Genomic DNA, 72089 nt, shown 5'->3' with positions numbered 1-72089 from the left:
ACAAGCACGACATAACCCCCAGCAAATTGCTAATCGAGATTTGCTCTACAAGCGTTTGAGAAATTGATTTAATTGAATTTTAATTATTTTTTTTCAAATCGAAATTTTGGGGAAACCTAGAATTTGGTTTTTTTCTAAAATTTTGGACAACAACAGAAAATTTTGAGAACACAGCATTATCAATGTCGTTGATGATAAAGATTGTGAATAAATGATTTGAATGGGAAGAAGGGAAGTAAATTAAAGAGGAGGTGGAGGTAGGTTTTAGTAATTTGGTTGAAAAACGGTTATGGGTTTAAATTATAGAAGAAGAAGAGGGTATTTTGGGCACTATATATGACACGTTTATATTTCTGCTACGTGTACATTCATGCTGACTCAGCTAACGGAACAATAAACGGAATCTCTAACGATAGAAGGAAACACTAATTTTAATCTATTTGGGAAGGAAACGCTAATTAGCGATCTTTAAAGGAAAGGAAACGAAAATTGCTCTTCTTACATTCTCTCTAAATCAGCTGGAAGCATATAGAACATCGAGATGTAGGCTGCCATAATTTTGGCATCACTAGCAAGTCACGTATTAGAGGAATAATGAAACAATTTGACATCAGACGAGTTCTAACATGATGGCGAAAACAATGTCAAACAAGGTGACATAAAGTTACATGTGCTGATTGTAAAGTTCTTTGATATTGAGTTGATTTTATAGATATTGCTTAATTTTTTATTTTTTTTTGAAACATGAAATTTATTAAACTACTAAGAAACTATCACAAAAGGATATATAATACTCCAAAGTTCATTAATTATAATAAGATTGGTAAGCATTGAATATCTAGTAACATGATGTTGGAGCAGATAGATTGGTAAGGTTAATTATCTATAATTATATGTATGCAAATAGATTTTTTTTTTTTGCATCCAAAATGGTTAAGTTTTATTAAAAAGAAAAAAAGTATCAACTTGGCCCAGAATGCCAAGCCCAATAACAAAATTAGTTACAACGCAATACTTCTGCCTCCCAATTCAGAACAAAATTTCCGAATGTTTACTTCTACAATCACTTTTTTATTTTTTTCCTTGGGCGTTTCTTTGCCATATTCAACTATTTCTCTCATTCCATATTACCCATAGTAATGCAAAAGGAAAAATATTACAGATTCTCTTTGCAATTCTCACCCCTTAGTGCTGAGGCCATTGCATTGGTTGCTCTTTTAGTGAGCTTTTGCGAGTCCAAGAGCTGTCAAGTTTTGACACAAAGTAGTTCCATATCTCCTGTGTAAAGGAGCAGTGAATCTGCAGATGAATAAACTCAGCATTGAGTTTTTATTATAGTATTGCATCCCCTCTTAAGAAAATTTTCAATGGTGGGGATTGCATTCTGGACAGTTAACCATGCCAAAAATCGGGCTTATTTTGGAACTTTCTTCCTCCAGACGTACTTGTAATCATCAGCATTGGATTTCATCGACCATTCACACCCATCTTTTATAGTGTACTTTGTGTTGGTTGAGCAGACTAACATATCTACTTTGTATTGGAATGCAAGTAGTTGCTTACCATGAAAACAAGTGTCAAAATTCAACAAGTATTGATTTTGCGGTTCAGATACAAATAATGCGTTGGGTATAGGCGCGGACAAGTTTTCCTTTTGGCATAAGCCGCACAACTATGTAGAGTTCCAGTAAATGTATCAAAAAAGAAAAGAAGAAATGTATAGTAATTTATTGGTGGCTGGGGAGATGATTTATTGCGAACCTTAGTAAGTGCACGTAGAGGACAAAAACGCGCCTAATTTGTTGTTGTTGCTGCTTCCCCTGCTGAAGCTGTCGCCTCCTCTCCTGGTGGTGGAGGTGGTGTTTTTCTAACTAAATTTTGAATCGTGTCAATAGCATAGAGAAAGACTCCTAACCATACTCCAATGGCAATATAATTAATATCTCTTTCTATACCTTTAAAGACCTTTGGAATTGAATATTGTTTGATAATATCACCACATGCAACTCGAATTTCTTTATCTTCAAGAATCTCTCTAACCCATATGATCCCTTGCTTTCTAATATCTTTATCTTCAACAATTTCTTTGAAGCAAATAACCCCTTGACGTCTTAGCGGTCTCATTACCTCTTCATCTGTCACGGCATCTTTTAGCGATGATTTTAGCGAATTCGAAATCGCACTACCCATTTCAAGTCTGTAACCTAAAAAAATTGTGTGCGAGGAGACGTCAAAAAAAAGAAAAAAGAGAGAAAGAAACGGAGAGCGCAGGATTTGTTCTTTCTTAAGATCTTTTGAGCCGGAACTGTTTTAAGACCGGTCCGATTCAAGTATTTGAGGCGGAACTGACTTTACCCCGTCGGGCCCGTCCTATTTCGACATGGGTCAGAACTGTTCTGATCCAATTTAACTAAGATTCTGGTTTGGTTCTAAATTTCAGTTTGGTTCAAAACTATCGTTGCCGAGAAAGCAATCAAATGTAGGTCTGACACTTCTGTCTGCAGCCATTACAGCCTGTCGTAAATTCGGTGTACCATTCCATCGCCCGCTGGAACTCGCATTTTCTCCGGATTTTATCAGTACGTCAGCACCAACACTGCGTCACTGCCTTCCTTGTAAAAATAATGAAATTCAAGTGCAAATAGTGATCAATAACACTATTTACCAACTAATAAAGCACCATTAAAAGGGTGGAAAGAACAGTCATACAGGGAGAAAAAGAGAACCGGACTTAAAATATCATATTTCCAGCCTCTAATTTGTACCATGTGGGTTCCTTGACAATCTCTACAAGGGGGCCACAACCCTCGTTTTCTTTGTGTTGCTCAGCATATCGTGGGTGCGGATCCCCTGTCCCCCTTATGCCAACACGTGTCATTATTTACTTCCCTTACTATTTACGGTCAGAGGATTTAGTTATTTTGAGAAATATTAGGTGAAATCGTGAAAGATAATAACTTTCCTTCGTCCAATTCCGAACATATATCTTCGTCGTCTTTTTTCTCTTCTTCTTAAGCTTACTGGCTTTGAGTTGGAGAAGTTCAAAACATAAACAAAAACAAGCTTGAAATGATCACTTGCTTAGTGGCTTACTGGGCTTCCGCAAAGGCATTTAAAAACCATAACCCCCTTATTATCTGGAGCACTTTCTCATTCCCAAGAAGCTAATGTAGACTGAATTAACAGAAAAGCAAGTGATCGTCTGAAGCCCAGGGATAGCAAGTGCACACCTTTGTTATTAGCTAGATTCACCACTGGCAATCACTACTCGGTTCTCTTTAGTAATAATACGCTGCACCATCTCAGGAATGCAAGGAACATGCCAAAAACTATCTTCTTCTTTTTTTTTATGGAAAAAGTTATATATTGAAACTAGCAAATGTAGTACAAGAGATTTACAAGATCATTGCTATCAAAAGTATTAGGATCAATGCTAAATTTTTGAACTCTTTGAAATAGATTTTCCGACATGTGTTGTAGTCTTTTAATGAACGTGCGATTGGGGGATATGGAAACTAATTGGGGGATATGAATTACTTCCCCCAACCAAAGGTGTCTGCTAAGGGGTATTTTTTGGGTCGAAAATACTAAAACACCCTTAAATTAATTAAAAAACATTATGAAAAGACTGTTATACCCTTTCTACTAAAACTTAAAATCTAAAAACCAAATCAAATATCCCCCATTTGTACACCATGAGTTCCGGCATACTCGTAGGCTAAGGTTTTCGGAAAAAAAAAATTCTTCATCTCCTTCATCGTTCTTCATCGACGATTAATCGTTCAATCAAAAATTTCTTCGTCGATTAAAACCAACCCATAAGAAAGCCTCCACGAAAGAAATCAGATGCCCAATCGAAATCAAAATCGATTGCTCAACAAAAACAAGAAAAGATGATTGCTTTGATTGCTCAAGAGCAAGAACACGAAGAACAAGATTTATCGGACGATCAACTACTCAGGAATATGGCTTCTGTGAGAAGGTAAGTCATTTAAAACCGTTTAATTAGTGTTTCAATCGATTTATAGCTATGGGTTTAGGTCAAAATCGCGAAACCCTAACTGGAAGTGTTGAGTTTCAGAGGTTCCGGCATTCAATTTAGTATGAATGCCACACCGGAACTATGTAACGGCCTTCAATTTAGGATGAAGACCACACCGGAACTATATAACGGCATTCGATTTAGGATGAAGACCACACCGGTACTGTGTCCCGACATTGGATGTAGGATGAAGACCACACCGGAACCCTGTCACGACGTTAAAATTAGGTTGAATACCATGTCGTTATTGAGCTTCTAATAAACAGAGAACCCTAGGATTTTCTTATCAGTACCGGCCTAGAATTTATGTTAGATTCCATGTCAGTATCCAGTTACGGCATTGTTTCAATTTTCCGTTTGTGCCGGCAAAGGTGTTTTTGTATCCAGAAACTTCCTAAAGAGTACCGGCATTCTCGTTAATAATTTATCAATGCCGGTACCAGGTCACGGCATGTGATGGTTTGAAATTACTATGCCGGGTTTTGGTCACGGCGTGGTCGAGACTTTGTTTTTGTATGCCGGTATTGATGATTCTATGCCGTTATGTAATGTATTTATGCCGGTATTAGGAATGAAAGTTAGTTTTCTTATATTTATTTCGTGATTGTTTTTGAGTAGGGCTAAAGCAAAGGAAGCTACCAAACGAAAAACTAAAGATGATGGCATTAAGAAAAGAAGGAAGGACGGTCTTGGTACTCCTCAATCTCTTCCTCCTAGAGGGAAAGAACAAGGCCGCAACAAGCGTTTGGGGGCTGATACAAGAGGTGAAGTTTGGGAGAGTGGCCGTGACCGTAGTAAACTCGCAATCCGTGAACCTACCGGAGCAGTTGAGGAGGAAGAGGATCAAGATGAGCAAGATGAAGAGGAAACTGAGGAGGAAGATAATGAGATTGATCCAAGTCAAGTAGTAGTGGAACAAGTTGAGTCAAGTGAACAACCGACACAAGGCAAGGTCACAGGCAGAGTAAAAGTTAAAGGTTCACACCTTCCTCATCTTGATGACATGATACCTAACCTTGATCGTGGTAAAATTTGGGGTGCAGCTTCTTATGATCCAGGGAATCTATTTGGCTACAAGGACTCTTCAGATCGTACTATCTATCAAACCTATGTAAGAATTTCTATCTCATGCATATGTATTGTTTTGTATTTATATAAAACCTCTTAATCGTATTATCTCTTAATTGTAGGATCATAAGAAGGCTGTGCGTTGTTGCCGAAACCAAGCCGCGTCTCATTGGGATTTGTCTAAGGAATGTGCAGAGGTCCAAACATTAGTAAAGGATTCTGGTCTATATCCTTTGGTTGAAAATTATGTGAAGCTAGATATTGTAACAGTCAATTGCTTCGTCGAAAGGTATCATGGTGAAACAGATACCATGCAGTTCCCGTTTGGCGAGATCACCTTGATCCCTGATGATGCTCAGAACATTCTAGGCTTGAGTGTTACCGGCAAATCAATTGCAGAAGGAGATCATTGTCCGGAGCTAGAATGGTCGAAGTTGCACTCTCTTACTAACAAGTTGTTAGGTTGGGACTACAAAACTTTTGTGGAAAGCTTCTATGTATCTAAGACTAGTAGGACAAAAACCATCAAGCTGACGCTTCTTAAGAAGACCTTTGAAGGCACGGCGCAGAGAAAAGACAAGGATGGATGGTACCCCGCACAGATTCTTTTTACAGCCGCTGCGTACCTGTTATTCATCTTGGGAACTAGGGTGTTCCCTGACACTAGTGGCAACAGGGTTAGTGCAAACTACCTTCAATACTTGGATCCGTTGGAAGAGGTTTTTAGCTATTCTTGGGGCACCGTGGTAATGGCACATTTGATGACGGAGATGAGAATGGCCTCTAAGGCGGTTACAAACCAATTTGTCGGGAATTTCACTCTACTCCAGGTAATTTCGTTTTTAAACTTATGTTCTTATTTATATTGTTCACATGTATCCTTATGATGAACTTAGAAACAAAATTTACTGATTTTTAAATTTATCATTTCACATTTGTATAGGTGTGGGCTTATGAACATTTCCCAACATTGTTCAACGGCAACTCTTTCTTGAAGATTATACCCATCGATGACCACGAAGAGCCTAGAGCCAAGAGATACCAGTTCAACAACCATCCGAAGACCGGTAACAATCGTCGACTGATAGCTATGAGATTGGCTCTGGACGCGATGACTACCAAAGATGTTGTGTTCGACCCTTACAGGGAGGCTAGATAAAACCACCAATATTTGAGTTCCTATAACGTCACATACAATGGGCCTTCTTTTCCACCCAAAGGGATACGTTATGGCTGACCCTCGATGTATGATGCGGCAACTTGGATATAAGCAATTACCCCGCTTCATGACAGCCTCTCATGAAAGGTATCTGCTTGACCTTACTGTGTCTATGTCAAGTTCCACAAGGTTGAGGGTAGAGTATGATCCAATTCCAGAACCAACACATTGGAGGGATAGGGAACCACGTCGTTTGGTAGATGCTACTAATTGGGAGCTTGTGAACAACGGTGATGAAGTATATCCCGCCTACATTGATAATTACTTGGAATGTTCACATCCTTTTGTCGTGCGCCCGGACGATGCCGAAGTTCCACCCCAGGAAAACCCTCCCGTTCCAACTCCTACAAAGGCACCACCTACGATGGCCCAACTTCATAAAACCGTTAGATTGATAGTAAGTATTGTTAGTTGCTTAGTCGTTTAATTTACACATAATTTTATATCAGCAAATATATACTAATTATGTGTTGTATGTATGAAACTAGCGGCGTCGGCTTCGCAAGTTGAGGAAGCAGTTAGTTTGCAAGTACAATGAAGAAGAGGCGCTATCCATTGAAGAAGTGAAGGAAGTCGTGGAGAAGCTTGATAAAATTGAAGACCCAAGTGCAAGAGCTTTGTTTGGGAAAACGAGGAAGTCTCACGTTGCCAAGAAGCAAAAGACCAAGTGATGAACTCTATAGTTGTGTTTCATTATTTGGATGGTGGTTGTTATGTTTTGAACAATTTCTAACTTGTTTTCGGTTGAACTCTTTAGTTGTTTGGTTTACTTTTGGTTTATGAACCGTGATGAAGAACATTTAAGCACGATTCAGTTGTTTGGTTTATGTTGAACATGTTTAGATTTCTAGTGAAACGTTTTCTTTGCAAGTTTTCTTTACACCAGAGTTTCCGGCATAAAAACATCTAGGTTATACAGTGACGGGACAACTTCTGGCGTGTAAAAGTTATTACAATTCTATGCCGCCTCTCATACCGGCATTGAAATATTTTCCTAAACCTATACCGGAACAAGGAGAGGAAAGGGTTCAAGTTCCTGTATAGAATTTGGACAGTACCGGCATGGATGTAATTATGCATCTACACCAAAATTCTGTGTTTTTCTAACACCTTGCTAGTTTTTCCATAAAACCGGCATTGAAGTATTTATTGAATCTATGCCGGTATTGATTATAAATCCGTTCTGAATGCTATTTTATTTCATTTCTAAGTAATCTATTACATTGGATTTGAAATTTTAAATTAAAACATACTAAAAAACATGGAATGGAGCAACTTTGGTTAAAGATGATCTCATAATCTATTTCCATCCCTTTTCAACAATTTTGGATCCTTTGAGCCTTTCGCAAATATCTTCGAAGACATCATATGGAATGGGGTGTCAAGGACAATCTTCATTGGTTCATCTTCTCTTTCAACATATTCTTTTCCCTTCATATAACACCCATCACACCCATCAATAGGCTTGCATTTTCCCTTGTGGTTTTCTCTTGATTGTGCTAGTGCAACAGCTTTGTCAAACCATTGAAACTCATCGCACTTTGGGTAATTCAAACACCTTAGAAACATTCTTCCATTTTCAGCATCATCAGTTTTTGCAATCAAAAACCGGCGTGTCCCATCACAGCTTCTACACTTTGAATAAATAAAAGGACAATCCATTGCTAGATGAGAAGGTAACTTGCAAATTTGACAGCTGAAATGATGACTCTGTAAGAGAAGATTATATTAGTGATACATCATAGTAGAGAAGATTTTAACTGTCCATATATAGTTAATAATGTTGAATCTACTTACTTTGCAGTTAGAGCTTGATGATGAATCTCCCATCGGTTGTGAAGCTTTAATCGTGCTAGATTGATCTAATTTTTGGTGCGTGCTTTCTTGAGAGAAGGATTTTTGTTATTTGGTGGGTGCTTTGTGTAGATTTTTCCAATGGAATAGAGGGTATTATATATAAATAAATCTCCAATGGTCTTATATTTCGAAAAACTAACCGTTTTTTTTTTTGAAATTCAGTACCACCGGCATGGTCGCAATTATATATGCAATGCGGTCTTACGTACTGGCGCTAAACCATGATGTTGAACCATTCTGATAAAGGTTGCATATTTCTCTGTGAAGAAATTCACTCGTACCGGCATAAACATCTAACGGTAAACAATACCGGGACCGAATGCCGGCGTTGTATGTCACATTTATTTCAATGCCGGGTTTTGTGTGATTTCAAAAAAACTAGTCGTTGAGGTTTTTCTCTATATAAAGAGAGCTAATACTTGCACCCAAAGGCCCAAAACTCGTGTGTTCTTATATATCTCCTTGATCCTCTTAACTTAGAACCCCTAAACCCTAGAATAATCATCTATAAATAGCTTAGTATAGTACCTAATCCCACATACAACAAATGACATCTTTCGACTCCGAGGAAGATTTAGCAATCACCCAAGCATGGTACGCCGTAACTCGTCCTTCAACTATAGATAACAGCACGCGGGATTCCATGTGGTTGAAGATTTTTAACAAGTTTATTCACGATTACGGTAACCCGAAAGGAAGAACTGCTCAACAAATCGAGCAACGACACGACATCATCATAAATGCGGTGGTTGAATATCTAAAAATGAAACACCGGATCGAGCACGCTACTAGCAATAGATTGTCCCCTCAACAACTTGTAAGTATCTTTATGATTAATTCGACACAATCCACTCTTTTTCAATTTTTAAGTAACAAACTAAGTTGATGTGTAGTTTTTGTAGCATGAAGCCGTGAAAACGCGTTAATTACAGGAAAAGGGAGAAACATTCATGTTTGATGCCAACGTGAACCATATTGCAAACAAAGTCACGGAGTACCACCAGCTGGGTGAATCAGAGACGGATTCTTCCTAAGAATATTGATAGGTTTAGCGGTATTTGGTTAGGTTTTTAGGGTATTTCTTGGTAAGGTTTTGTGGGTACATCTCTATGTAAACCCTCACGAGACTATAACTCATCCACTTGGGTCACCAAGTGGTTTAAAGGCTTGATGCACGTGCTAAGTGCATTCGTGCTTCCTGCGACAAGGATTACATTTGAAATAAATTATAGTTCCGGCTTACTTTGTTAACATAACTCAATAACGTTAGGTTTCCGGCATACCTGCTATATACTATCCTATGCCGGCATTTAGTGTCAAAATTCTGTGTGCAATAAACCATGTTCCGGCTTTAAAATCATATACATTACAGTGCCGGCAGCCGCTACCGGCATGGTCGAACATCTTCCGTACACTGCCGGAATGGAACATTCAATGCATAACGGCTATTTTTTAAACCATAAACGAGTAAAGACCATTCCCGGCGTGGGATCTAAGATACTGAAAATGCCGGTATGATAAAGTGGAAAAGAGTCGTTGTGTCCTCATCTATTTAAAGGAATGGATACACCTATTGCACTTGATGCCTCAGAAAAGAAAAAAAATAGGTGAGCTCCTACACATTTCTCTGATGTCAAATCAATCACAACTATCGATTTCAGAGAATTTTTATATGAAAAAAAATTATCGACTCCGATAGGGAATCAATCATCATCCACCACCAACTCAATTCCCATTATACTAGAAAAACTTAAAAGGAAGGAGCAAACCACCAAGTCACTTGCCGCAATGGAAGAAGAGATACTTAGAAGGAAAAGAGTAGAAGAAGAAGAAGCAATACAAGAAAAATGTCGCAAAGAAACTAAAGAGATAATTGAACGTGTAAAACAAGCGAAGATAGAAGCGGATGTTGAGGAAGAAACCGAATGGATTAAGAATTACTTCATAGTTTCGGATTTTCCGGAAGATCACCGCCCTTCAAACCTTTTTTGGGGTCTTTTTGCGGATGGTCCTTATATGTCGAGGTTATATGACGGTAAGTGCAAGAAACGCAAAATGGATTACGGGGATGAGTTTGTACTTTGTAGCGAATCGGACAATTGCCCTCATAAAATTATGTCGCAAATACAACGAGTTTCTCGCAAGATACAGAGACAATAGGTGGCAAGCTCAGGAAGCATATACCAAGTGGAGAAAAGAGCCTTTTAGGCATTTCGAAGCCGCTTTGTTTGTTGAATCTCGTTACAAGAAATAATGATAGTTGCAATTAGCTTAAGATATTTCATTTCATGTGGAATGTTGTTTATGTGTTTAATGTTTTTAAGTTTATTTCCTTAGTATTAATATGTAGAAAAGAGCCTTTTAGGCGTTTCGAAGCCGCTTTGTTTGTTGAATCTCGTTACAAGATAATGCTAGTTGCAATTAACTTAAGACCTTTCATTTTATGTGGAACGTTGTTTATGTGTTTAATTTTTTTTTTAGTTTATTTTCAAAGTGTTAATTTGGGCTAGTTTGCTTGCTTAAACCTTTTGGTGGTGCGCTAATAATGAATCAAGAAACACTACCGGCATAGATTGTTAATAACAAATCAACGCCGACACTCTAAATATAAATTCAGTTAAATTCGTCAGATTTCCAGCATAGATTTTGATAGTTCGACAACGCCGGTATTATGAAGGTTTGTTACCATTGTAACTGTCGCCCCAATTATCCTTATTCTTTTCCATTGTAACTGTCGCACCAATTATCCCCCATTGTAACCGTTACAAACTCCCTCATTCCATTTATGTGACGGTTACAAACTCCATAATTACATAAAATTGACGGTTATGGAATGAGAACGGTTCCATCTTTCTATTTCTTTCTTTTCACTTCGCAATTCCAAAAGAACTTCTAAAACCACTAAACTCCATCTTCTGTGAAAAATGGGGGTCTAACAACACCACCCAATATTTCGTTTGACAATCTGAATAGACAAACTCCAATATACTTTCAAGAGAATCAACTAGACAGTTAGACTCAATCTATAAAAATTATATCAAAGAGTTTTATATCTCTATCTCTTGATTCAATCCGCAATCATAAAATAGGGATTTGCGAGCCCAATTGAATATAAGAGGATTAACTTGAACGGTACCAAAGACCAATGTTCAAGTGTCAACCAATTCACTCAACAACCCTAAGGCCGGATACAAGAACTGATTGATCTTAACGTACAACCTATGATATTTCTATTATATAAATAAAATATAATGCGGAAAAGAAATAACACAGACACCAGAATTTTGTTAAAGAGGAAACCGCAAATGCATAAAAACCCCGGGACCTAATCCAGAATAAACACACACTGATAATAAACTGTTACACCAATTTCCTACTACCTATTCGGACTAGATGTAATACCTTCTTCAGCATTTGTATAACTCATAGCAGAATACCGATTCTCTTTAGAAATTCTTCACACAAATCTTCTAGCAGAACCCAAGGTTCTCTTTAGAAGATACACCACCACGATTGATACGATTCGTTATTTGGTTTGCACAAAACACCGGTTTGATTTCCCTTTAGATGTAAATCAAGGTTTTGGAAATCTTGTGTTTATTTTGATAAAAACAATTACTAGGTAAAAGTAATATCAAAACAAACTTGTAGATTAGGGTTTTAACTTACAATAAGTATGCGTACACACAAGGAGTCCGTGAACCTGATTTCCGTAAGTAAACTTGGGTGATTCCAAAGATCAATTTCCAAGTTAAGAAAACCCTAATAATTCTACAACAAGAACAACTAGAATAAATCTAGAGATATCTTGTTTCAAACTTCTCAAGGATTTTTACGAGATGCCTCAAAAGAAGTGTTTCTTTCTAGTCTCCGATTTCGACTAACAAGTGTTGGTATACGATCGGAAACTGAAATCTATCAAAACCTAGGGTTTATGATCAACAACTCTTGAATGGTTTTATATCAGAAGATAAAACCTTATAATAGACAAGAGGTGAAAAACCTAGATTACAAGTTGTATGATCAATCATGAAGATTAAATCCAACTTGGCTTTGTGATCCCTAATACAAAGACTTTTATCTTATTCTCGTTCACGAAGAACAGATGACATGGAAAACAACCTGCAGACCTTACGCCAATTTTCCAAAGGGATGAAAACTGTGTAAACTCACGAGCCCTTTATTTATAGTGAGAAATAGCTTGGAAGCTAAGCAAAGCTATTTTCCTTTTTCAAGACTCTACTAAATAAGGGAGTCTTTCCAAAGTTACAACTCTTGCCAAAATAATTAAATAATTAATTAATTTAGCAAATTATATTTTTGTGAATAAATCACAAATTAAATTAGGAAGGAATCACAAACAGTTTAATATGGTAATCAAAGATGTTTGGAATAATAGCTAACTTGCCTAGATAAGGAAACATCACCAACTTGACCAAAAATGCCTTTTAGTCACGTAATTGGGCCCAAGTCCGTAAACTGTTACAAACATCCCATGGATTGTTTCCTACTAACGAATTGTAACAATCATGGCAACACTTATAATTGTTACTTTAATAAATCACTTATAACTTCATCGTTATAACACGGCAAAGGTACAAGAACGGGATCATAATGAAATTTCCACAAGAGACATTTCATGACTAAAAGAAAAGACACACATCATCTTAATTTAGATGCAATCATATAGACGAAGCTATTAGCATTCATCAAGGAGTTTTAAGATATAAGATAACCCCTATAAAATTCCACATCCGCACACCCCGCAAGATATTACCATTAAGCACAAGTTCAAAAGAACTCTCCCCCATTTGAAGTCATTTCCGAAAGAACAACAAGAGCGACCTTACTCCAGAGATAAGGATTTATAAATTGGATTTTAGAAAACCCACAAGGAGATGCGAACTGAGAACCAATAATTGAAAGTCTCTCATGAGATCAAGTTACTGAACAAAAGAACTATCTAATGGTAATAATACACAATATGTAATCATGAAGATCAAATATTGTAATCAACTTTTCTAAGATACAAACTTGTATGAACAAGAATTGATATGCTTAGAAGGAAGAATAATCATTTCCATAAGGATTTACACCAAGAATGGTTATCATAAGAGTATGAAAAAGATTCTTTGACAATAAAAACCAACATCCATGGCTTTGATAATTGCTTCTAACCTGTTATATTTAAGAATTTCAATCATGAATCAAGTTAGGTAATTAAGACTCATACATGTGGTATCCAACCATATTCTTCTTCACCATAACTAGTTCAATTGACTTCAATACAAACTAGTTAGAGAGTTGTTCAATTGCTACGAGATCTTATGTAACTACACAAGACACAATTGAAACAAAGATGATTCGATTCGATGAATCGACTCATGAACTTTATAGTCGCGGTATGCATACTGCATTCCATAGTAATTTAAGTTTCATGTTCAGGGCACATCTTTAGATCATAACCCACTCAAGTTCACAAACAAGTTCGTGGACTTAAGGAAACCGGCAGAGTTTTCCAAACTCAGTAGAAAATCTCGGCAAAGAGACTTCTGTCAGTTTGCGGACTAAACACGCAAACGAGTTTCTAGAAAATCCCAGCAGAAATTTTCGGTAAGAGAACTTCCGTCAGTTCGCGGACTGGGTTCGCGTACTTGGCAAAGCCAATTCCTCCGGTTTCTCTCAATCAACAAAGTTTGAAAACTTCGGATTAAGGAATACATGGTTAATTATGTAATCTAAACTCTCATTCCAATCATTGAGACATTCTCAGAGGACGTTATATAGCCGTTATTCACAGACCGTTTCACGTCAGAGCAATTCTCAAAGTAATTGAAACTTTTCATGACTTTCGTCACTAGGTGAAGATAAACTTGATCAAAGCGAAACACTTTCCAATACATGTTTTGAGGAATATATAAGCGAGTTAAACTCAGCTCGAAACAATAAATTGTTTCACATATTCAGAAATTTCCCAACTTAATATGTGCGCCCCAATTCTTTTGCAATCCTCACCGCATTTATTAGGGCTTCTTGGCGAGGATGCACTCTCAACACAATCAGTTTGTGTTGAGGTGAGAAAAATCTTGCTCACTACAGGTATTTGAAACAAAATCATGCATGGAGTCTAAGAATTTAAAAACTTCCTTGAAACTTTCAATAAATGTTCCATACCTTTTTAAGATGTTATCCCTTGTGAAACTCTTGTCTGGGAGATCCTTCTTAATAGTACTCGTTGCTTTATTAGTCTTCTTTGGTACCCATTTCTGAGCAGCTTTTGGAGCAACGTATTTCTTTTTCACCCCAATATAATTGTGAAACTTCTTTGGGGGAATACTGAAAGAACTGATATTATGAGACTCAGTTTTTCTCCAGTTTGGAACATCAGATCTTGTCATCCTAACAGAATCATATCTGGTTTTATCTCGTTTAAGAAATATGCAATTTCTTTGCAAGTGACATGGTTTTCCACAATAAAAACAATGTTTAGTATAATGGAAAAAGTTATGTTTAGTATTACCTGAATGTGTATGTTCTTGCTTTGGAGCTTGGCAGAATTTATTCTTTCGCCATCCGTAGTTGGTAGAGATATTTTACTTTTGTCAACCGTGGAAGGTTTTGGTTGAGAAGAATATTTAGCTTTGACAAATTTTACCTCTTTGCAAAATACTAGGAGCGTCTATTCTTTCATAGCCCAATCCTCGTGTATCACGATGAATTATACATGCTCCCAATATCAAGGTTAATTTATCTGAGCTGCTATTTCTAGAAAAACTCTCTTTTAAGATCAAGTTTTCTTCTTCCAAACTTTTGATCTTCTCAAGCGCAATAACTAGATCATTCTTGGATGATTCACATTGAACTTTGAGATCTTCTCGTTCCGAATCAAATAACAAGTTCATCTCAATGTTTTCCAAGTTATCTAGCTTTGCTTGAAGAGTAATTTCCCGATCTCGACCTTCGGAAATTTCTTCTTTAAGCTTTCGTATTTCGTTGAGATAATCTCTTGCACCACTAGAATCAAGTTGGTCTTGCAAGTCTTTATTCCGACTATGAAGTCTGTCATATTTAACTTTCTCACTGAAAATGGTACTATCAGCTTCCAAAAGTTTCCGATGACATTCTTTAAGAAGATTATTAGCAACTGGATCAACATGGAACACTTCTTCGTCAGAATCAGAATCAGTATCCGAAAGAATTTTTCCAGAAGCTAATGCAACCTCACCTATGAACTCTTGAGGATTATAATATTCAGGTCCATCATCAAGAGTAGGCAAATCTGCTGCATATGCTGATTGTCTGCGGCTCCAACTAGGACATACTGAAGAAAGATGCCCAGAACCACGACAGTTATTGCATTGTACATTATCCTTAGGAGATGTTGTACTTTTAGAAAAACTCTTTTTCCTGTCTCTAAATAATTATCTAAATTATCGTGGAGTAACATCCTTAGTATCTGGCGAACCAGATTTATCCTTAGAGGATTCAGAATTGTTTGCAGCTTTAAGAGAAATCACCTATTTTCTTGCGTGTTCACTATCAAAGATCTTTAACTTTCCAACAAGAGTATTTTTGGAGAGTGTAAAAAGAACGTTTGCTTCTTCAATGGCATGTTTGTTAGACTCGTATCTTGATGGTAGAGACCTGAGAATTTTGCACACAATATCTTTCTCCGGAGTAGTTCTTCCTAACATAAATGAGGAGTTAACTATTTGAGAAAGTATTTGGTTAAACTCATAAAAGTTTTCATCATCAGACATGCGAAGGTTTTCCCAGTCAGAAGCTAGATTTTGAAGCCTTGCTTCTTTCTCTGCGGCATTCCCTTCGAATACGGTTTCTAAGATATCCCAAGCATCTTTAGACTTATTGCACGTAGTCACGTGGTACTGAAGCTCTGGGGTAATGGCATGTATGATGGCATTCAAACCGTCGGAATTTTGCTTTGCAGCAAGTATCTCGGCAGGAGTGTATTCACCAATGTTCTTGGGAACGTTTACATCTCCAACTTCCACAATAGGAGCATCATAGCCATTAAATATATACACCCATGTTTGAAAATCACGTGCTTGAAGAAAATCTAGCATAACAATTTTCCACCATAGGTAGTTTGTGTCATCAAAGGCTGGTGGTACGTTTATAGAGATAGTACCTCTGTCCATAGAATCGGATTGCTACAAACACAGACTTATGAGGTCTTAGCGTGTTTGCCTTCTCTGATACCAATTGAAAAAGCGGGGGTCTAACAACACCACCCAATATTTCGTTTGGAAATCTGAATAGACAAACTCCACTATACTTTCAAGAGAATCAACTAGACAGTTAGACTCAATCTATAAAAAGTATATCAAAGTGTTTTATATCTCTATCTCTTGATTCAATCCGCAATCATAAAATAGGGATTTGCGAGCCCAATTGAATATAAGAGGATTAACTTGAACGGTACCAAAGACCAATGTTCAAGTGTCAACCAATTCACTCAACAACCCTAAGGACGGATACAAGAACTGATTGATCTTAACGTACAACCTATGATATTTATATTATATAAATAAAATATAATGCGGAAAAGAAATAACACAGACACCAGAATTTTGTTAAAGAGGAAACCGCAAATGCATAAAAACCCTGGGACCTAATCCAGAATAAACACACACTGATAATAAACTGTTACACCAATTTCCTACTACCTATTCGGACTAGATGTAATACCTTCTTCAGCATTTGTATAACTCATAGCAGAATACCGATTCTCTTTAGAAATTCTTCACACAAATCTTCTAGCAGAACCCAAGGTTCTCTTTAGAAGATACACCACCACGATTGATACGATTCGTTATTTGGTTTGCACAAAACACCGGTTTGATTTCCCTTTAGATGTAAATCAAGGTTTTGGAAATCTTGTGTTTATTTTGATAAAAACAATTACTAGGTAAAAGTAATATCAAAACAAACTTGTAGATTAGGGTTTTAACTTACAATAAGTATGCGTACACACAAGGATTCCGTGAACCTGATTTCCGTAAGTAAACTTGGGTGATTCCAAAGATCAATTTCCAAGTTAAGAAAACCCTAATAATTCTACAACAAGAACAACTAGAATAAATCTAGAGATATCTTGTTTCAAACTTCTCAAGGATTTTTACGAGATGCCTCAAAAGAAGTTTTTCTTTCTAGTCTCTGATTTCGACTAACAAGTGTTGGTATACGATCGGAAATTGAAATCTATCAAAACCTAGGATTTATGATCAACAACTCTTGAATGGTTTTATATCAGAAGAGAAAACCTTAGAATAAACAAGAGGTGAAAAACCTAGATTAAAATTTGTATGATCAATCACGAAGATTAAATCCAACTTGGCTTTGTGATCCCTAATACAAAGACTTTTATCTCACTCTCGTTCACGAAGAACGAAAGACATGGAAAACAACCTGCAGAGCTTACGCCAATTTTCCAAAGGGATGAAAACTGTGTAAACTCACGACCCTTTATTTATAGTGAGCAATAGCTTGGAAGCTAAGCAAAGCTATTTTCCTTTTTCAAGACTCTGCTAAATAAGGGAGTCTTTCCTAAGTTACAACTCTTGCCAAAATAATTAAATAAATAATTAATTTAGCAAATTGTATTTTTGTGAATAAATCACAAATTAAATTAGGAAGGAATCACAAACAGTTTAATATGGTAATCAAAGATGTTTGGAATAATAGCTAACTTGCCTAGATAAGGAAACATCACCAACTTGACCAAAAATGCCTTTTAGTCACGTAATTGGGCCCAAGTCCATGAACTGTTACAAACATCCCATGGATTGTTTCCTACTAACGAACTGTAACAATCACAGCAACACTTATAATTGTTATTTTAATAAATCACTTATAACTTCATCGTTATAACTCGAAATTGAGTGATTCTTGGCTCGTTGGATTCATAATCTCATTCACTATAACATGAGATTCTTTAAAAGGATAAAGGTTATTATCACCAAAGTCATGAATCAAATAACCTCAAGTATATATACATAAATGTACATTTACCGTCATAGGAATTGTTCCATAGAGTGAGCATTTATCTCGATGGATTAGAAAGGTAGAATTGAACAAGAATACAAATGAAATCAATCACATACCTTTGTTGATGAAGTACTTGTTGATGTCTTTTTGTAGCCTTCAATCTTCAATCTTCATCCTTTAAGGATAGCTTCGATTCAACTTCTTAGACCTAAACTAGTCCGAAATTATCTTTAGTATGCTAAATCAAGAATGCATTTTGGCAACTAAAATTGACAACTAACTTGACATACCAACACTAGTGGGTTCAACCGAGCAATGCTCTAACACTCTGAACCAAATTTATTCAATTCTTCAAACCCAAAGAAGAATGAGTCCTCGTAAACCTCCTGAAAAACCAAAACCTATTCCTGGTGGTAAATCGAAATCAGAAGCATCTATTGAACAAGATGATGATGAGGAAATAACAGAGATGATGAGGTAAGTGATGTCTATGTTTATTGAAGCATTGATAGGGTTTATTTCATAATATACAAATTGAAACTTGCATGATTATTGTTTGTATTAGGTAAAAGGAAATTTGAAATTGAATTTAGTGAATTGAAATTCCAATTTAGTTTCGGCATACAATTAAATTACAATACAATGCCGATTTATATGTCTTGTATCCCCATTTTATTGCATGCAAGTTATTAAAGTACCGACATAGAAACCTTATTTTTGTTAAATCTCGGAAGACAATTCCCATATTAACGCCATGGAATTTTAGTTTCATATAATGTCGGTACCTTGTATCCGGCATGGAATTGCTTTAGAGTACAATACCGGTATGAATGTCGGCATTATCGATATGTTCAACGTCCATGCCGGTTTTGGTTACCTAATTTTGTTAAATCTCTGTAAAAAATTCCCACATTACCAACGTAGTATTTTATTTACGTACAACGCCGGTACCTGTGAACCGACATAGAATTTCTTTAGACCACAATGCCGGAACCGGTACCGGCAGAATATTTATTTTCATCTGGCATGTCGGGTTTGATTTCCTTATTTTGTTAAATCTCATTTTGTATGTAGGTCCTAAGCTGCAAAATTAAAGAAAGAAAAGGGAAAAGCTGTTGATGAAGGAAAACCTAAGTCTTCTCGGCCTCGACGTGGTCAAGATGATCCGGAACGTGGTAAGGTCATGATTCGGGAGATTCCCCCGGAGGGAGACATAAGCAGCGATGATGATGCTGATTGGGAAAAATTTGTACTTCCTGATCCAGCAGGTGGCTCATCCTCACATGGCTTCGGACAACCTGAAGTTGAAGCCGGTGAGAAAAAGGAAAAGGACCCACCAAAGCACCTCCCAAAACCATATGACATGATTCCAGAACGCATTGATGGCAAACACTAGGGTCAGCCGAGAGATCCGAAACTTTTATTTGACTACAAGGACTCATGGGCTCGTTGGATCTATTAAACTTATGTAAAACGTTTGCTTCTTGTTGTTATATTGTTTATATATGATCAGGTGAATTGAAGTTTGTTTGGTGTGTTTTTATAGGACCACAAGAAAGCTTTCCGTGTTTGCCTCCATCAACAAATGGATACATGGAATTTGGAAGGGGAGTGTCCAGCTGTTCAAGCGGCAGTAAGAGCATCTGGGTTGTATCCCGCGGTAGAAAACTATGTGGCCACTAATCAAGTGACGGCGAATTGCTGCTTGGAGAGGTTTTTTGCATCAACTGATGCCATACATTTTCCTTTTGGCGAGATGACCATTATCCCCGAAGATGTCCAAAGAATATTAGGTCTTGAGATCATTGGAAAAGCCGTTAAGAAAGAAGATGACGATAAGACCCTAGAATGGTCCAAGATCTATGAGCTGACTAAAAAGTTGTTTGGTTGGGACGTGGAAATGACAAAAGAAAATATGTACATGTCAAAGAAAACCATGAAAAAGACTATTAAAGTAGTCAAGCTCAGAGAGTTGTTTGGGAATACGATGGGAAAGGAATTGAATGCCGAAAAAATTCAGCAAACTGTCGCTTCTTATCTTTTGTTTCTCTTGGGCATCGCAATATTCCCTGACTCTAATGGTAACAGGATGCATATGAACACTTACAATACTTGGATCCCTTGGAGGAGGTTCATGAGTATTCATGGGGCACTGCTTTCTTGGCACATTTGTTGGCGGATATGCGTAGATCTTCTAAGGCGACTGCCTGTCAATTTAATGAGAATTTCACTGTATTACAGGTAACGTGAACTAGTTATTTTGTTTTCCAATTAGTTATTTTCTTATACATTTCATTGGCACGATCTTTCATTTGTATAGGTGTGGGCTTATGAACACTTCCCAACAGTGTTCGAGGAGTACAAATATTTGGAGTCGTCAACTCCTGGTTTGGACCCACAGGGTCCTATAGCTAAGAAATAATTTTTCGACAATAAACCGAAGCCCAATAACATAACTCGGTTATTCTCCATGAGAAAGGCTTTGGACTCTATCGCTGTCGAAGATGTTGTGTTTGAACCATATAGGAACGAAAGAGGAGTTCACTTTGCAAGACATGACAATGTAGCATTTTACAACGGACCATTGTTTCATCCAAAAGGATTTGTTATGCATAACCCTCGTCGTGTGATGCGCCAACTTGGGTACAAACAGAAAAAAGTTACGGGTAAATCTGATGCCAAATTCTCTCATGACTTTCCTCAATGCCTATCATATGAAAAACATACGCTGGTAGTTTACAAACCAACTCCTCTACTTTTACATTGGAATGAAAGGGAAGAACAACGACTAGTGCTGGATAGGGGTGGTTGGGAATTGGCGGAAAACGGTTATGAGACGGAACCAAGCTTCCTCAGAGGTCGTTCGAGGTACTCCCATCCTTGTATTGTACGCCCGGCCACCGAAACAGTGCCTCCACAAGCAGAACCTCCCTCCACAACTCCTGAAGAAGTTACTGTACCCGTACTTCAAAGGACCCTCCCTTTGTTGGTCCGTAATTCTGATTCACTTCCTATTATTTGAGTGTATATCTATAAACTTATAAAAGTTCACATACTAATGGAAAAATATGACAACAGCGTTCGAGGCTAGGAAAATTGGGAAACTGGTTTAAATGCAAGAACAAAAAAGGAGAGGTGCTGACCCCGGCAGAAATGAATACAGTCGAGGAAAAGATAGAAAAAATTGAAGATCCAAATGCAAAGGACTTGTGGAAGGAAACGAAGAAGAGGGTTCACAAGAAACCAAGGACCGAGTGATCTAAGATGTTTGTTAATGTTTCTTTTATAGTATTAGTTATGTCTTTGAACAATCTACTGTCGGCTTATGTTTGTTTGTGTGTCTTGCTAAACTTTGAACATCTTTGTTTCATTTGTTTTCGGTTTGGAACATCTTAACTTTACATATGGTTTGTTAAACAATCTAGTCTTTGCTTATGTTATTTTGTATGTCTTGCTAAACTATGAAGATGTTGATTTCATTTGTTTTTTGCTTAGAACATGTTATATTGGTTAATCTATGTCAAACATTTCCATTTTTATGTTTATTTTTTCAAAACCGGCATGGTCGAAATTGTGACAACAATGCCGGTATAGTGATTTCTTTTCCGGACCAAAGGAATTTAGAATTCCGGCATAGATTCGCTTTTCCAGACAATGCCGATACTCTTTCTTTTCCTCACACATAAGTGATCTGTGTATAATTCCGTCATTATCAGGAAGTTAATTTCGACGCCGACACTAAATTTGATATCTCTGTGTACTTATGGTGCCTTTCCGGCATTGAAGAAAATAAACTTTCTAAGCCGGGATCAGATCCCGGCATTGTAAAGTTTGAACTAAATCATGTCGGCATATCCATAGCATATGGTTTAATGATTACAATTCAAACTTCCAAAAAAAAAAAGGTTGCGTAGCAGTGATCCGCACATTTCCAAATTACTCTTCATCACTATTCTAATTTATGAATAGGAATTTCTCCCTTCTCCGGGTTAATTGATAGCTTCAACGCATCCCACAATTGGTGGTTTTCCTCATACAATTTCGTCCATTCCTCCGAGTGATTGGGGACTATATCCTTGTTTTTAGTCAACGGACAATCCGGTGGCAATGGAAAATTTTCCTTTAGCTTCAGAATAATGAAAGGATTCCCGTTCACGAACGCCAAAACAACTCTTCTCTTCTTAAGAGATCCTTCGCACTTTTGCCACTTTGGCGTATAAGTTGTTTGTTCGGTGGGGGAAAAACAATGAACAACACAGTTAAATGTATCCGCCACAAGATGCCCACAAACCGTCATTTTCATCCAATATTCATTAGGAAGGAACTTCATCTCGTGATCTTGCCCTAACACCCGACCATGCAAACTATCAAACCCTTCCTCATCATCTACCAACTGTTCATAACAACTCTTCTTTTTCATAAGTTGTTCAGCCATCCTCTTTCTAGCGTATCGGCATGGTGTTATCCCTTTACTAATCACCGTCTCAAAGATTCCTAATTGTTCGGTCACGGCATGATAGCCACAATTTCCATCTCCATCGACATCATCTGTATATACAATATACTCGTGAATAACCTCGGGAAGTTGCAGTACATAAGACTCTATTTTGGTATGGTAATGTCTATGAGTCTTACCTGTTTGGGAATCCTTAAAAATCTTCATGTTACCAACTTTTAGCTTAAGTATATCGAATCCATCCTCTGCAATCTCTACATTTCCAACGTCTTCAGTATGTGATGGGAGTCCTTACTTCCTTGGCCTACCCCTTCGCCTTTTAAAAGAGACTACATCACCATCGTGTTTTTGATGTACTTGACTTGATGTAGGTTCCTTATTCGGCCTTTCAGTTTTGATATGCAAATCCGACCCTTCAACTATGGGTGTGACTTCGGCATGCTCCCCATGTTTAATCATTGTTGGTACCTTCCTAGGCCTACCCATTTTCTTTGTAACCTCCACTGTATGCGTGGCATCGCTCCCTCGACTTGTTTTTCTTGTTCCATCGATGCGGGTACCTTCGTTGGCCTTCCCCTTTTCTTTGGAACCGACACTTCATCGCCTTGTGGTGTGGATACGGAATTCCCCGTTTGTTGTTGACTTGATGGTGGTTCCTTCCTCAGCCTACCACTTTTCCTTGGAACCGGCGCTTCCGCGAACCTTGCTTTGAAAGCTCACATCTAGTTGGGTCTCGTTTCTTACTTGACTCGTCTTCACATTCACGTTCACTCGATGCTTTCAATTCTTTCCTTTGTTTTCTCCTAATCGTTTTAGTTTGTGGTCTACCGGGCGGATCTCCCTTTCTTGGCTCTTCACTTTGTGCTATCCATGGGCGTGTAATTAGCCTTAATTGGCTCAACAATACTTGTCGGCTAGCAGAGTTGCCACGTGAGTAATCTTCATAGAATTCCTTGGCCTCCTTTGTTTCCCATGGTGATTGTCCGGGAGCTTCCGAAGGGGGAGGTTCGAAAGATAGTTGCTTCCAAAACAGATCAATAACCTCAATAGGTATAACTTGTTCATACTTCACAAGCATATGACGACACGGAAGCCCCAATGAAGACATGTCGGGACAAATACACACATCACCCGGTTTGCCGTAGTTTATCTCTTTTTCCATTTCTCTAATCATATGTTTTATTAACCAATGCGAGACGTTGAATTATATTCCTTGGAGAAAATTACCATATCGAAAATGTGATGTCATCCTTTACATTGATCTTTTCTCAAAGGCCTTCTTGATCCTATCGATATCAGCCTTAAAGTGTTGCTCCATTGCCTCGGTGACCGTAACCACGTTTCCTTGGCCGGACTGGATGAGATCTTTAAATCTCCCATGAGCGGACTCCGCTATACTAGTTGCTTCATTCATGTAGTGTCTATACCGATTTTTCCATGCACGCACAAATTTTTCCTTGAACTTATGCAACAATTTATCCCGACAATATGAGACGACACTTGGATACACTTCGTTATATTTGGCAATAAACATGTTCAATATCTTTTCATATATATCCTCGGTAAGAGACCAATAAAATTTCTCCCAATCCTTTAGAAATTCCAACCACCTTTTATGATTTTCATCGTGTTCTTTGTCCACTCGCTCTTTAATCTTTCCTCTTTCATCTTCTTCTTCTTCGGGTGATAGTTTCTTCTTGCGAACATCTTCCTCTAGTTAAGCAACCATTCTCTTCTTAATATCCGCCTTAGAGGGTTCAAACAAAGCATGACAATGTTTTATCACACTTTGACCTATATGATATGTACATAGGAAATTTTGTGCATCCCGAAATACGTCGGATATAGCATTCATTAGTGCGTCTTCTTGATCGGTTATGATGACCCTCGGAAATTGATTTTTCGGGAACAATAATTTCAATTATCGTAATGACCAATGATAATTGTGATCCCTCACGTTTTCCATTAAACACCAAGCCAATGTGAATGATACCTTGTCCGATGTTTGCCCTACGATGTTGAACAACGACATGTTGTATTTGTTTGTCTTGTAGGTGCAATCCACCATAAGAACACCACAACATGTATGATCCAATTGTGAAAGCAAAGGATGCGCAATGAATATTTGAAGGGGATTTTCGTCCGGCCCTCTTTTAATGATACGCGTGTAGTTTTGATCCCAAACTATCTTCTCAAATTCTTGCATAACGGTCCTCCCTTCCCATTCTACCCTTTTAATGGTTGCTTGTGCGCTATAAATTGTACTTAGGGAAGAAACGTTCTGATTATCCTTTTCCTTGAATCCTCTGAGAATCACTCTTAGTTTGACACATGCTTTGGTCATTATCTTTACATCCTCGAATTCATGAGGTTTTAGCTTCGCAACTAGGGAGTGACCAACAAAATCTTTCGGATCCCGGTGGTTATGACGGCCAAACCACACCGTACAATCCCATTCCTTTTCTTTGTCTCTTAGATAGAATACAAGCTTAAAGGGGTAATTATCCTTCCTCGTACGAGTCTTCTATACCCTATTAGTCTTCTTTGGATATACATAACCCTTTCTCTTATGGATATCCTTCTTCTTGTATTGCCCACTTCTCTCACAAACCATCTCAAAACGATTACCTGAACGTTGGGTATTCCTCACCAACACACACATGTTCTTAAGAGCCGTCTCTTTTTCCCAAGCAGTTGCTTCCTCTGGATATTTTATTCCCTACATAAGGACAACGATGGGAGCTTATAAGGTTAATTACAAGAAATCCCCACATAAAGTTCTAAAAACTAGGTGAAAGTATTTTTTGGTAACATACCGGAGCATTTTATAGTATTCAGACGTATCTGGACCAAGAGGTTTGGAATTTGTTGGATCAATGTATGTCACAATATAAGGAATGGATGAAAAGAAAATTGAATTAGGTCCAAATAAAATTAAATTACTATGTCGGGTACCAGTTCCGGCATGCTCGACGACAGTACCGCCAAAACAACCAAAGCCGGAAACATGTGCCTGCATTTTCGAACAATGTTCCGGCATTACGGAATTGCACTTCCTAATTTTAAACAGTACCGGCATTGTATTTTCTTGAACATTAATGTCGGGATTCTCAATTCCGGCATGCTCGATATGTAAGGTTCCAAGTCGGTACTTTGTGCCGGTTTTGTCCGTAGTTTACAAACTACGCCGGTACATGGTGCCGGCGTGCCCGATATTTTAATTACCACGCCGGTATTTAAGTTGAAAAATCTTTAACTCGTGGATGTTTTTCTTGTGGTACCGGCATAGTTAAGTTAGGAGTGGACCATGCCGGTCTGGATATTCCATGGAATATTCGGTGGTAGGTAAAAAGTTAACTGCGTGCCGGCATGGAATTATTGGGTTGAAGACCACGCCAGCGGTTGATTCAAAATGGGGGATAATTTTCTCCGGCATGAAAATAGTATGAATACCGTGCCGGTTCTGTTGGTGCCAGCGTGGTACTCATGCTACGAGTATGCCGACACCAAGCTTTTTAAGAGAAAAAATGGCGGTTTCAAAAAACAATAATCAAATTTTCGACCTCTTGGCAGCATTACCTGTGTGTTGGGGATGCTTGTATGTTGAACTTGTTTACTTTCTTGGGTTGGTTCTTCAAAAAAAACTTCATGCTCACGAAAATCATATTCCAAGGGTGTTGGTTCATCATATAAGTCCAATTGTGAGTTGTTATCATTAACCGAAGATTGAAGATATGCTTCTTGTTGTAGTTGAGCTAAAGATTCAGCAGCAACAATTCTCTCCTCACAATCATCTTCCGTTGTCACAAAAAAATTTCAACTCAAAAATATTTTTCCCTCCTTCTACTCTCACCTCACTCACACAAATTCAAATAAAAATACACACTAATTTATCCCCCAAATAATTAAGATTTTACTAATTATTATTAACCACTAAACATGATTAGTGAGGGCTAGATTAGGAATTTAAAAAATAATTACATAAGGGGTGACCCAGATTTGATATTTGGATCCATTTTTTTTCATATAGCTATATCCCCAAATTAGTTTTGATATCCCCCAATCGCGCGTTCCTTTTAATCCTTTCCTCCTTAGTGAGTCCGCTGCCTTGTTGTTATTTCTCTTTATATACATCACTTTTGCTTGAGGTAGGTCGCCCAATATTATCCTTATTTCCTGCAATGTATTTTCTGCCATCCACGATGAATCTGTCGAAACCTTGTTAAAGCTATCTGCCAGAACTTTGCAGTCAGTTACGATGAACACACTTCATAAAATATTTTCTTTTAACCATGTAACAGCCTTTAGAAAGGCCTTTGCTTCTGCGTGGAAACTGACGTTGCCCACTCTTAACCCGCAGAAATATGCATGAAAATCTCCTCATCAGCAGAGTATAGGATAAAAGCGTATCCCATCGAAGAGTCCTCTTTCTTGTAAGAAGCATCAACGAAGATTATCCAATCCGAATTTAGGTTGGACCAAAAATTGTTAATTGATGTTCTTTCTTGAGTTTGCTTTTTACTTTGAAGGGTATTGGACGGGATAGAATTTAAGAAGTTATTGATTTGTTCTATTAAGCTTACTGGGTTTGGATGGATTTTCTCAAAAACTACTGAGCATCTGTATTTCCAAATGAACCAAATTGTGGTGGATATTTTCCCCTGAAATTGGCTCAAATTATCCTCCGTAATCCACTGTTTAATCCAATCAATAACTGTGCTGTGTGGGTTTCTAGAGATTATATTTTGTAGAGATAGGCCAAACCAAACTGCTCTTGCAAACAAACACTCACAAAAGAGGTCAGCTTCCGTTTCTTGCGCTTGATTGTTACATAGTTGACAAATTTGGTCTATTTCCATATTATAAGCACCCAGTCTACCGACGTTGGAAGAACTTTTTGTGCTATTTTCCAGTAAGAAGTCTAATTCTTGGAATGGATTGAATTCTCCAGATCTTGTTCCATGGGAAATCTAGGTTATCATTGTTGTCAAGATCCTGATTAGCTAGAAAAGTGTAGATATTTTTGGCCGAGAATTTTCCCGATTGATGATGTCTCCATCTAATAATGTCTTGTTCATGATTCCTTGGATTTAACGCCTGGATTTTTTCCTTGTCTTTCGGGTAAAAGAATTGGTTTAGCTTTTCTTGATCCCATCTATTTTGGTCCGTTATTAGCTCTTCAACTCTTGTTGGTGTCTGTTCTTGGCTATTGGGGATTTTTTGGAGTATATCCGCGTTAGGGATCCATCTGTCTTCCCAGATTTTCACAGAAGCTCCATTTTTTTACTTGCCAAACAAAATTATCTTTTATTAACTCTAATCCTTTTAATATGCTGGTCCAAATCCACGACAGATTCGAAGTTCTGGATTTTTCTGTGTGTGGGGGGGGGGGGGGGGGAATATGGGAAGTATTTTGCTTTTAAGAGTCTGGCCCATAGTTGATCTTGTTTTGTTACCATCCTACTGGCAAGTTTAGTGAGAAGGGATAAGTTAAAATGATGTGTATTTTTAATTCCTAATCCTCCTTGAGATATGGGTTTGCATAAGTTTTTCCACGCCCTTATAAATCCTCCTTGTCTCTTTTGTCCGTCTTTTTTCCACCAGAAGTTTCACTGAATGCGGTCGAGCTGATCAAATGTTGCTTTTGGTCGAGCTACAAACTTGCATTTGATAAGTTGGGTAGGATTGAAGAACCGATTTTATCAAAACAGTCCTCCCTGCTTGAGATAACAATTTCGATTTCCAACCTTGTAATGTGGAGTAGTACCGTTGTACTAACGACTCAAAGTTGGATTTTCGGTTTTTGTCGAAAAGAGTGGTGTTCCCAGATATCTATCATTTTTAGTCATCAGCGGGACCTTTAAAATTTTTGCTATGATTTTTCCATGTCTTGGATGTATTTTTGGGCTGAAGTAGACACTGGATTTTTAAAGGTTAACCATTTGGCCCATGATATTCCCAAATAATTGTAATATCTCCAGAAGGCTTTTCTCTTCCCGCAGATCCGCTTTTGTAAATAAAAAGCAGTCGTCCGCAAAAAAGAGGTGGAAGATATTTAGGGCGTCTTTATTTATTTGAAACCCAAATATCTTCTTGTCTTGAATTGCTTTTTCTAGGAGTCTAGAAAGAATTTCCATGCACATTAGGAAAAGATACGGAGATAACGGGTCACCTTGTCGTAAGCCCCTGGAAGTGTTGAAAGATGGTCCCGGAGAACCATTTAGAAGAATTGAAAAGGAGGTTGTTGAGATGCATTGCATTATGAATTTTGTCCAGAGTTCCGAAAACCCAAAAGCTAAGAGGGCTTTCTCAATAGAACTCCATTCAACTCTATCAAAAGCTTTTGATAGGTCAAGCTTTAACGCCAGGAAACCCTTTTTTTTCTTGGAAGTTTTCATCGAATGTATGAGTTCATGAGCAATTATGATGTTATCCGTGATTTGTCGGCCAGGGAGAAAGGTCGATTGATTTAGGGATATCATTTTACCGAGGATGGGTTTTAGTCTATTAGCTAATATTTTTAAGATGAGTTTATAAATGGTATTACTCAGGCTAATAGGACTGAAATCCTCCAGAGTTTGGGGTGTGGAAATTTTTGGGATGAGGGTTATGAAAGAATGATTAAGGTCTTTGTCTAGGGTGGACGAACGAAAAAACTCTTGGACAATTTCGATTATATCATTTCCCAGAATGTCCCAGTTGGCTTTTAAAAAACCCGGTTAAAACCCATTCGGGCCTAGAGCTCCCTATTGATTCATATTGGAAACAGTGAGCCATATTTCTTCTTTAGTGGGAATAATTGTCAATGAGGCGTTTTCTTCGTAACTGATGTAGGGAGTTATGATGGTAGAAATGTCAAAATCAAAGCTGCTATTTTGAGATGAGCCTATTTGTTGGAAATGTTTAATCAGCAAAGAGTTGATTTGATCCCTATCTGAAGTCCAAAGCCCAGAAGGTTCTCTAAGGGAATTGATCGCAAAGATTCTTTTTCTATTTGAGGCGGAAGCATGGAAATATTCTGTGTTCTAATCATATTCTTTGAAGAATTTATCCCTAAATAGCTGATGGTAATAATAATTTTTGATTTTGTACCATTTTCCTAGCTCCGCTTGAAGACTCTTTAGATTGTCTATTTTTTCAGCGATATTCCCGGTCCTATGGATGCTGTCTATTTTATTATTAAGGGACTTAATATTTTTGTGGATGTTTCCGAAAATATTTGTGTTCCAATGGGCTAAGTCCGAGGATAATAGTTTGAGTAGCCCCGAAAAGGTATTTACTCCGAATTTGTCGGAATGCAATTTCCAAGATGCTTCCACTATCGTATTTAAAGTGGAGTGGGTTAACCAAGATCTTAGGCATCTAAATGGTTTTTGTAACCTATAATTCTCAGGGTTTAAATCCAGCAAAATCGGCGTATGATCAGAGCCTACTCTCGGGAGATGAGTTACCTTAGTGTCCGGAAATTTCTGCGACCGCATGAATGAAGTTAATGCTCTGTCTATCCATTCTCTTATATTTGCTTCTCATTTCCGGTTATTGGACCATGTGAAGGGCGATCCATCATATCCCGCATTTATAAGGCCCAAAAAATCAATGATGTGAGTATGAAAGATTTACTGCTGGAGCCTGCTTTATTCCCACCTTGTTTTTCGTCCGGATCCAAAATAACATTTAAGTCCCCTATCAGCACCCATGGTTTATTAATTTGTTGCGCCATGTCCGAGATATATGTCCATTGTTCGATTTTATCATCTTCCTCTACTGCTCCATAGACACATGTGATCATGACATTTGTATCTCCTATCTTTGAATCAAAATGACAAACATTAAACTTAGAAGATATTAGTTTCATTTCTATGTTATTATGCCAGGCTATAGCTAGTCCCTTGGCTATTCCCAGGGACGGAACAATGAACCAGTCAGAGAAACAAGAATTTTTGAAAAAGGAGTCCATGCGGGTTAATTGGGCCTTTGTCTCCGCTAAGAATACTATGTATGGCTTGTAATATTGACACATATAATTAAACTGATCCTTTGTGAGCGGAGTCCCAAAACCCTGGACATTCCAGGATAACAATTTCATTTTGAGGGATTTGAAAAAAAAAACAAACATAATCTAAGGGATTGAAAGATGAGCACTAACAGAGCAATGAGAGGAAAATTAAAATATAAAGGCTGCCAGAGAGAAAGAATCAACACAAGAAGATAGTGGCCAGAAGGGAGAATAATTAAGATTATTTGTTCAAGTTTCAGATTACTGAAGCAACAATACTCAGAGGGAACAAGGTACAAAATATGTTTGCTAAAAAGCAGATATGATAACAAGAAAAATTACATGGGGAGAAATAAAAATACTCCCAGATTACACAAATTAGCAAGAAGGAGAATAACATGATTCACAAAAATCATACTAAACAGTATAAGGGAGTTCTGAAGATTACAAATACACACTAAGAAGGATAGAGAGGAAATAAGATTTAACATGCTATACAGGAGACAGACTAAGACAGAAAGGGAATGTAAACAGATAGCTACAGAAAAGCTTCAGGATTTACAGGACATTGACTATTACACTAACAAGACACACAAAGCAGAAATCACAACAGGATAATTGCACAAAATAAAAACAGGGAACTAACACCAAAATAAAACAGATTTAAAGCTAAAAAACAGTCAAGAAAATGATCCATAGACTTTGATGTAAGTCTGCACTGTGATACTCATAGTTTTCTGCTATTCATTTGGGGTCATATAAGCATCAACCCAATTTTGCAATCCCCTTGACCTTTGCTTTAGGGTCCAAGTTGGCCTGAGATGCAGAGGTACCTTTACCCCTAAACCACTGATGTGGATGTGTATTGTTGGTACTGTTCACTTCTTGCTCTTCAACCACATGAATGTCTCTAGGAATCTCAGGTACTTGTGGTGGCTGACAGTGTAAGTCAAACTCAGTAATCTTTAATTTCTTTGAAGCTGGTAGTGGCACATCCCAATGGAAGAAGGATTACATTAATTTCCAGTTTCCGAGGTAGGATGATCCATGTTGAGTGGCTGCTGTGATGAGCTAGAATCACTCCAGTTACCAGGTCTGTCTCTTTTATTAATCACCTTCCACATGTAGGAATCTTTGTTGGCATTGTTAGCATACATAGATGGAGTAGCTTCTGCATTATGAGCACCAAGCAGAGAGAATCCAGCTTCTGCATTTAAAGCACCAACATTGGTTTGTTCCTTATTCCAACTTTGTTGCTGAGGATCCACAACACTGCCTTGACTAGCATGATCCACTTCAAACTGCTTGAGGTAGTCAGAGAAAGATATCTCAGATGCTGCTTGCTCTGCATCAGAACTGGCTAAACTATCCTCATCAAACCCTTCCATATCATATTGCATGTTCTGCTGTGCAGGTTGCTGCAAGTTCTCAAGCTCCATTTGTTGTTCATCAATATTCTGCATAGCAGCCAATACAACATCTGCTTCAGCTTGTTGATCTTCAATTTGCTGCTGATACACCACAAACTGTTGACAGTTCTTCATCTTATGTCCAATTACTTTGCAGAATCCACAGTAATTGTCTGGAAAGTGATGAAACTAGAATGATATTTCATTAGTGTACCCCATTTCGTTTTCAGCATAAACACTAAAGCTGAGTCTTTGCCTGAATCTAATGTTGGCTCTAATTGTGATAGAGTAGCTCCCATTTGCTTTTCTCACAGGATAAGAAAAGGAAAATATTTCTCCCATGCAATCCATATATCTTCTTAGGTTTCCACTATTCACCTGATCTAGAGTTAGATTGTGCACTGTGATAAAAAACTTTTCTTCAGTAGGAACCCAATCAACAAATCTCTGAGCTTTATCCCATTTTTTTGATGCAGAATAAATCACCGTAGACTATTCTGGTAGACACAGCTAATACTCTATGCATTTTTTCTTCTCTTTCAAATCTAATTAGGAACATCCAATCACTGACTGATTTAACTGAGAGGCCTCCTTGAATCTTCCACTGAAAAACAAGAGCATTTCTAATATCCCAGCTGTTTCTAGCAACTGGTTCAGCAAAGACTCCTAACAGACGGCTTGTCCACAGTTGTTCATTGTTCATGAACCTAGGTGGAATGACATCTTCTAATGCAAATTGCCTACAATTACTCAGACTCAAAGAGGCTTGTAACAGGTTTGTTAATTGAGAGACATCACCATGCCAAACATCTTGCATGGTGATACTAGGACTCAGTTGGTAAGCTACTTCAGAAGTTATGAGGAGAGAAAAATTTGGGAGAGAAAAATTTGTAGATATTTCAGAGAATAGAAAGCATAACCAGGTTTGAGAAAACATCTTTGATAAGATGATTAAATAGGGAAGATTAGGGTTTGCAGAAAGATTAAAAAATTGATCCACTTGAATTCAATTAGGTGAATTGTAAATTAAATAACACAGTAGCAGGATTAAAATCGATTGGCTGAATAGGTAGGTTGATAATTAAATTCTAACAGATGTAAAGAAGATTAAAGGGATTGCAACATTGTCCAAATTGGGAGCTAAAATTGATAAAGAGACCACCTAATCCGGCAATAGAGGGAAGATAATTGATAGAATCAGACTGAAATGGGATAATCATAATCATTACCTGACATAATAGATTGAGAATCAAATGCAACCGTGTAGATATTGAAAAGCTTCTGAAAATTTCTCGACTGCCACCACCACTACCAAGCTTCAAATAAAAAAAATAAACCTAACCCTATTTTAATATGACCCCATTAAGAAGAAACTAGAGATTTAAGTGCTTCCCTACCATCAAAGCCTATGAACAACTCATTAGCCGCTCATGGAAGAGGGGGAAACCAGAAGGAAAGGAGGAAGAAAACTCAAAATAGAACCGGTTATTCCGTGGGAAAGCGTTATCGGGTTTAAGGAATCATAACCTAATTTATATCTAGGAAGACGTGGGCTTTTAGTTACATTTATGCCCCAATACTTGCTTCCCTACCCGCCCAAAAACTATCGACTCCCCATCCTTTCTATGATTCCTCTTCTTCCCAACCTGCATATGAAAAATAGAGTAATATAATGAGGTATTTATAAATTAAAAGTAGTTGCCGTAGCAAAATTGTTGCATTGTCACTATTGAAATTTCCATTTTTTTCTTTGCTACAAATCTTCTTTGTTCATTCCCCTTCACATACTTACCATCAAAAATGGATATTTGTTTATTTATTATCATGTAGCTACTTCGAATTCTGGATTTTCATTTACTTGACTTGCCATGAAAACCTATTAAGGGGTCGCATATATTCTTGTATATGCGGCAGGTTGTATATTGTTAGGATATATATATATATATACATATTGTATGTTAGGAAAAATACATCGTCGGCTTCGTGGAATAAACTTATTACGATCACGTGGTACAATATTTGCAAAGCACAAACACCCAAATACCCGAATATTGTTATAAATTGGAGGCTTTCTATGTAATAGTTCATATAGTGTTTTCCCATTAAGTAATGGAGTAGGTGTGTGATTAATAATATAAGCATCACTCAAGATACATTCATACCAAAACCGAAGTGGTAAATTGGCTTGAAATCGCAAAGCACGCACTACATTCAATATATGACGATGTTTGCATTCAACTCGACGATTTTATTGTGGTGTATCCACACAAGAAGTTTGAAATTTTATTCCATGCTCAGCAAAAAAAGGAATCAATGGTCGAATTTCGGTACCATTATCACTGTGCACCTTCTTAACTTGCTTATCAAATTGTGTCTTAGCCGTAGCACAAAAAATCTTAAATTGTGCACCACCTCAATATGTGCCATTAAATAAATATAAACATAACGAGAATAATCATCAATAACGGTAAAAAAAATAGTGTGCACCACAAGATGATGGAGTACGATAAGGACCCCACACATCACAATGAACTAAATGGAAGAAGTCATCAGCTTTATTCTCACCAACAAGAAAAGTAGTCCGAGTTTGTTTAGCTTTAAAGAAAACATCACGCGGAAATTTCTGACAATCAACTTTATTCATACCCAGAAGTGAAAATTTTATTAAACAATTTTCTCCTTTAAGTAAATCTCCTAATCCTTATTCAAAGTTTCGAGGAGATATATGTAACAAGTGCAACCAAACTGGCCATACTTCTAGTGATTGTCGCAAGTTTCATTCTTACATTAATGAAACTCAAGAAGAAACACTAGTAGAGGATGTACTGGAAGAAGATGAACTTACTTATCTACAGGAACATGAGACTTATGATGCAGATTTTCTTGGAGTAACTCGACCAATATTAATCTTTGAACCATGTCTTACACAAAGACATAATATTTTCAAGTCTCATTGTCTCATTGAAGATAAGCCTAAACATCCATGCCATAAATAATAACCTCGTCTCGTTCCTCACCCACACCAATCACCGTCCTCGTAGGGCGGTCCTGTATCACACATAATTCATCAGTCAAAGTGACAATACATCTCAAATATTTAATCAAACATGATAAAGAAATCAAGTTGCAGTGGAGATCATAAACGAATAAAACACGGAATAATTTCATATCGTTTCCAAACACCACAGTTCCTTCACAGGGAGCATGAGGGTATGTGCTGTTGGGAAGCTTTACGGAAGAAAAACATATTTCATGAGTCTTAAAATAAAAACTCTTTATTTCCTGTCATATGTCGTGAAGCCCTTGTATCAAGTATCTATTTACCAGAAAGCTTCTCCTTCAAATCATTATTCGAAGTTTTAAGCATTTGCACAATGGTTTCCCATTGGGTATCAGTAAGAGTATTAACAAAACCTAGTCGATCTTGTGATGATTGAGATCCTCCACAAGAGATAGTGGTTGTGATCGCTACATTATCTACAATTGTCATGGTGTTAATCTAAAGCACAATTTTCTGATTAGAATTGGTAGTGACTAAATACAATCCTTATCTTAACTAAATACAACCCTAACTTTGAAAATAAATTAATGATCAACCCTAAATAACGTGAGTAATGAAAACCCACTCTCGTAGCAGTAAATAGCAAACCAGAAGACGATTTCTGGCCGACCCTAGATGCTTTTCTTCCTTTTATTTTCTTTCTTAACATTAAAAAAAATTATTAACTTAATCTTCTTTCTTGTTTAGGTTTTGTTCTAGTAAACCATCTGCGCCTCTGTTAGTTTGTATCAATTAATGTTGTTCATTGTGGAATAGATCGTGTTTTCATGATGAATTCTAACTTCTCCAAACAAATTTTAAACTTTTATAATTATGTAATTATCAAACATGATGATGAATTGATAATGCTGTTATAAGAGATAATTTATATATGTAAATATCAGATAGAAAGTCACTATTAATAGATGTGGGTATCAGATCAAAACGAAAAAAGAAAAGAAAACGAGGAGGAGGAAATAAGACGAGAAGCCTAGGGTGATGATAGAGGTGGGTATTAATTACCTATAACAAATTGGTTTACAAAACTTTGATCTTTGGAAGATGGTTGCATATAACTAAAATGTGGGTTGTATTTAGTCACTACCTAAAAATCAGACGACTACTTCAATTGGATGCCGCTATCAGTAAAAATTCAAAAAGATTCTCTACTATTTCGGTTTGGGATCTCACTTTGAGTATCAAGGAATATCTTTGAACAATTAATAAATAAGATTTCAACACATGTTCAAATTACTCATTCTGTCGACATCTTGAACTTTCCTTTTTTTGCAAACCCAATTTTTGAATCACACAAACCCTAAAGTGTACTGACTTGGAGAAATCTATTTTGCTATTGGGACCGGTTCTACCTTGACTCCTTAAACAAGTTAGGATTGGTTCTACCTTGACTCCCAATGATCAGCTTTACCTTTACATAAGTTAGGATCTGTTCTACCTTAATTCCCTATATAAGTTAGGATTGGTCCAACCTTAAGATCTTCAATAAAAACCGTACCTTTAATCCTCTTGAATTATTTCAACTACGGAACAAGTTCGTAAGTATATTTCCTTAAATACATAGTTTTCTAGGCATGAAATCAAACCTATGTTCCCTAACAATATAGTAACGAGTTACAAAAATTATGTTGATGTTGTAGTTACGAAGTTAAAAAAGATATCATAATTCAATATACCAATATAAAACACTCATCATTATGGATATATTGTTCCTTGACCCTTTGATCACAATACGATGATCAAGTCTCTTGTAATAGAGTTTCATGTATATAACTTCGCATGTTATTTTTTCAATTAGAAATAACTTGAGAGCTTACTATGTAGAAATGGAAACAAGTCAAGTCATGTATTACTAACCTCAACTGGAAGGATGATGTCATCGTTGATGTCGATACGTCTTCAGAGTAATACTTGTACGTCTCAACATTTAGAGACTTCCTAGTCTAACCTAATGAAGTTGATTCTAGTAATCTAATCAAGCGACTTATGAGTTTTGATACTACAATATGACAACCAACCTTGACATACCAACGCTTGGTGGGTTTAACTGAGCAGTGCTCTAACAAAAGGAAAGGAAAGTGTTTGTGTCGTGTAACTTCTGAAGAAAAAAATCTTATTGAGCTGTGAAAGAGAAACTTGCATGAAATTTAGATAATGTTCTCTTTTTGCATAAAGAGGAGATATCAAAAAAAGTCTACGAGGTTTATATATTAAGAATTTTCCAACTTTTTCTCAAACACGTATTTCACCCCAAATACAATGTTTGAAATAATTACACGTCAATTTCCAATGCCTAAACTATCCTAGCTATTTTGAGGCCCAAGCTTTGTTAAAATTCCGTTGTGTATGTAAATTATGGTTCGAGTCCATCGTGAATGACCCACGATTTTTCGAAGATCACTTTCTTGAATCCCAGAAGAATCCCCGACTCATATTTAAGTTCTAACCCGAAAAGTTGGATGATATTGAAAACCCTATTCTTTTTTTGGCTCGGAAGGAAGAATATCGCATTAATCACTTGTTTTATTTGGAAAAAGATCAGTTTATTAATTGCAAAAGTAAGGTTTTACCCCATATTCCGAATCTAATAACTTCGACAAAAAGTTCTCCAAGGAGATTAATTGGTTATTGCAACGGTTTAGTATGTTTTATGGTGGGTGCTCCATATAAAATAGGCGATTTGTCTCATTTTGTCTTAGAGATCTTTAACTTTAGTAATTATTTGAGGCCTATGGATTTTGATCAGACTAAGAGGTAAGGGGTGTCTAAACTAGACAAAAATACTAAGTTAGCCTTGCTATTAAAACATAATCCTAAAATATTTATCATTCTGAAATTGAAACCTATTCAAATCCATTTACCTCACAAACTAAAACCTAAGCACATATATCTACCTTTCTTTTTTTTGGGTATGGTAAGTACATCTATCGATTTTAACTACATTGATTGATTTAAAGTAAATTTCATTATCCTTTTTGGAAAAAAAAAATTCAAACGAAACATTGTCGATCACAACCTATTACTTTTAATTATACTTGTGATTGATTTATCCATTCAAAATTGAAAATTGTTGGTTATCTGTGTTTAACCAGAATCGACGTTCATGTCCATATTAACTAATTCCTATAATAACCAGTCGATCTTGATGACCATGTCGACCGATTATTCTTGATGTTCTTTGTGGTTGAAGAACATCAACCCAAAATCAATCGATATGGGCATTCATATCGGCCGATTCTAGATAAAAAAACGCTCAACTTTTCTGTAGTTTTTTTTTTGGGATCCAATCGGCCAATATGAACCTCTCTATATATACAATGATCCTAGTTTTCGGTTCAAAAATGAAGAACCTCGATTCAGAGTCAGTTGATATGAAACTCTTTATATGCCGATTCTTAGTATGATTTTCGGATTAGCGAAATCTTACTCGATCATAGAATAGTATGAATTGATACTTATTTTAATGCTACATATGATGTTTACTCCAACTGAAAGTTAAGTATGGAATTATATCATTTTTGAATCGAGTATGGCTATATAAAATGATTACGGATTTGAATACACAGATTAAAGAGTGGTTAAATTGAGAATCGTTCAATATGGACATATACAACATATTAAGCTCTAAAAAACCAAGGTAATACTATTCGGAGTACACAAACTCCACCCATATGTTGAGAGTTATAAGAATTCCATTTTCCCCAAAAGTGATACAAAAACCCCAAATCTGTTAATATGGGTGAATTACATCCATTTCATTTTCAAGAAATTATCATCCTATCCTCCCATCCATTTCTTCTTCTCCATACGAGATCTATAGTCTCTCTTCACTCACACCACCACTAAAAGAACCTCCTCCAATTCTTCCCGCACCACCATCGGAACCACAGTCTTCTCCAGATTTTCCACCAACATCGCCTCTTTTTCTACTTCCTCTCCCATCACCAACATCGACACCTCCAAATACCGAACCAACATAAATTTATACAGATCGAGAATTAGAAGTGAGGAAAAGAAAAAGGTGAAAATCGAACTAAATCTAGAGATTTGATTTATTTATTTTGTGTAAGATTGATGTGATTTTTCTTCTTAATCTATCTATTTTCAAATTGGAGGTCAAAAAAACAGGTCTCAAATGTCAATTGGGTTTTCGATTTGATGAACTAGGTCTAGGGTAACGAATAATTAGTCTCAAACGATGATTAAATCAATTTTTCCTTTGATATTCTAATTATAGGCTTAAACAGATTCATAAATTTATTTTTGAGATGAATTGGATTGATGAAATGAATTTTTGAGATGAATTTATTTCTTTGTATGGTTTTCTTATGTTTAATTATTGAGCTTTAATGAGATGAATTGATACATGTTTCAAGTATGTTGTTGTTTAAATTTAAAGCGAGCTCAAATTTAATGAAATGAAGTTATTGGTGGTTGTGGCCTGTTTTACCCCTTTTCGATTTCCAAAAGAAGAAAACTTTCAGTTCTTGAGGCTACAATTGGCTTTGTTCCTAACAAGATTCTCTTGATTGTGTAGGCACAACATGGTTGCTCAAGATTTAGTATGTGAAGATGTTTTTTCATTTTGGTTAAATCGAGATGCCAATGACGAGGATAAAGGTGATATAGTCTTTGGAGGTGTAGACCCAAAGCATTACAATTAGTGAAAAGGGATACTGGCATGTGAGTGAATGAAATCATTCTCATTTGAATAATCATAAGCTAGCTACCAATTCTTAAAACTTATTACTATGTTACTCTTGTTCGAAATCATTCAACATGTAATATTGAGTTCTTTGTTTATTCTTATTATTACGAGGCATTATTGTTGGACGAAACCATTGTTCCAAATGAATCTGATGACAGTGGCCGCACAGTTCTGGCTAGTAAATTGCTTCTCTTTTAGTACTTTTTGTTGTTACAGACATCATCAATACAAGGAAAGGCTCTCACCATGGGCACTTTTAGGTCCAAGATACCTGCCAGGGGTTGGTGTTTTTCCCCTTCGTCTCTTTGCCAATTTGTTGGTGATATAATTATAACTTTTTTGTTGAAACCAGTTTTGGTTTCATCTAATATTTGTTGTTGTTTTTTTTTTATGAACCGGCTTTTGTTTTGGTTTCATCTTTTATCAACAAAACTGATGTCATTGTGATGGTGTGTGGTAGTGGCGGCGGCGGCGATATGGGTGCTGATATTGGTGGCGGCGGTGCTGGTTAGTGGTGGTGTTGTTGGTGCTAGGTGGCGGTTGGGGATTCTATTGGTTGGTGGTGGTGCTGAATTGGCAACAAATACACCCCAACAATTTGAAGTTAATTTCTACAACAAAGAATCAAAGGACATGCACTACACAACAGATGTGAAGTCATTTCGACTACAATTCGTCGATTTTCGGCTTTAATTTTTGTTTAGAATAATATGTTTTAATCTCTTTTCATATTTACTTTGACTGTTATTTTACATTTATTCTCTTGTCTACATTTGTTTATAGTTAAACATGTTCATTTGCTACATGTGTTTCATGTTTGTTTCATTTTACATTAAGTTTCTCAGATTTGCAGGCTTTTATAATTTGCTGGAACCAAAATAGATTTCATCATTTTTCGGTGGAACCCTTTTTGGTTTCATCATTTTTTACTGTTGCTTCTTTGGTTTCATCTGCAGTATGAACCTTATATTTGTACATTACTTTCTTACATATAGTTACTGGTAGTTGTTCTTACCATCAAGATATTTCCTCTACAGATAAACTAGCACAGACTCACAATTGAAACTTCATCAAAACATGGTTCATATCTCATATATGAGTTTTAAATCTATTTTAAGTTTAACAATTGAATTAGTTCGACAAGAAAAAATGAATTCAACAATTGAAACCATTGATAAGCAATTGAAATCTTTTAGAAACTATTATAAGCATTTTGACAGGAAACATATAATACTGCAAAATCCAATTACAACTAGTTGATATTTACACTATTGTCTTTATTGATATGTTTTTGTCATCATGATTTTTGAGTGCCAGCTTTACTCTCATGTTTCACATCTTTTCTGATGTATCCTCTTCAGGAGACTTCATGTTTCCCCTCAACGAGTTCTTCATGTAATTGCATCTCCTACATTCCCTGTATATGGTTATGTAAATCTCTTTTTCCCTGTTGTGAAAGACATAAGAAATCCATAAGCATATAAAAATACTTACTGAACCAAAATTGGTTTCATCAAAGAAACCATTAACTAAATGAAAATGATGAAACCAAAATTGGTTCCATAAAAAAACAGCGCTAAATGAAAACACCAACAGAGTAGCTGGTCCCAACAATATGTGAACCAAAACAGGTTTCATCAAAGACAACACTAATTCAAAACACCAACAAGAATGATAAACAGATGAAACCACTAACTAAAAACCACTAAAACAGGTTCCAAATGTAAAACTCAATGATGAAACCAAAATATGTTTCATCAAAGACAACACTAGTTGAAAACAACAATAAGGATGAAAAACAGATGAAACCACTAACTAAAAACCACTACAACAGGTTCCAAATGTAAAAATCAATGACGAGAACAAAATAGGTTTCATCAAAGACAACACTAATTGAAAACAACAATAAGGATGAAAACAAAAATGATTTTAGTCAAACAAAAATAAACCAACACCGCCAACTGTTCTAGCGGAACCAAATTTAACAAAGTAAAAATGATGAAACAAACAATGGTTTATTCAAAAACACATGAATAAACCAACAAAATCAAATCAATTCTAATGAAACCTAATTTAACAAAGATAAACGATGAAACCAAAAATGGTTTCATCAAAAAGAGCAGATTATATTCTGTATCAGTTCCTTCATATGCAATACCAGTAGCACCAAACCATCCTTCATATGCAATACCAGTAGCACCAAACCATCAAAATGATAAAACCATATGTTGATGAAGATGATGGAAACCAAAATTGGTTTATGAAAAATCAGTGACAAAACAACAGAAACCTAATATTCATAATCGATTTTCTACAAAAATTCATATCTATGACACCAAATTAATTTCAACCAGCATATTCAAGAGTAGTCTATACATCAAACAAACACATGGTTATGGTGAAACGAAAGTAGAAAAGTGATGAAACCAAAAAGGGTTTCATCAAAAAGGCCAGATTATACCTTAGTGATAGACGCATTTATGTGTATAATATAGCTCATTTGTATATATTGTTAGTACTCGATATGATACTTATTTGGTTATTTTATGTATTTGTAGGTGTTTTTGGAAAATAATCTCTTGCGGCGAATTTGGCTAAAAATGTGGCATTTGGACCTCCGTTGATAACGTACCGGAAGCGCCTCAGAAGTGTACCGGAAGTATCCCAGAAATACCCCGGAGGAACCCCGAAAAAAGTGCGGAAAATGCCCCAGAGGACACTTTCTATACGGACCCTTGATTTTGGATAAGGGGTAACCTAATTACTAAGGGGTGACCCATTTCCAGGCAGCTGCTAAAGGGACACCAGAACTGGATAGAGGGAGATCACATTTCTTCACGTTTTCAAATTAATGTTTTGGCGGGAAACTTCATGCATGTTTACTGGCAGAGTTGGATTCGATTAATGGACGGTTTCTAAAGAGATTCAACCCCCAAAATCAGTTGGGCTGGATGTGAATGGACTAAACAGAGCTGGTACATGTGTTTTGATCGATCACATTGGGCTGGAATAGCCGGGAGAAGAAATCAGAGTCCAAATAGGACACGTATGGTTCTGTTTACGTTTCAAAGATTTTTTTTGAGGAGATTCTGGGAGAGTTTTACGCTAAAGAAAACTCTACTTGGTCTTGTTCAAGTCTTGGGAGAGTTTTGGGGCAATAGAATAGCTCATAAACGCGTACAGGGAGATCAGAGAGAGATATTCTCTCAACAGCGCAGAGAAGAAAAAGAAAAGAAAAAGTCGGATTCAGTAGAGATTTTTGGGGATTAAAAGACTATATAAGAGTTGGTTCAAGTCATAGAAGGGTTGAAAAGTTTTAGAAAAGTTTTGGAGAGATTTTAGAGGTCAGGAGAGACGAGAGAATCGAGTTACAGAGAGATTTTGTTGCTGCTGCTGCCAGCCATTGAAGACCTTCAAGAACACGAAGAACAGACTCTCAGAGTCAGTCGTTCTTTAACAGTCTTAAACAGCAGTATCCCGTGTTCTTCATTACAGCAGTACCGAAGTTCAACAGTGCAAACAGCGAACTCTCTGTGTCGTTGTTATACAGCACTTGTGTTGTATCGATTATTTTCAGCACTACCCCTTTGTAACAGTGACGCTGCAACAGTATAACAGCGTTACAAACTTCAATTATCAATTATTTTCATCAATAAAAACACTTATTTAGCCATGAATACATCTTGTGAGTGTGTTTTTGAGATGAGGAGCTAAACCCAATCCTAGGGGTGACAGAGGAAGCCATTCTCACAATAATTATGTGGTAATCTCTATTTTATTAATTTATGCAATATTTTTATATGATTAATTGCATTGATAAAAATGATTTAAATGGTTTTTATTAATCAACTGTGTTTTCCCTTGATAATGCATGCTTAGTTTTAGACTTTTGATGCATTATACTTGTGATTAACATTTGATATTTTGGAAAATCTGCTCTTGGCAATATTTAGAATCAACCCAATTATTTAAATTGCATAGTAAAAAAATATTAGATCACATAAGTATTGTTGATTGGTGGAATCTTAACCCCTATTTCTCCATAAAATTTTACTTCAGTTTGCAATTTTTCCTAAATTTTATTTAAATCTAGAAATTTTGTTACCTTCACAAGTCTGAAAAGAACCTGTTTACCACTACAACTACAAACATCATTTGAAAATACATCACTTAGCAAACATCATCAGTTATGGTGGAACCATTTTTGGTTTCATCAAAGTTGATTTTAGCAGCCAAAATTGAAAAAAAATCAAATGAAACCTAAACACGGCCAAAGAAGACACAAGAAAAATGAGACATAAACCTAATAATCAAATGAAACCTGAATACAACATTTATGAAGTACGATTTCATCAAAATGAGACCTAAACCTAAACCCAAAATTGAATTAGTTTTCAATTGAAATCAAATGAAACCTAAAAGAAAACAGAAAACCCAAAATAATCAAATGAAATCTAAACCCAATAATATTTTGATTCATATTCAATTGAAAAAAATGAAACATAAACCATTGAAGAATAAGAATTCATACGATTTATTACCTTTTGGAGGTGGTTTCGCAGTTTTCTTTAGCTTTTCATCTCTCTTTTTCTCATGTTGATTACGTTTCTTCGCCATTTTTGTTGTTTTCCACAAATTAGGTCAGAATTTGTTCTACGTAACCATTGAAGAACAGAAGAAGGTAAAATCGAGAATCAGATGATTATTTTCGCTACGAAATGAATATAGATCTGAGATTTCTGTGTTTTGAGGGAGTTAGGTTTCTGGTTTCTGAAATAGAATCAAAAATGATACCGAAGAAAATAGACGGTATAGGAAAATAGACGGAAGGGTGATATAGACAGTTTAGGAAAAATGGGATTTATGTGTTGATTTTGTTTTGATGGGTCTATTTTAGATGGACAGTGACCCCTATAGGGCTGTAACGCGCGCGTTACATATACAATGGCCGATTGTGCTTGAAGTTTTTCAACATAAACGCATAATTGGTCGATGTGGCGACACAAATTGCCATTTTTTTATGTTTATTTTTTATGCTATAACCTGTGGATATGAATATCAATATATTGTGAATATTCATATATTCAACACTAATTAGTAAAGGACAAATTAACGGGTTCACAAAAATAAGTGGATAAAAAGTTTTTGAAATTACTTCAAAATAGCCCGAATTTATCTTTGGGTAATAGGCTTTAAATAAATGGATTGCGCTCAAACTACCTATGTGATAAATGTGGTTGGATAATCACTGTACGTTAACAACTGTCACGAAACAAAAAATTACAAGTCGAAAATGGTCCCCTAACATATATTGTACCATAGTATACTATACCATGTTCAGACACCCAGGACTTTTCTTAGCGCCATTTTTTGTTCGACATCAGCCTTACATTTCAACAGGGGGAAAGTCGTTGCGATCTCACTATTGACTTTTCCCAAAGTTGTCCTTGTTCGGAATATCTAACTGGGAAAGCTAGGGAACCCCTTTAACTTTCACCAAGGAGTTAATTTCTCTACTTGCTGGTTAACTCAAACATTCCACCTTGCCTGAGCTATCATTCCATCATCATGCATAGGTACATAATCCTAATTACACCAAGAAAACAATGTAATTAGGTTTCACTCTAACAAACATAGTGTTTTTTACCACAAATACAAAGAAAAAGAAAGTAAAAAAAAACCTCGAGCTTGAGCATTAAATCATGGGCATTAGGAGCTGATACGATAATGCTACGTTGAGATGGTTTAATGAAGCCGTCGTCCACGGCCTTATCTATAAATGTAAGTAGGTAATTGTAGTAGCCATCAACGTTTAGCAATCCCACCTGCAAGTGGATATATTGAATTAGGTGTTGCGTACGTGTTGGTCCTGTAGTAGTACAAATAAAGCAAAGAGTACAGCTCTATTGCCTATTCTCTCGCCCCAATGGGTAAAATCTGTGAAGACTTCAATGTTTAAAGGTCATCCTCTTGTTTGGTTTCCGCCAACCGTCAAGGTTGACTTGAAAAAAAGAAAGGAAAAAAGAATGCACGAGTTGGAAAAATGACATCTCAATGACAGAAGTTAGATTTTTTTTTTCTTTTTAAAGATAGAATTGCTCACAGGTTTATCATGTATACCAAGTTGCGACCAGGTAATAACCTCCAGTAACTCTTCCAAGGTTCCATACCCACCTATAAGTTACAGCAATAGTAAATTAATTATGACTTCTCAATGTATATAACATTTTTTCTTTATTGAATCAATCAGATAATAAGAACCTGGTAGGGCAATGAAGCAGTCAGAGTGACGAGCCATTTCAGCTTTTCTCTGGTGCATATCTGCTACTTCTCTTACTTCTCCAACTGTTTCTCCAATTATCTGCTCATTATGGTATTTTACATGTCACTCTATGCAATTAATTCTGATCATCTGTTAAACATAACTAATTATTGCTAGTAATTAGTAAATTACGTACCTCTTTGCACATCAGAGTCTTTGGAATGATCCTGAATCAAGTATTTTGATAAGAATCAGAATTGTACAAATCAGGATGCCAAAAAAAAAAAAACTGAGGTTTTAGAATCTCTTTCATTACCCTAAGACATGTCCACCACCATGATGAACAGCTTGAGAAACCAAACCCATTAACCCATTACTTCCACCTCCATAAACAAGATCCAACTTCCTGGAAACCTTTTCCCATGCAAACAAATAACTAATGTTAATTCATCAGCACTAAAAATGGATAAATCTCTAAATGATCAACGAACAATAAGTTGCTTACCAATTCTTGTCCTAATTCAAGAGCAGAATCTTTATAACATTTCTTTTTACCAGTACTACTCCCACAAAATACACATACCCTTCTAAACCTACTCGACTTGGCTAAAACTACTACTTCCTCTTCACCCATATCTCCCTCCCTCTCTATGCTTTTTTTTTTTTTGATCGCAGTACTACAACTTGGATCGGTGAGGGTGAGAATTTATTGAGAAATGTGGATTATATCCATTCCAGAGTACATATACTACGGAGAGGGAAAGAAACTAAGAGATATAAAGAGAGTTGAAGTTGAAGAGTTGAACTGGTACGCATGACTGATCATAGTACTACGTAAGTACGTGTAAAACAAAAAGGAAAGAGGGAGGCCTTTTCTTCTTTGTTGTACGTGAATGATGAGCTGTTTATAGGTAAGTGATTAGGTTGCAATTTGACATGAAATAATTAATTCATTTTCTATTCATTCAAATTTTCTATGAGTTCGCCGTTCGTGTGGGTATGAACATGATAATCTAGTTTTTTGTGACGATGTTTGTTTTAGATTATGAAATGTCCGGTTTATTTTATAGAATGATTTATCGAAAAATAAAGATTTTTGTGAAAGTCAACAGTTGTTTTATACTCCTTCCTCCGTCTCAGGAAAACTGATATTTTCAAAAAATGATTTATCCAATACATAAACCGGACCAAAAATTAGGATTTTTGTAAAAGTTAAAATATCACTTTCCCTTGGACGGACGGGGTATCAAATATCATCCATGAGCATTGAAGCCATCCTTGAGTATGTAATGTAAATATTTTTGGCGGGACAAAGGGAGCAGCATTCATGAGCAGTATTGATGCCATCTTTGCCCTGGCAATAATTGGGCAGTACCGCAGGGTTAACCAATAAGTTAGTGGTGGTAGTATATGCCTAATATCTTAGGCATGTTGTCTGTCTCATTCCCATAATCAATCAAATCTGTTTACATTGTACGTGACTTTAGAATCTAGTGCCACTTGAACTTTGTCCATTTTGAGCACCATAATATTGCACCAAACACGTGCCACATGTACAGACGATTTACCATTCCCCCCACCCCCACCACGAGCAATGGAACTAAACCAGTAAAACTTTGGCAACTTTGATTATGTATCATAAGACTATTCAATGTTGAGAGTGACTATGTGGTCTACAAACTATACCTAGAATTAGAGCCATCTTTGGACCAACATCCCATTTACCAAGACATAAATGATGAATGGTGGTGCTCAATCGTAGGAGGGTCCCCAATAATCAGAGAGAGTAGCACTTTGAAGAATAATTTTCAAACTTGTTGATTTCTAAACTATGAATCATGTTGGTGCTTTATGGTTAGTGCTGGCTATTTTTCTCCTGTTAAGTGACTTATAATTGGTTGATTGCAAAGTTCAGAGTTCAGACATAAATGTGATTAGTCCTAATCGACCTCTTTTAGTTACTTTTTTTAGATACATCCGTCCACATTGCCTGTAAAGTTTAACACGCAACTTGGAAGACCATTGGACCAACTAAATTTCCATCACTTGTTAACTTATTGGTGGGCAAGCTAGTGGGAAGACATATCACTCTTCTTTCTCTATAGATTCTATGCTATGACATTGCACCCCGTGAATCATCCTGTGTTTGATTGGTTAAATGATAATTAAAGTCATAATGTTTGCCTAATTTAATATAAACATGTTGGTGGAGGCTAATTTTGAAACATGAGTCGCTAATCAATTTGTTAATATATTTAATCTAATTTTCACCAAAAGTAGTAACATCTCGTGGAAAGATCGAGCAGGTACATTATTGTTAATTAAGGTGTCTAACAAAGATTGAACACCGTAAAGTAGGTTTCATTGATGCTTTTTGTCATGCTAATGTTTTCATCTTTGTTGCCAGAATACTCGGTAAACTTTGTAGTTTGTCCTGAGGAAATTTAGTCAATGTATAATAATATGGATATGGATGAAGTTCTGGATTTGAAATGGGAAAAGACAAAAGATATCATTTATTTTGGCATGCCGCAGAATGTTGTTGCAAGTGTGAGGTAATATGAACTTGTTGCGCCGCAACATTAATGTTTCAGCCAATGGCAAGCCACAAAAAACCATAACTGGTGCAGCGAACAACCAGACCAATCATATCCGAAATATCATTATTGTTTTATCACCAAGTATAAACATATACAGATGTACAAAATCCCTTTATCAGTTCATTCTAAGACAAAAGCAAAATTGGCTATAATTCACGTTTTGATCAGTTAAAACCAAAACCAAATAATAAACCTAATTAACGAGTTCCGCAAACTCTAGTGGGAATTGCTTTAGGCACCCTCATCCATCATGGACACTGACATCGTTGGGTCCTCCAACAGTTTGTCTATGATTCTTTTGAGCGCAGCTGAACTGGCACCGCATTGCTGATCAGCGAAGCATGACCGTCCTTCTTCAGCAGCCTTTCCCAACATTGGGTCCATGGGAACTTTTCCAAGGAATGGAACTTCCATCTCCCTGCACATTTTCGCTGCACCACCTTTGCTGCTATCAAAAACTTCAGTGCATGCAATCAAATTCAACATTTCTGGAGCATTTTCTTTCATATACTTCAATGCCCACTCAGTCATATCTGTCTCCTCCCCTTTCCCTGACACCTTCATGAACTTGACATCTGCAAGTGGTTGCTGCAACCCACTCATGTTCTCGACAACGCCAAGAACACGGATTCCAACCTTTTTACAGAAACTCACTTCCTTGCGAACATCAATCAGGGATACCTCTTGTGGTGTGGTGACAATGATTGCGCCATCAATACCAGTTGCTTGAAGAAACTGCACAATAGAGATGTGCTCATCTGAGGTGCCAGGAGGAGCATCCACCACTAGATAATCAAGCTCTCCCCAGTGTACGTCTTTCAAGAATTGCTTGATAATACCATTCTTCCGAGGACCTCTCCATATCACAGCTTCGTCTGGGTTAGGGAGCATGAAACCAATAGACATGACACCAAGGTTGGACTCCACATAGACAGGAGACCAGCCAAGGTTGCTCTGATGAATGCCCTGACCTTCCAAACCAAGCATCTTTGGAATGCTTGGGCCACAGATGTCAATATCAAGGAGACCCACCTGATGGTCCATGCCTGCTAGTGCAAAAGCAAGTTGTGCAGAGAACGTGCTCTTGCCAACTCCACCTTTCCCAGATAAAACAAGAATCTTGTGCTTGACAGTGGCCATTCGTTCTGCAATTGCAACCAAGTCTGCAAACACAAGGATACAGCATAAGGTAAACCATTGAAGACATGTTATTTCCATAAGTTCAAACTTCAAACATTCCTTTTGATGTGTCATAACATGGAAGAGGCATTTTTGGTTCTGTTTTTGGGGAAATGTATGACATAGATGTGTCAGGCAACCCGCTGGTATTGTACTTGACCTCATCCATTAAAAACAAATACTACATGTAGCAAAAAGAATAGAAAAATACTAGTAGTAAACACTAAGAATTTTATATTTGGAGTCCCCAAACAATGTTATACACGTCTTTTTCTTACCACCTCTTTGGTTAGTCTATGACCCTAATGCATCAACTGCATATTTCACGACTCGGATCCTAATTAGGAAATATACTTATAATCCTTTTACAAAATATCTCTTTTTTTCCCACTAACCCGCGTTTGGACATATATATGACGAATAAAAGGTCTAAATACCACTACATCCGAGAATCAGTCAGGTTTCTTGATAAAAATCCAACTATTTCTCCAAGTAATGACTAGGAGATCATGCCTTCACAATTTCACATGGTGGAAAATTACTTAAACTAGAAAACTGAACACAGATTGTAAGCAACTTTTTCCAAATTTAGAAGAAAATGAACAATGACGTGGAACTATAGAAATCTCGGGATTCAAAGATCAATACCAATTTCAAATACGAAAGCTGAAGATAAGAAACACTAGAATAATATAGTATAAGAAAACAAAACTAGATCAAATGATTAACGAAGCAAATGAATCATAGATCTTTTTCTGTTCTCATAACAACCTTGAAATGGTGCCAAACTCTAAAGCAACTCTATATAGTGAAAGTTTTCAAGTTTCTGAGTATCTTCTCAAATGTAAAAGTAGTACTACATGCTATGTTTTCCTGTAAAAGTCGTTATTAAGTTGGCTGACCACAAACCATATCTAAGTTATAATAGTTTACTTGTTTCCTCTATTTCCTCTACCACCTATATTCTTTAGTAAGGAAAGGTGGTGTCTATGATGGACAAAGGACGGTCAAGATTTATCAGAATTTGACCGGCTGAGATCATGCCTTGCCCCTTAATCGTGCCTGTGCCCGACTAATTGTTATAACCCTGATTTATCAGAATTTGACCGGCTGAGATTATGCCTTGCCCCTTAATTCTTCCCCGACTAACTGTGTAGCCCACATAAAAACGAATTTCTAGCTAACTGAGTACCTAAACAAAACAAACTGAACTTAACTAGCTTTAACGTTTTGGCTTTTTGTTTTTTGTTCTCCCTCCGTATGTATAGTTATTCTGGAAAACAAAAACTTATTCTACCTCCGTATATATGACTAATCTAGAAAATAAAAACTTATTAATCTATTTGGACTTAAACATAGATTAGAACCTTAATTACCTTCTTAGAATATCTAGAAAGATAACGACATGGTTCGATGTAAAATTAAGATGTGATCTCACCCACACAGCTCTGGATCCATTATCTGGTGCAATCCAGCTATATATATGTATCCAATATCATATAATGACTAACCCCATGTCACTGACAGAACCACTAAAGGCTTTATGATACATGGAGTTTACCTGAGCAAAGATAAAGATGCACAATGATGTTAAATAATAAGCAACAATCACAAAACATGCAATTCATATTTGATGCCATGTGACCATATTTGATCCTTTTCATCCCATCCCACACCACATTTCTCCCCCTTTCTCTACACTAACTTTTACTTTGTTTTCCACTTACAAATTTAAATTGTCCATACCCTTAATAATTTTGATGCATATAAACCGTATTAGGCTAATTGTCATTTACCCGCACACTATTTGATTGGGAAGTATATATAAGTGCATAGAACTATAGATATATCCTAAGAGCTAGCTAGAGACTACTCCATCTGATTACAGTTTTATAAGTTGAGTTTTCCTTACATACGTGGTACTCACCTGTATACATGTTAACCTATCTTAATTAATATTTTTTCGATCAACCAAATAATACTTTTGACATCATAATATAGTATGAGTAATCGAGCAAGAAAATAAAAATAGTATGAGTATATGACTCTAAACAGTTTACCAACCAAAAAATAAGTGAGTGGCCAAATACAAAACCAGCTTAAATATATATATGTCCACAATAATCTTCATGATGACCAAGTGATAAAATCTTAGCTCTTGCTGTCACATTAAACAAAGGTACGGTGGCTACTGTAATTCCACAAGTTATAAAGCAATATGAATGTTATCCCTAGGCCAAGGAAATCCACCAAACATTCAAAGAAAATGAATGAGTTTTAGCGGTGGTACCGCCTTAAATGTATCATGTGTTCAAGGTATGAATAGTTCAGACCAAGACATACACAACAAACCATTCATTCGTGGATATGATATATTAGTGTTTTGGTAATTGTCATTTGGGTTAAGTGTTAAAATCATTAGAAATTATTCACATCTTAATATGGTACTGATTTGAAAGATACTTTCTGGAAATAAACTTAAGAAACTGTGTCTTTATATAATTTGGTCAAAGGATCTAAATTTTAGTTGAGCCACAGTCACAGAATTAATAAGATGAATCAAGGTAAGGTAATCTAACACGAAATACTAGCTAAGACAATGAGAAACAACTGATCTTTTTAAAGCTTCCTAATCACAATGCACAACTGTTGAGTTGAAATCTTATGTACCAACTAGCTCTCTAAGATGTACTGGATACATGTCACAAGTTGTCATCGACCTTTAATTTGGCACGGAGTTCAAACCAAATAGTTCACCAATAACTTTAAGCTTCAGAAAGAGAAATCTCTCTTCTGCTAGTAATCAAAAATTAACAAATTGTAATCCACTCTGAGAAGAGCAGCACCTAATAAGTACTCTAGTAATCAATAATTTCCGTATTACTGTAATTGCACAAATTAGGGTAACAGATAAGGCAGAAAAGAAGAAGAAGAAAAAGAGTTAATTACCAGGGTCAGGTCCTTTAGGAGCAGTAGCACAAATTTCTTGATTAGGGCATCCAGCACAAGAATCAGCTTTTCCAGCTGATTCTGATTGTGGACCTGGACAGTCTGAACACAAAAACAACACACAAACACCAATATCAAAAACTTGTCAAAAACCCCTAAACCTAAATCCATACAAGAGAATACCAACATTACCCAAACACACACTACAAGTTTCTCACACTCAATTACAAAAAGAAGCTGAAACTCCACAAAACAAGACAAATTAAGTAACAAAATCATGAATCGGTCTTTGTTTCCGTATCATTCAAAGAAATTTGCTTTAACAGATGGATCGTAAACTCTGTATAATCAATCTTTAGTAAATTTCTCATTGACACGTTACAAACGAAGTTAAAACAAGAGAAAATCCACTTACGTTCATTGGCATCTTCGGGGATTTCTTGGTCCGCCATGGATTTCTCTGTTTCTTTCTTCTTTGAGTAGTTTTTCTTTTCTGCTTAATCAAACTCTTCTGCTTCTTTGAGTATTTTTTCTCTTTCTACTCGAGGAGTCGAGAGTTTATAACTTTATATGGTTTAATGTTGACCTGGTTGGCGCCTCTTTTTATTTTAGTCAAAAACTCGGTTCACACGGTATATAAACCGACTTGAACCAGCCATACATCATCCGATCCGTCACCACCATACCTAAAAGCTAAAACCCCCAAAACTCAAACCCCGCTTCTGTTCTTGAAAATGGGGAAGAAGATCCCACCGTTTCTGAGACCATTAAACCTCCTCCGACGCAATTACCAAACAAAAAATCATCCCCTTCCCACTCAACAACTCATCTCTACTCCACCACCACCACCACCACCACCTCCACAGCAACCGTATCTCGCTTCACCTGATAAGAGAACAAAGAAAAATTCACTACAACCTTCTCCATCAACTAAACCCATTTTCACCTCTCGGAGTCTCACTGATGCAAAGAAAACATTCGATTACATCCTCTCTACTTCTCCATTTCCACTCGATACTCGCCACAACAATTCCCTCCTTGAATCCTACTCTCAAGTTGCAACATTAGATGATTCCATTTCTTTCCTTGCTCACATGAGAATGAAACAACCTTCATTTTCTCCTGATTCTTCAACTTACAATGTCATGTTTTGTCAGCCTTGCAAATTACATTTGGAATTTGTTGAGGACATCTCCATTGTCCGTAAGGTGCTTGATTTTATGGCTGCTGATGGTTTCTCTCCTGGTCATGGTACAGTTGATTTAGCTGTTCGTTCTTTGTGTTCCGTTGGACGAGAGGAACGTGCTATTTTGCTTGTTAAGGAGTTATCGGCGAAATACTCACCGCCTGATAATTTTACTTACAATTTTTTAATTAGGCATTTGTGTAAAACTATGTCGATAGACAGTGTTTACGGTTTCATTGACGAAATGAGAGGTTCGTTTTCGGTGAAGCCTGATATTGTTACTTACACAATTTTGATTGATAGTGTATGTAATAGGAAGAATTTAAGAGAAGCAAGAAGATTGATTGGAGTGCTTGGAGAAGCCGGGTTTAAACCCGACGCTTTTCTTTATAATACAATCATGAAGGGTTACTGCACACTGAATCGGGGAAATGAGGTGGTTGGTGTTTATAAGGAAATGATGGAAAAAGGTATTGAGCCTGATGTTGTGACTTACAATACGATGATTTTTGGGTTGTCAAAGGTGGGAAGACTTGACGAAGCTAGGAAATATTTGGCTGGAATGGCTGAAATGGGCCATTTTCCAGACACGGTTACGTACACGAGTTTAATGAATGGGATGTGTAGGAAAGGAGATGCAATTGGAGCTTTGCGTTTGCTTGGGGAAATGGAGGGGAAGGGTTGTGAACCTAATTCTGTTACTTATAATACTTTACTTCATGGATTGTGCAAGTCGAGATTGTTGGATAAAGGGTTGGAGTTGTATGAGGTGATGAAATATAAAGAGATGAAACTTGAGCCAGCTTCTTATGCTACTTTTGTTAGGATGTTGTGTAGGGAGGATAGAATTGCAGGAGCATATGAAGTTTATGATTATGTGGTGGAGAGTAAGAGTTTGACAGATGTTGCTGCATATGAGGGCTTGGAGAATGAACTTAAGTGGCTGAAGAAAGCTAAAGCTCAAGGAATTGCTTAAGTGGTATCTTTTTTATCATTTTGTAGTTTTGAAATTCTTGATTTTAGATACTATCACTGTACTAGTATTCAGTGTTTGCGATTCAATAGGCTACTGATTGACGGTGTCAGGAAATAAATTTTGGAACAAAAAGTGAAATTATCTGTATTTTCTATTTTCTTGTTTGGTAATATAGTCCAATGATAATGTTTTCTGGTGGATCTTAGTTGACGATTCGTTGGTGCACTTATCTAACTGCACGATGCCTACTCATAAAATGGAAACTTATGTGCAGATTATTTTTGAGTCTTGATAGTCCAATGCTGTCTGTTTGGCTTGATGACCTGCTTATAACAGTAACCTAAAAGGATTTGGTGATAATCTTTGATAGGGCTTGTGAGGTTTGCTTTGCCACGTTTAAAGGTTTGCCTATGACTTCTCAATACTCGTGCCTTACCAGGAAAAATAGCAAATACCTTGTCCACCCAGGTCATTGAAGTCTGTAGTGTTTGTCATTAGTAAAATCTGTGAAGTTCCAAGATTGAGATTCAGTAGCGTTGATGGCCAAGTTGGGCTGAATCAGAATAGATGAAGTAAGATCACTGAGTCATTGTTTTTGTGTCAGAAATATTTTCTATGCAATATTGCCATCATTCTGAGACTTATGCAACCCATGTTAATTCACATACTTCCATTGGATTTTCTATTTGCTTACTTACTGGATTTATCTGTCAGAAAACATAGAATACTAGGATAAACTTGTTTTAGTTAGCATTGATATGTTTTGGAGATTCATTACTTTAACTTTTAGCAGGTTACTAGTCTGTTGCTTCTTAGATGCTTCTCGCTAGTTCATTTTCCCATTTTGTAATGGTTTAGTTCTCTATGCTGGTGCATATTTAGGTGTAAAAGGAACCAGTGAATGCAGCTACACATCCGAGATCAGCGGGAGAGGCTGAGCTTGTTAAAATATATGTCATAATTTTTTGTGGGTTCTTAATGCCGACCATCGTCATGTCTCCGAGATGCAGAGAAAGTCTGCCTATCTTCCAGCAAATGGTTGTACTAACTGAAATGCAATGGATACAATCCTACAAGCAGATTAAGAGCTTCTTTTTTGTGGGTTCTTAATGCCGACCATCGTCATGTCTCCGCGATGCAGAGAAAGTCTGCCTATCTTCCAGCAAATGGTTGTACTAACTGAAATGCAATGGATACAATCCTACAAGCAGATTAAGAGCTTCTTGCTAGCAAAGGTATGATGTATCTCGTAACCGTCTCTAGTATTTGTGTTTCATATGGAAATGTTGCAAAGTTGGATTTAAATCTTAGTAGGAGTAGTTTTACAATGAGAAAATTGCTTTATGTTTTCGTAGCTGAAACGAAAAGTGACTAGGTCAGATCAAAGCAGATGGTTTTAGAAAGTACAAAAGTTCATCACTTAATACTCATCGGTCCACCTTCCCAGTCATTTAGAAAACTCTATGGACTTTGGCTAGCTGGTTTTTGTTAGTACCAGCAATTCCTACTCGGTAGAAAGACATAAATATTGCATATTCAGACTGCTGTCTGCTTCTAATCTTGTTAAAACTCGAAGACTTTGATCAGCTTAGTTTAGGGGCAGTTTGGGTGATCAGATTTGAGATTTTATGTGCAGCTTAATTCCACCTATAAAAGGTATTACCTAATTACTAGTCATCAGTTCGTGCAGCACAGCTGCCATGAACTTCTCTCACTAATATAATCTCAGGGTGAGGTCTCCGTCTCATTGCCTCCTACCTTTTAGTAGTTACGCTAAGTGCAGACTGCACTGCACCTAAGAAATCATGTTTACAATTATTAAATTTATTTATCATCACAAGAAGCACTTATCTTCCTTGGAATTCAACTTGAACATACATATCGTATCTTTTGTTGTAGCATAACTCGGCCATTCAGGTCAGATCCAATTACAGCTTGACTGACATAATTGTAGTGAAACTGAGTATAGGATGATAGTTTTTTTTGGTTCCGGGTAATTTTCTTTTAATTATAAAGATTTAGTGGGTATGACTTAGACTGTTAATATCGAGTTTCAACCACTTTTTATGCTCATGCTACTACTATTAACTATTAAGACATTCTTTCACATTCACTTTCACCCCCACATGCCAAACTTATTAGTCTCTTAGTGGGAGTCTGGTAGTGAACAAGGTGAACTGCTAACCCTTTTTGATGATAAAGCATTGTGTTTTGTTTCCTGTAGGAGTTTGTTGTTTTTATTGTAATGATGGTTTAGTCGGTGGTAACATCACCGCGAATAAAACCTCATGAAGAAAAAATTCCTCATTGTCGCTCCTGCTAAGAATTAAGATTTGTCTTCAGTATTAGTTGACTTAATTATCTCTCCCACGCGTTTAGAACCTTCTCATCAGTTTCCATTTTCTTTAGCCACCGAATATGTTCTCATGAAATCAGTCTTTTCAATCTTTATCTCCATGTACATTGTATTCCTTATCCTTGAGATCCAAATTTCCCTTCTAAATTTTGGCTGGATTGCTGAAGACAAAATCTTGGTACAGTTGGTAAGCAAATAGCAATCTGATTTAAATGATATGTTCCCATGATTGATAGGGTAAAACTGTACTTAGGACACATTCCACCTAGTAGCTCCCAAATTAAGCTTCTTTCTTCGAAATTGCTTCATCTTATATGTGATCAATTCTTTTGAAGACAGAGTTCTACTGTTAACATATTTTATCTAGTTTCAGGAACATTATCCAACCTTTTTTTGTTTATAAAATTAAATTAATTATACATTAATTACTTTATTCCACCAGATAAGCAAGAGGACAAAAAGAGGTGTTACACCCCATTCGTGTGTTGGTTTTAATATAGTTTTCATATATTAATGTTGCATTATTAATTCTACACAAGCACCAACTAAATCCCCTTGGCAGCTAGAAATATAGTCTATTTCTTACCCTGTCCATTCTGGATGATTCCCTGTGTCTTCTGTTAGACAATCTGTATGTGCTGTTATTAGACTTAAATTATATTTCTGTCCGTACGTAGCATTCGAGGTGACTTTCTCCGTACTTTCTTTTATAGATCTGAATGAGCCTCTTAATTCCTATTTGAGAACTTGAGAATTATTCTATTAAAGACCAAGTGCTGCAACAATTTTTCATCATCATCTTCATATTCTTCAACTCAACCACAGAGAAGGACTGATAAGAAGTTAGAGTGTAATATTTACAATATACATCTGTATATTGCTGTTGGGTATTACAAGTACCTTTATATTCTGCTGTTAGATATACAAGTTTAATGGCAACTTTGAGCTTGAACTTCAATGCTCTGAGAGATTTACAAGATTGTGCCAATGGTATCCTCAGTTTACCAGTAACCAGACAAGCAATTATCTGCAACCGAAAAGAAAAATGGGTTGATGAGGTATCCGAAGGATCTCTAAGAATGTTAGATTTGTGCGGAATAACCAGGGATGTTATGTTGCTAGCAAAACAACATCTTCAAGATTTACAATCTGGTCTACGGAGAAGAACTGTAGGTGAATCTTCTTTCTCATCTAGCTTGGATAACAATTACGAAAATGTTACCGGTGGTTGTGATACCTCTGTTGTGAAGAATATGAAGAAAGGGCTGTTCAAGTGTCTGGAAGGTTTGAAAGGCATGAAATGTGATCCATTTTCATTATCATCATCTTCCCTTTCACACGTAGACCCTAATCTATTGGTAGTAGTAACTGTGCTTAGGGAAGTGAGGATGGCAACTATATCAGTTGTTGAATCGATTTTGTCTTTGATGTCTACACCTAAGGCAAAACCAATAATTAACAAGAGATCTTTCATTTCGAAGTTGATGCGAGTTAAACGAGTTGCCAATGTGTTCGAAGATGAGGATGAAGGGGTGGATGCAGATACCTTTGTTGCCCTTCACGAGTACAATTTCTGTGAGAAAGTGTCTGAAATTCAAACTGCAAACAAGAGGTTAGAAGTGTTGGAAGGTGCCATTGAAGGTCTTGAAGTTGAATTGGAGTGCATGTTTAGACGTTTAATTCAAACTAGGGTTTCATTGCTCAATATACTTAACCACTAAAAATAGATTTAGTTTCGGAGACTTGTTCATTTCTAGTACACCTCTCACTGACATCCACATATTAATTGAGGAAATTCTTTAATTACCATTTGTTTACTATAGTGAATACTGTACTAGTATAGCCAATGGAATTCTTTCTCTGGACTCTGGAGTAATATTTAGCTTTTTGATGATCTTCTCTTGTATTGATTCTTTCATCAGTTATTTTAAACTAAAGAATAAGAATTTAAGGCCCCTATTTTGGTTTTGCATTATCCCACTTGAATTTCTTTTTGGTGGATTTATATCATTTAGAACCATAATTTTGGGCATACCAAAATCTTTCAAGGCATACTGAATGAAGACAAAAAAAGGTTGTTGAATAGCAAAATCAGATAACCCCTTAACCCAAATTTTTTTAATGGCAAATCTGCCATTTACGTATTAGTGTTAATAATCTTGATTAGTGATTAAATATTTTGTTTAGAGATTAAGATAATTTTCAGAATTATAAGAGTTTAGATGAAAAATATGAGGAAAAAAAAATCAAAGTTTTGGTTTGGTTAAGAAGGAGAGAAAGAGAAGGAGAAAGTGAGAAAATTATAATTCTTGATTCAATGGAGGATGAGGAGGGTCATATATCATCTAAAAAACCTAGGAAAATACACATCAACTACACCAATGATTCCCAAATGGCTGATTTCTTAGATTATGAATCATGGTTCGGCGAAACAGGTTGAGGTTCGGCTCACATCTATGAGCCGAATCTACCAATTGATGAACGGTTCGGCTTACTGAATCTGTTTACTGCATGCGCCGAACCTATAATTTCCAATTCCCACCCTTTTGCTAGACACTAGTTCGGCTTATATGAAAGTTTCATAGTAAGCCGAACAACATCCTGAATAGCCCGGAATAGAATCATTACTAATTCGGCTTACATATCCAAATTCGTATGTGCCGAACATAATTTTTTAATTTCTGGGTTGAAATATTGTTACTGGTTCGGCACATATGGAGAATATCGTATCAGCCGAAACCTCTTATGTTCAAGGTTCGGCACATAATATGATTATCGTCTGAGCCGAACATGAATTTGTTAATTTTTGGGTTAAAATATTGTTCGCGGTTCGGCACATATTGAGGATATCGGTACAAGCCGATCCTACGCACATGCAAAATTTCTGAAATTCACAAAACATATTCGGCACAAAACTAACACCATCGAATAAGCCGATCCTAAATATAAGTCTCTGTGTCACCAAGTTCGGCTCAAAACGGATTTCAGATATACGCCGAGCCGTTCAAATGCACTTTCAGGGTTCAGTTTCAAGAACAGCTCGGCGCACATCTAAGATTTGTTTTGCGCCGAACCATACCCTGTAACCGCCACAGAAACATGATTTTGACGAATTAAATCAATCAAACCAATCAAAAACATCAAATACGAGATGGGTTTGTAAAACTAACCTTCTTATTCTCATTTGTGGAGTTGGTTCTTCTTCAATCTCTTCTTCCGGTTGATTTTGTGGTTGATTTTGAGTTTCTTCTTCACTCTCTAAATCTTCTTTTTCTTCAATGGGTTGTTCAACCGCTCGATTAGAACGAGATACTGGCTTACGGCGAACCATCATATAGATGAGTTTAATCGTCGACTAAATTTTCACGAATCGACGATTAAATTTCCGCGATGATACGATGAAAAAAAAAGGAAGAAGAAGGGTTCCGCTGTTGTGGAGGAGGAAGAAGAAGGGGTTAGGGATATGAAACTGATTTTGGTTTATTGATTATAGGTTTTTGTATTAGGGATAGGGATAGAATAATTTAGAGAATTTAAGGGCATATAGGTAATTGAACCACCTCATAGGGTACCCCTTATAAGGTCACCCAAGTTAGGACTAGTCCTTTGTATGCCTTGAAAGTTTTAGGCATGCCCAAAATTAGTGTTCATCATTTATTCATTTACGACTTCATTGTATAAGTATGAACGTCGTAAATGGTCTTCCCAGGCCCAGGATAACTGTTTAGTGCGAAGACTAAATCATATAGTCCATATTGTGTTATCGTTATTGTTCGGATCTGTGATCTCCACCACCTAGGTTTTATGGGCTTAGTTTGCCAATTTATTACTTATAGGGATCAACACTTAAAGCTTATAATTAGTTAGCCTGGAACATTTTTTTTCTCCCTTTTACTTTTTGTAATTTTTGTGTCTTTGTTGTGTATTGGTAAATTAAAGTTCTGTAGCTGCAGCTTTGCAGAGAAAGGTGCAGGTGTGGTCTGAGGCCCAGTAACTACAACTTATGGTTTTTGAGGAGTGACTTAAAGTCCGTAGCTGAACCTTCAACAGTGGGCTTGATCTGAAACGCTTCTGAAGGAGGTCCAACAACTGAGAACTGCTTGACGTTCATAACCAAGACGTATTCTGGTTCCAATCAATCTTACTGGATTACAAGGTATGAAATCAAAGCCCTAAATCTTTATTAGTTCCAACCAAAAGATGATTGTTATTGGATATACTTTGGTGGTAATTGGTCGTTATAAAACTACTGAGAACATTATATCTAATTACCTGCTTATCATTTCAATCTTATATTTACATGCTTGCTTATGAATAAAGATATATGAATAAAAATGAGTTTTAATTGAATATTGAATTGTTAAAATCGTAGTTATACATACTGATCACACTACATAGGCGTTTCCTTTAAAATGCGGAAACCAATGATGTGCTTGAGAGTTAGAAAGATATACTTAGATCTAAATATAGTACGTCAGTTGGCAAACATGTTAAGAAGAGAGACTCGAGTTTGGATTATGCGTCTGAAAGTAACCTCTGATTTAGTTTCAACAGCATCAATCCCATTCTCTAGTTTCTCCAACGACTTCTTGGCAGCTTGTAATTTCTCATTTGTGATCTCCTTGCTCGAAACTTTCCTAACTGAGATTGTATCTAGTAATGCAACATCAACAGCCTCCACCTCACTCACATTAGCCTTGTCATTACCCTTGCATGCTACTCGTCCTTGTTTATATATCAACTTTGAAACCAATGCCCATTTCACATTTCTAGGTTGCACTGGAGTAGTCATGAATGACAACAGGTGCTGTAAGATGGTGATATCTCTAGTTTCGTTGAATAACCTGACCTCCATGGACAAATGATCTTGTGCTAAATTAAGAGTTGAAGAACAGTACTGTTTACTCATCTTCTTCAATAATGCTAAGCATTTGCTGGTCATATCTTTCTTCAATTTTTTCCTAAAGCAGAAGTAAGCATCAGCCATGTTTTCCATGCTCACGAATTCTTCATCTGATGATCTTCTTCTGCGACGAAGAGCTGATTGAAGACCTTGAACTTGTTCCTTCATTGACGGTAAAGCATCTTTTATAGTTCTGAATATGTCCAATGCTTCAAGTGTCCCATCTAGAATCTCATCCACCAATCCCTTGTTTTGACGGCAACCCACTAGGGCTTGTTTTGTGGTAGACAAACTAAGAACTTCCTCAAAGCTACTGTACACCTCGCCAAGGCCGGCCAAACCAACTTGAATTGTGTTGGCTGTAAAAGTAGACGTTGATGACACTGCTGCTTTTGCCGTTAACTCCCAAGCCTTGATCTTATTCAATTCTTCCTCAAGTTGTAAGAACTCGGGATGAGATTTTGTTGGCAAACTGACAGACCTGACATGTGAATTAGGTTTTCTTAAAAGATTTGTTGAAGTACCTTTACTCATGTTTCAATCCTTCCCAGGAATTAGACTGAAACCCAAACTTGTCAGTTCAGGGAAAAAGCTGGTGTGTTTAACAATGTTTGCAACAATCAATATATATAGCAATATAGGGAGGAATTTAGAACTCGGGGTTATGACAAGTAAATCATAATTGATCATTCATTGTCACAATTTTGCCAACAAATTATCATTTCATGGACTTTTTTAATTTCTAATATAACTATGGAATTGGGAATTGGGGATACTGAAAAGCTATTAATCCATGATAGAATTAATCAGCTAGCAAGAGACTACAAATGATCCAGGTTGTCACATACTCATTTGTCTCCCATTTCAGTACCCTTTTTTCCACCCTTAATTTTTCATTTACATTATAATGAAATTTTATAATCCCTGGATTAGTGTTTAGCATATGAGACATTGGGAATGAACATAGTACTACGGTTTTGTTAATGAGAAAACCTCTTTTTTGTCTACAAGTTGCAAATTTGTACATAAGTTAGTCCATAGACTTGAGATTCTAAGTGGGCCCTGAAAATGTTCTTGTACAACATCATGTAGAATGGTCGATTTTCTTATTTCCATATTGTCGCGGTGGTTGTACACAATTAGTGCTTTTGAAGAACCTTTACTGACCTACCAGTTTGGAATTGAACCCAACCGGTTCAGGAATAGATTTTTGTGAATGCACCTCTTATTCAGGCATCAGGCAGGAATTTTTTTTGTTTTTTTTGAAAGCATTATATGTATCTTGATATGGCTTATGAGGAATATCTCCCTTGCACAATATTGGGCGATGTGCAATTCACTTTGGCATTTCTACATTTCTGTAAATTTTTATAGGTAGAAAATTAAGAATGTAGAACAGAACCAGAAAAAGGGAGAAAAAAAAACTACAACTTGGTGCAGCTGTGCAAGTGCAACAAATTGAGGTGTGGGAGAGAAATCCATTTGATTTGGTCCTCGTTGTGGCCATTAAATGTACCAGGTGGCTAAATGAAATTGTTGCTTAAACCCACACCTTTGACTTATTTGTTACCCACTAATATCTGGCCCTTGAATAAAAAACAATTGCACATCCTAGAGACCTCACCAACTTGATGAACAGTGGTCTGACCATTGTCGGAACAATTTGTCATAGTTTGTTGCATCATTGATTTTGTTTAAACGTCATTATCAACAAATACGATTTGATTATGATTGCATTTTCAAGAGATAGCTAGGAGTGCTTGGAAGATCAATTAGTGGTGCCTTGATTGTTCCAAAATCATAGGGACAAGAAAACCCAAATATCGAAAATATTTCAGGTTTCACAAATCAATTGAAATATATCATGTTTTAAATTGTTGTCCGAATCATGTACACAGTAGTACACTCTCAAGTGTGCACTAGTGAGACGAGCCCATACTGTCATTGGATGAAAGTTTATGGGGTGATTGTTTTATCGGTATTTGTCCCCCATCATTTTTTGTTTCTCTATAAATACCTAGCTAAAGGATCATCACAACATAACATCAAACAACTAGCATTACAAGTTCAGTTTTTGGCTTTCCTTTTACAAAAACAAAGAAAAAGATGGCAAGTTATCACATGAGATCAATAAGTTTTCCTCCTAGATCAAACCCAAGTGCTTTAAAAGTTGAGGAAGAATTAAACAATCTAAAGTTTACTTGGGAAACTTTATCATCGTCAACTATTTCGTGTATGAAATCTAAAACAATCCAATTGGGGTTGGTTGGTCTTATAGACTTGTATAACTGCTTTGATGATTTAATCAACTTGCCTCTAACACAACAATCACTTCTTAATCATCGACACGAAAAATTAGTCGAAGAAGTGATCGACGAGTCGGTGAGATTGTTGGATGTGTGTGTTGTTGCAAGGGAGTTCTTGTTAATGATGAAAGAAGGTGGACAAGATCTTCAATCGGCCTTGCGTAGGAAAAGCGGTGGAGAGTCGAGCATTGAAGCAAATGTTAAGACTTACATTCGGTTGAGAAAGGTGGTGAAGAAGGATGTCAACAAGTGTTTGGATGGTGCATTAAAGCGGGTTATGATCAATGACAAGTTTATCTCTTCTCCTCTGTTAGACCAAGACCAACATCTTTCAGTTGTAGTTGGATTACTAAGAGAAGTTAGCCTCATTAGTGTCTCCATTTTTCAATCTCTATTTTTGTTCATTTCTGCTCAACCTTCAAAACCAAGCGCTAGTAGGTGGTCTTTGGTCTCAAAAATGATGCACAAGGGGAAGATAGTTTGTTCTGACATTCAAGAGGATGGTAATGAGGTTTCAAGTGCAGATTTGTCAGTTCAGGCAATCTGTGAGCAAGTCTCGAGCAAAGATGGTGAGGTCCAGAGGAGAGTTATGCAAATGGCGCAGAAAAGATTGAAGGGTTTGGAGATTAGCATGGAAGCCATTGAGGAGGGAGTGGCTTGCATGTATCAGCGTCTGATAAAGACTAGAGTCACTCTCCTCAACATCTTTACCCACTAAATTTATGGAGAACAATTTTTAACCATTATTGTTGGCTCTTCGGATCGATCCTTAGCATCCAAATTTTAGAGGACTTGCAAACAGAGATTGATAGCAGTTTTGAAAATATTATTATTGCATTGTACATGAAAATGTATATGAAAATGATGAAATGAAAAGTTACATGTTACACTACAATTTCTTTTTTGTCTTGCATTTTTTTTAATGTGCCTTCTAGTTCAACATTTTGAGCTTATTAAATCAGCAATTCATGATCGCAAATGCTTTTAGTCAAGAGATTTGGGTTAGTGAAAGCTAATCTACCCAAATTAAGGAATGGGAATTGTTATATGAAATTTGACGGAGTTGAAACTTTTTGAATGTCATTAGGGTGGGTTATCTAGATGCATTTAGCAAATAGATTGACCAACGGCAGTTTATAGGTGGCCATCAATTATCATCTTTTCTGCAATTCAGGGGGTTAACTTGGTACCCCAAGTACGAACAGGTTCTGTTATTATTTGATGCAAGCAAGCAAAGGTAAATGAGACTTTTTCCATTGTAACCATCCAGTGTGTATCTTGCCTGAAAGCAATAACACTTGATCCGGTTAATGTCAAAGGTACATAGGTCAGTTAAACTAAAGGTAGAGGTAGACAATTAGGCAGTCCCCAGTGAAGCGGTACAAGAGATGGGACAGCCACAATGAAATTTTGAACGAAATTTTAAACCAAAATGGACTACACATTAATTTTTTGCTTAATTTTCCCAAAATAACCAAGGCCCAACGAAATAGGACAAGCTCTGAAGCTCTGGTGAAATTGGTTTTCCCAATGGCCTAACTGTAACAACAACTAGGAAACAATCTCCCTATAGGGAAACAATTTTGCAACAGATGATGATTTATATAACTGAGATCAGCAAAAAATGCGCTCAACCCCTATAATGTTTTACCCTGCTGCTTAGGTCGAGTCAGTAACTTGACTAGTTTAATTTGGCAATTACTAATTCCGATGAAGTCTGAAACCCCTATGCTTTGGAGAGTGAATTATTAGCTGGTGCAAAAAATCTGATGAACATAAGCACATGGATAAGCTAGCAAATCCCGTTTTAAACGGAAGATCTATGTCCACATTTTGCATTCACCATCATGCATACACTACTACGCAAGATCAAACACTCATGGCCCATAAGCAAGGTTTCTCCTATTACTGTATAGAATCAGTACGGGACCACAGGTAATATTTAGTTGTCTGATGTACGGGGTTTGACGGATCACCATCTGCGAATCACCCTTAAGTAAAAGGGACGCACGTATCATGATCTTCATTTAGAACCGATTTTTGTCTGATGAAACAAAGTATCAGCATGAGGTACGGTTAGTACAGTACGTAATTTATCAACAATCCGGTGCATGTGCATGGTTTTGTTGAAGATAACAAAAACAAGAAACCATTCGGGAGGCAAGTCTCTAGATGCATGCATGTAAAATTTGGGCATATACGTACATAAATGAGTTGGACCTCGATGAATTTGTAAAACCGTTAAAGAATAACCATATCGATAAGAAGACATGTTGATATCTATCAACGAAGATTCTTGTATCGCAGAGAGCTTCCTATCGTGCCGGATTATGTATATTAGCCTCCAAAAATATTGGTAGTGGACATGCTAGTGGTAGCTTAGACAAGGTAACAACACACCCACTGATATTTACCAGTTGCCCATACTACCGCCCCATACCCCCATTCATTTAATCTATCTCTTTTGTTATTCTCCCAGTCACTCTCTCTTTACTCTAAGCTAGCTAACAGGATCATGTTGATCTTAATATCTTCAATTGTCTGTCTCCAGTGATTTATTCGCAAAGACTTTCACTCCCCCCCGACATATTCTGTTTTGTTAGAGTTCGGGGCTGAGTTCAATATATGATGAAGGTTCTCTGTATCGAACTACCTAGCTATAGCTAGCTAGCTATAGATAGATATATAGAGAGATTCATTAAACATGTACATTTTTTGATGGAAGAATATAAATTCTTGGATTCTCTTTGGATGATATCATGAACTAGCTGTATATTGATTATGATCAGGGGACATAGCATATGATGATGAAGAAGTCCTCGACTGGACCGGCAAGTTCTGATATATGCTTAGCATTGTGTTTGAGACCTAAGACTGTATAGATCATTAGAATATATTGTCCTATACTTACAAGGCTAATACCAATAGTATATGGTTAATTGATATACTTGTCGTTCGTTAGGGAAAAAATCAAGGTTGAAATCAAGAAAGACAAGTTAAGCACTAGCTGGCTAGCACTGATTCATATGCGTAGGAGAAAAAAAAGAATATAGGTGGTTTGATGGTGTGTCTACTTCATGGGAGCCATGACATTACTGATTAAGATAGTAAAATTTGGAGTTTATATGGAGAGAGGAAGAGATTCCATTGATGCATATTTTAGCCTTAGTCTGGTTGTTGATTTCTTTTATGTGAAGGAGAAAAACACACATTTGAATTTAACACTGCATACAAATACAAAGGTGGCAACTGGCAAGTACCTTGCTAAATGGTATTTGAAAATATAAGTTAGATGTAAACGGTAAACCCCTATTAAACATTGTTTAGGAGGACTTTTTTTTAACATTAAACTACAAATGAATGCTGATATCCGCTGAGATCGATTATACCAGCGGCACTGGTACATGATGAGGAATGGTTGAAGGACCATGTTGAAAAGTACACGTGTAATGAGAAAATTTGACTAGTCATCGTATCTAGCTACCTCCAATAGAGGGGTTGGAGACAAGGTGGACAACTAGCCGCTCGTCCAAATATAAATGTCCTTTTTTTTTGTTCTCCTTGCACCTACATTACTACATAGATATATGAGTATATCTTTCTTTGTCTTGATACAGATCTCAATACAACGATTACCAAATCTTGAAATTGTTGTCGAATATTTATCATTCTTTTTATATTTTATCCACAATGTAGACATAGTTGGTAATTAATGTCTATATGTAATTAGGTTTTGCAAGATAAGGATGAAATACGAATGCAACAATTATATAGTCTTCTCGCGCATCTATTTGAATATTGCATACACGGTTTCACTTGTATTATTGTGATACCCTTTGAATTGACAAAGTCATATGGACCATAGGAACAAGACCGCCTAACTTGATAGGAAAAGAAAAAGTATGCAAATTTTGGAGTACTTAAAAAGTATCAAGCATTTATAATCTTTGGATTGTAATTATGCTAAGGTTGTCCACACATTTCGTTTTGCACAACTGAAAGGGCTAAATCAAAAACGATTGCCCACGTAAACCTCTGAATTAATGCATGTTTGTGTACGAAACTAGTAAAAATCCATACAACTCTCAGTTTTATAGATTTCGGCTGGCTTTGTTCCAGCCACCCGTGTTCGTGTGGTACGTAGGTGTTGAACACTGGGAAGACAAGTTTTGTTAAGTTGGGTAAGTTTACAAGACGTTTCACACAGCGGGGATAGCTCAGTTGGGAGAGCGTTAGACTGAAGATCTGAAGCTCGTTTGTTTGATCCACGCTCACCGCATTTTTTTTATGTTTTTTTTTTGGTCCCATGCTCTTAGCCGGAAAAGTCACTATTTCTGAGCACTCGACGTATTTTGATACTCGCATGCAAGATCCATCTTGTTTGTGTGAATTCCAATATTTTTGGTCTCATTCTTATATGCGAAGTGAAAAAATATTTCTGTAGCGATAGTGAAGTTGTTGACCTTTGCTCGGGTCGTGATCACGGCATCCCCATTTAAATTAAGAAGATGCAAAGCTAATTTGGCTTGACGTTATTAGCTTTTGGCCTAACCTTTGATGGATTTTCTCACCAGAAGCCAATGATTAATCAAGCTAAATTTATTTTAGATTTCGTATAACAGGGCCCAAGCATACGCAAAAAAATAGTTAGTACACATTGCACCTACTAAAATGGGTCAGCTCTATTCTTTTCTCACCACCAAACGCATTCAAAATAATGTTAGACCAGAGTACGTTGCATCTTTAATTTATTGATCGAAATGGTTGATTTCGTACTAAGATGCATTTGCCTTTGTGAAATGATGCACAAAACAAGGGTGAGTATAAGGAGTCACCTGGATCCTCAAATTTAATGTTCTTACAGTGAGAAAGATTTCAACAATGTGTCGTACGCTAAAGTAGTCTCGCAGCGACTGTAAGTGCCTAAACTATCCCGTGCGACACCAGGCACAGCCCATCCTAAGTTGTAACAGATGGAAGATAGCAATAAAGAAGAAAGCTTTTATATCTCAAAACTATAATTGATTTCCAAACAACCTGCAGCACCAGTCGGCATCACACAACCTCTCCAAGAACATGTTTTCTGACTACATTTTTTCGATTTCGTTTCCTTATCAACAACAAAGTTTAAGCCATAATCAAACATGTTACAGATGTTTTACTATGTACCAAACAAGTGAAACAGTAAACTTAATAGTGGCACTGAAAACTTGAAAGATATTGTTAGAAGTTTGAATGATTGAAGAAACTGAACATGACAAATATTGATGACACTGAAAACTTGAAAAACATTTGTTTATAATCAAACAAATTAGCCAGAATCATTTGCGGTCCGAAATGTGCGAACGAGTGCGAAAGAATACAATAACAACCTTGATCTAGCTTGGCCACACATTTAGACAAGTAGGGCAGCAATCTGTCCTCCTCACTGTTCTGTTACAGGAAAACATCACAGCTAATAGAACTTATTAAACTAAGTGGTTAATATGACTCCCCATTAATTATACTCGTGTTTTTAGGGGCCACTCAAAAGGATTTAGGGGCTAACAATAAAACAAAAAAAGTCACCCAAAGGGAAAATGTAGCCAGCCCTTATCTCGCGTAATTCGTAATGGTAAAAGTACCCTTATATATTCGGAGGATATGATAACATTTTTATCCTCCGATTGCAATCGGAAGCCAAAATATTACCCAGACTTCCGATTGTAGTCGGTGCAGTATTAGAATGATTTTTGTTTCATTTTTTCCATTTCTTTTTCATTTTTGAGTTGTTAGAGTTATAGAGAAGAAGGTGAAGGAAAAAAGGGAAAACCCATTTTATCACTACAAAAATGGATGGATATGAAGAAGAAGGTGAGAATCATGGCGAAGAACAAAATGTTGAGGGTTCACGACCGTTTAGAGAAGACGATTTGGGGTATATGTTGAATGATCCAAACTTTTGTGGAGAGGAAAACCTAGACGACCCTTTCATGGAAGAAAATGGAGAATCGCCTGATATTGAAGCTAACGATGCATGTAAAACACAGGTATTGTGTTAAGAAACTCAAATACTCGATTTGCATGCGTTTGTGTGCTTTTGTAAACAAGAAAAACCGATTATTGCATGATTGAATGCCATGAACTACCCAGATTCGATAGATAATTTCTCGAATAAACTTACGAATATAACACACTGAGTACCAAATATGTATATTCGGTATTTCCAAGATAGTAGTTTACTGCCGAATATGAGAAAAAACCCCAAACTGGTTTTCCAAAAAAATCTACATTCGGTAGTTATGTAGAGTTATTTACCCCCGAATGTCCCCAAAAACGAATTCCTCAAAAAATTTCAAAACTCAGTATTCTTATCCTTTACAATCGGTAATAGTTTAACATTATTTGACTGCCGAATATAACAGTGGCCTCAAAATAAAATTTCCGAAAACTTGAAAATCGGATGTTTATCGATTAAAGTTATCTCCCGGTTATTTATATTCGGCTGTTTTACTATATATTTTAGCTTCCTATTATATCATTTTTTGCACTCAGTAAACTGTATACATTCATTTGCATAAATCGGGTTTTTGAGTAACCGATAGGATTCCGAATATAGTATATTCGGCAGTTTGACTTATTTAATAACCTCCGATTATTGTATAATAATTTGTTGCTTTCATATGCAGGCCGTTGAAGAGTTTGTTGATGATTTCTATTTGAGGCCCGACACTTCCCTATACTATGCAAACGATTTGGTATATTCATTACTACTTCTTTTTTTTTTCAAAATTTATATGTTAAATGGTTATGCTTATTAGATTTGTTTTGTTTTATGCACGTTTAGACATTTGGAAGTAAGAAGGAGGCAAAGGAATGGCTTATGAACAAGGCAAAAGATAACATGTGCGTGGTAGTTCAAAATAATCATGTTAGTGACACTCGATTTGAAATGATTTGTGAGCGAGGTGGGACGCGAAAGAGTCACGAGGGAAAGAATAGTAAGTACGTACGGAAGACGAATAGGAAATACCGCAGCAATACCAAGAAGATAGGATGCCCATTTAAGATTGTCTTCTATAAGCCCAATGGTATTAAAGGTAAAAAGTATAAAATGTATAAAGTTGATAACGGTTGTCACAACCATGATGATCCGTTGGATTTAATTGGACATGTAATGGTTGCCAAGTTAAAACCACATCAAATGCAGATGGTGAGGTCTATGCGGATCCAAAAAGAGAGTGCGATCTTAAGTAAAATAAAGGCGGACGACCCCGACAACTTGTCTTCTTTGTCTACAATTAAGTCGGCCCTAGATACAATCAAAAGGACTGAATGGGATGGTAGAACGGTCATGCAACAATCGGAGTGGTTAGCGGAGTTACACGGCTACACCTTGAGAAGGGAAGAAAAGGATGGTATAGTGGTTCGTATTTTCTTGGCACATCCCGAAATGATCCAATTGGCTCAATGCTTTCATCAAATTTTGTTGATAGATGCTACTTATAAGACAAACAAGTATAACATGCCGTTGTTGAACATTGTTTGCCATACTTCGGAAAAAAACACGTT

The 72089-nt window shown here is 36.6% G+C and overlaps 6 protein-coding genes across 8 annotated transcripts; 3 read left to right on the top strand and 3 right to left on the bottom strand.

Moving 5' to 3' along the window:
• Positions 1 to 44998: 44998 nt before the first annotated feature.
• On the bottom strand, positions 44999 to 47196 carry LOC113292384 (cytokinin riboside 5'-monophosphate phosphoribohydrolase LOG5-like). The gene is made up of 7 exons (XM_026541445.1): positions 46589 to 47196; positions 46400 to 46497; positions 46280 to 46310; positions 46083 to 46182; positions 45925 to 45995; positions 45503 to 45646; positions 44999 to 45407 (listed from the first exon to the last, which is right to left on the bottom strand). Exons 1-7 carry the CDS (start codon positions 46715 to 46717, stop codon positions 45351 to 45353), a joined length of 630 nt encoding a protein of 209 aa, XP_026397230.1. The 5' UTR covers positions 46718 to 47196; the 3' UTR covers positions 44999 to 45350.
• A 1522-nt stretch (positions 47197 to 48718) lies between these two features.
• Positions 48719 to 53344, bottom strand: LOC113292368 (cytosolic Fe-S cluster assembly factor NBP35-like). The gene is made up of 3 exons (XM_026541444.1): positions 53227 to 53344; positions 52812 to 52913; positions 48719 to 49846 (listed from the first exon to the last, which is right to left on the bottom strand). The coding sequence occupies exons 1-3, from the start codon at positions 53261 to 53263 to the stop codon at positions 48915 to 48917; spliced, it is 1071 nt and encodes a 356-aa protein (XP_026397229.1). The 5' UTR covers positions 53264 to 53344; the 3' UTR covers positions 48719 to 48914.
• A 155-nt stretch (positions 53345 to 53499) lies between these two features.
• Positions 53500 to 61393, top strand: LOC113292342 (pentatricopeptide repeat-containing protein At2g17670-like). Of its 3 annotated transcripts, none has more exons than XR_003331797.1 (3): positions 53500 to 54976; positions 55856 to 56208; positions 61283 to 61393. XR_003331797.1 is itself a non-coding variant. In XM_026541443.1 (2 exons), the coding sequence occupies exon 1, from the start codon at positions 53546 to 53548 to the stop codon at positions 54971 to 54973; it is 1428 nt and encodes a 475-aa protein (XP_026397228.1). In that variant the 5' UTR covers positions 53500 to 53545; the 3' UTR covers positions 54974 to 54976; positions 55856 to 57418. The 3 variants fall into 3 exon arrangements, 1 of the variants encoding a protein (XP_026397228.1); XR_003331798.1 differs by lacking the exon at positions 61283 to 61393 and adding an exon at positions 56329 to 57418; XM_026541443.1 differs by lacking the exon at positions 61283 to 61393 and having other exon boundaries at positions 55856 to 57418.
• LOC113345733 lies at positions 58262 to 59050 on the top strand. Its single transcript, XM_026589425.1, has one exon. The coding sequence runs from the start codon at positions 58262 to 58264 to the stop codon at positions 59048 to 59050; it is 789 nt and encodes a 262-aa protein (XP_026445210.1).
• Positions 61394 to 61803: 410 nt separating the features above from the next.
• On the bottom strand, positions 61804 to 62766 carry LOC113345608. Its single transcript, XM_026589386.1, has one exon. It carries the CDS (start codon positions 62764 to 62766, stop codon positions 61804 to 61806), a length of 963 nt encoding a protein of 320 aa, XP_026445171.1.
• Positions 62767 to 64338: 1572 nt separating this feature from the next.
• Positions 64339 to 65256, top strand: LOC113345520. Its single transcript, XM_026589315.1, has one exon. The coding sequence runs from the start codon at positions 64339 to 64341 to the stop codon at positions 65254 to 65256; it is 918 nt and encodes a 305-aa protein (XP_026445100.1).
• The last annotated feature ends 6833 nt before the right edge of the window (positions 65257 to 72089 follow it).

Source organism: Papaver somniferum, chromosome 1 (genome assembly GCF_003573695.1).
Source record: "Papaver somniferum cultivar HN1 chromosome 1, ASM357369v1, whole genome shotgun sequence".
In the NCBI taxonomy this organism is placed as follows: domain Eukaryota; kingdom Viridiplantae; phylum Streptophyta; class Magnoliopsida; order Ranunculales; family Papaveraceae; genus Papaver; species Papaver somniferum.
Note: the sequence above shows the minus strand (reverse complement) of the source record. Positions and strands in the feature narration are given on the sequence as shown.

Coding starts and splice junctions, on each gene's coding strand:
- LOC113292342 (XM_026541443.1), top strand. CDS start 53,546: ATGGGGAAGAAGATCCCACCGTTTCTGAGACCATTAAACCTCCTCCGA.
- LOC113345520 (XM_026589315.1), top strand. CDS start 64,339: ATGGCAAGTTATCACATGAGATCAATAAGTTTTCCTCCTAGATCAAAC.
- LOC113345733 (XM_026589425.1), top strand. CDS start 58,262: ATGGCAACTTTGAGCTTGAACTTCAATGCTCTGAGAGATTTACAAGAT.
- LOC113292368 (XM_026541444.1), bottom strand. CDS start 53,263: ATGGCGGACCAAGAAATCCCCGAAGATGCCAATGAAC. Junction 52,914..53,226: donor CCCCGAAGATGCCAATGAAC/GTAAGTGGATTT, acceptor TTTTGTGTTCAG/ACTGTCCAGGTCCACAATCA. Junction 49,847..52,811: donor TCCTAAAGGACCTGACCCTG/GTAATTAACTCT, acceptor TTGTGTTTGCAG/ACTTGGTTGCAATTGCAGAA.
- LOC113292384 (XM_026541445.1), bottom strand. CDS start 46,717: ATGGGTGAAGAGGAAGTAGTAGTTTTAGCCAAGTCGAGTAGGTTTAGA. Junction 46,498..46,588: donor TTGAATTAGGACAAGAATTG/GTAAGCAACTTA, acceptor GCATGGGAAAAG/GTTTCCAGGAAGTTGGATCT. Junction 46,183..46,279: donor AGACTCTGATGTGCAAAGAG/GTACGTAATTTA, acceptor CATAATGAGCAG/ATAATTGGAGAAACAGTTGG.
- LOC113345608 (XM_026589386.1), bottom strand. CDS start 62,766: ATGAGTAAAGGTACTTCAACAAATCTTTTAAGAAAACCTAATTCACAT.